The following is a 56,349-nucleotide window of genomic DNA, read 5'->3' as shown; positions in this document are numbered from 1 at the left end:
CCCCCTGGTGGCCATTTTCCCCCCAAGTCTTTTTCATTTGCTAGAGGACAGGGAAGTTGAGAGAAGGGGGAGATAGGGAGAGATAAGAACACACCTGCAGACCTGCTTCACTGCTTGTGAAGTGTCCCCCCTGCAGGTGGGGAGCCGGGGCTTGAACTCAGGTCCTTGTGCCTAGTGTGATGTGCATCATGTGACCGGTTGTGCCACTGCCTAGGCCTCCCCCTCCCCTCTCCATTTCTGTCTATATCCAATAAATAAAAAAGTAAAACATTTTAAAAAGGGGTTATGTTGATCTCCATATTGCCCCCCAATCAATAAATTTACCACAAATAAATGAAAATAACCTCCTCCTGGACCTCCAGACTTACTGAATATTCAGGAAGGACAAAGAAGGCCCTAGCGACTGGAGAGAAAGGTTCCGAAGGAGCCTGCGGCGTTTTCACTGGGGCACAGGCGCAGATGAATTAGCCCCCGAAGGCTGCTCTTTAAAAAATGTATTTCTGATTTTATTAACTATTGGATAGAGACAGAGAAATTGAGAGGGGGAAGAGGGGTGAAACACAGGGAGAGAGAAGATACCTGCAGCCCTGCTTCAGCACTCGTGAAGCTTTCTCCTTGCAGGGCTTGAAGCTGAGTCCTTGTGAACTGTAATGTATCCTAATGTTGCTTTTATGAAAATGGAATAAATTTGGGACTTGAGGGAACTCAACAGAACACATTTCTCACACATGTAAGGCTCTGGGTCCAATCTCTGGCATGGCATGCAAACAACAAAGAAACCACAAGAAACTTCATGGATGATGGAGTAATCAATGGTTTTGTATCTCATTACCAACAATAAAATATATAAATAAAGAAAAACTGGGCCACGGCTCTAGAGCATGCCTATAGTATGTGAGGTCCTAGATTCACCTTCTGTAACTATATAATGGAGTGTAAGGCTCCCAGTTCGAGCCCCCAGCTCCTCACCTGCAAGGGGGTCACTTCACAAGCTGTGAAGCAGGTCTGCAGGTATCTCTTTCTCTCTCCCTATCTCCCCCTCCCCTCTCAATTTCTCTGTCCTATCAAAAAAAATTTTTTAAGTGGCCACAGAAGCAGTGGATTTGTAGTGCAGGCAATAACCCTAGCGGCAAAAAATAAGTAAATAAATAAAAGAAAATGGGGAGTCGGGCGGTAGCAAGCGGATTAAGTGCACGTAGTGCAAAGCGCAAAGACTGGCATAAGGATCCCAGTTAGAGCCCCTGGCTCCCCACCTGCAGGGAAGTCATTTCACAGGCGGTGAAGTAGGTCTGCAGGTGTCTGTCTTTTTATCCCCCTCTGTCTTCCCTTCCTCTTTCCATTTCTCTCTGTCCTATCCAACAATGACATCAATAACAATAACTACAACAATAAAAAAATAAATAAGGACAACAAAAGGAGTATTATAAAAAAAGAAAAATAAAATGGAAAAAAATTCAAAGCAATATATATGATTTAAGTGTAACAATAAAATGAAGACGCCATGTACCCAGCTTAATACACTCACTCAGATTATCTCCAGTAATGGGGCTTTTGTTGCAGTGGCTAAAGGTCATGAGATAATCCTGAGCGTTATTTCCTCCGGAGGCATTCTTACTTGGGAGTCCCAGAAGGTCATGAGAGCTCACAAGGAAGAGGAAAACCAGCTTGGCATGTTCATTACCTGCTTTCTTTGTTTTAGCTGCCTTATCCTTGCCCCAGGAGAGTGACACTGACAAAAGCCACCATTGTTACAAATCCTGAGAGGCAGGTTTGGAAATTCAAGAGATCAAGTTCAGGTCCTTTACAGGCCACTGGGAGATCAGTTTAACCCACTGAAGTTGGAGGACACACTGGTTAAGTGGAATTTAATTTTCTTTTTTCTAGAGACTTCACCGTTCTGGACTGGTAACTTTTCAGATAGGGACATGGGGGTGAGAGAGAGAGAAAGACATAACAGCACTGCAGGGTCTTTCATTGCAGCAGGGGCCGGACTTGAACCTGGGTTTCACACATGGCCAAGCAAGTGCTCTATCCAGGTGAGCTATCTTGCCGACTTTGGCACTTAATTCCTAAAGCAGGAGGTCCTGAGGAAAGATAACGGTTCTCTACAAATGGAGACTAGGTTTGGGTTTTTTTTTTTGCTTTTTTTTTTTTTTCGGGAGGCAGAGAGGGAGGCTCTTTATTGGGGCCCCGGCTCTGCTGACGCTCCATCTGTCCGTCCGTCTCCGCAGGTCGGGACCCACATCCGCACCAAGAGGAAGCGCGAGGAGCTGAGCAAGGTGCTGGCCGACATGCGCAAGGCTGCGGCCAAGAAGGACTGAGCCCCCGGCCCCCCACCAATAAACGCTGAGTGTGTCTCGGTCGCTCTGTCTCCGTCTTGTGTCTGTTCCGTCGCTCTGTCTCCGTCTTGTGTCTGTTCCGTCTCAGCGCTGCAGCACCAGCGTGCACACCTCCAGCCTGTCCGTCGTGCAGGAAGCCCGGCAGCTCCAGGAAGTCGCTGCGGTTCTCGGCCGGCAGCACCACACACGTGTTGCCTGCGCGCTTGGCCGCGATGGATTGTCTTCTTCTTGATGCCGCCCACCGGCAGCACCTTGCTGATCAGCGACACCTCGCGTCATGGCCAGGTCCTGGCGCACCGGCTGGTCCAGGGCGAGCGACAGCAACGCCGTCACGATGGTGCCTTTTTTGCTTTTTTTAAGATCATCTTTGACAAGTGTTTCAAGTTGTAAGTCCTTAAACAAGAATTGCAAATGCTGGTATTTCAGGCTGGCTTGGAAGCACAGAGATGGGCCAGGGCGCACATGAGGACCCGTGCCAACCTTGATTATGCCCTTAGAAGTGAAGACTGCATCTCCAGTTATTCCCAGAAACTGTGAGTTTGCCCTGACTCAACCCTCTGCATACTGGCTCAAACATCCTTCCCAAGAGACAAAGGGACGAGACACAGCAGGTCACAAAAACCTTTCCTCTGGGAGAGAAGTGGACAAGTCTTTAAGGGTGCTTCCCCTGCTAAGCAGGAAGCTCCACTTAACTGGCATGGGCCACACCTGCTGGCTCAGATCCCACACTCCCCAGCATGGACCTCCAGTGCAGTCACTGGCCCTTGTCTACCTGACACAGGCTGCAGTCACAAGTGGCTGGCTCCTCTACAAGGTCACACTCACCCTGTGTTGGCCAATACCCACTTCACAGATTTCCACTTTCTTCTACCTTCTTTGACATCTGAGGACTCTCTTGGTCACAGAACCGCTTGTTAGGAGAACTAACTTTTGTGTAGACAACCCCTAATCAGCGTCTCTCAGGTAAACATCGCGGGGACCTTTCATATGATCCCCGAAGAACTGAGGCACTTCTGACTCTTAACAGTGACTTCTATGACACACCTCTCGGTGGCTTCTCCTCCCTACCTATGTCACTGTCTCCACTGCCTTCCCCTGGTTTCCAGACATCATCTCCCCAGTAAATTAACCAGACATGAGCTTTTGTCTCAGGCTTTTCTTTGGGGGATGCCCCAAACAAGACATCAACGGGGGCTCACATTCCAGTGAGAACGAAGTCCTGTATAGTTAAGTCAAGTAGGCCGCCAGGTAGATCTGCAAGCCCAGTATTGCTAGGAATCCAGGCTTTAACACTGACTCCTCTCTAAACATCATCATGAATTAAAGCCTAAAAAAACCCCGCATAGTTCTCAGTAAACATCCCAACAGATCAGGCTTGTGAATAGCCCATTTGCCATGTACAGTGTAAACACCAACTCTGTAGACAGTGGAAAAGGGAGGCCAGTTAAGGGCTAGAACCCTTCTTAAAGTTTTACAGTGAGAATGGCTAATTTTGTAGCTTTCTTCACATTTTTAAATTTTAAAAGCCACAGAGGCTTCACGTGTGTTTTAGAAGGCTGACTGGTACAGATCCCAGCTCCATTTCATGGGAAATTGGCTGTGTTCAGTTGCTCCTTACAGCAGCCAGCTGGAAGATTATTCCATTTCCTTTGCAGTGTTGGTTGGGCTGGCATCTGCAATGGTAGCCAGATAAATGAGATTTCTGTGTAACACCTGCTGGTACCTGTGGGTAAGAAGTTAGAGGTAAAAGTTAAGAGGATTGTTTTTACTGAACATGAAGAATAGTAGCAACCTAGAAAGTTCACCCATTCTTTTTTTTTTTTTAAATTACCTTGTTGCCCTTGTTGTATTGTTATAGTTATTGTTGTTGTTACTGATGTCACCGTTGTTAGATAGGACAGAGAGAAATGGAGAGAGGAGGGGAAGACAGAGAGGAGGAGAGAAAGACAGACACCTGCAGACCTGCTTCATTGCCTGTGAAGCGACTCCCCTGCAGGTGGGAAGCCAGGGGCTCAAACGGGGATCTTTATGCTGGTCCTTGTGCTTTGCGCTTAACTCTCTGTGCTACCACCTGACTCCCCATTCTTTTTTTTTTTTAATTTTTCCTTTTGTTGCCCTTGTTTTCTTATTGTTGCTGTTGTTATTGATGGTGTCATTGTTGGATAGGAATGAAAGAAATGGAGAGAGGCTGGAAAGACAGAGAGGGGGAGAGAAAGACAGACACCTGCAGACCTGCTTGACTCCCCTGCAGGTGGGGAGCTGTGGGCTCAAACCAGGATCCTTACACCAATCCTTGCACTTTACATCTCGTGCCCTTAACCGCTGCGCTACCTACCGCCCGACTCCCGTTCACCCATTCTAACAGAATGGTTCATCCACTGAATGATTCAGTATTATCAGCCTTCTTAACACATTCAAGCTAAATATATATCTAGAATCACATCCCTTAATATCATACCTACTTCTGGAGGGCAAGTCACAGTCAAACTTGCCTCCTATTCATATTTTCTGTCTCTCCTCTCTTTCTCTGGGCTTCTCTACTCCACTGTTCCAGATAGAAAGTGAGAAGTGGCTGAAGAAATGGCTCGACTGTAATATTAGGCTCTTATGCCTAAGGTTCCCAATTTAAATGTGTATACCAGTGTGTGTTCTGGCTTCTTTCTCTTCTGTTTCATGTGAAACTCATATGTAATCAATAAAATATACCTTAAAGGGAGAGAGAGAAGGAAAAGGGAAGAGAGGCCAACTCACACACTCACACACACACACACACACACTCACACACACTCACACACACTCACACACACACACACACACACTCACACACACACACACTCACACACACACTCACACACACACACTCACACACACACACACTCACACACACACACTCACACACACACACACACACTCACACACACACACACACACTCACACACACACACACTCACACACACACACTCACACACACACACACACACTCACACACACACACACACACACTCACACTCACACACACACTCACACACACACACACACACACTCACACACACACACACTCACACACACACACACTCACACACACACACACTCACACACACACACTCACACACACACACACTCACACACACACACACACTCACACACACACACTCACACACACACACACTCACACACACACACTCACACACACACTCACACACACACTCACACACACACACACACTCACACACACACTCACACACACACACTCACACACACACACTCATACACACACACTCATACACACACACACACACTCATACACACACACCCCAGGAGGTGGTGTAGTGGATAAAACATTTGACTTTCAAGCAGGAGGTCCTGAGTTTAGTCCCCAGCATCACAAGTGCCAGAATAAAACTCTGGTTCTCTTTCTCTTGTTAATAACTAAGTATTTATTTTTTTTAATTAATATTTTTTATTCCCTTTTGTTGCCCTTGTTGTTTTTATTATCGTAGTTATTATTGTGGTTGTTACTGATGTCATTGTTGTTGGACAGGACAGAGAGAAATGGAGAGAGGAGGGGAAGACAGAGGGGGAGAGAAAGATAAGACACCTGCAGACCTGCTTCACCGCTTGTGAAGCGACTCCCCTGCAGGTGGGGATCCGGGGACTCAAACCAGGATCCTTCTGCCGGTCCTTGTGCTTTGCACCACGTGCACTTAACTAGCTACGCTACAGCCCGACTCCCAATAACTAATTACTTTTAGTAAAAATACTTTATTCACTTAAAAGGGTTGGGGAGATAGCAAGATGGTTGTGCAAAAAGACTTTCATGCCTGAGGCACCAATGGTCCCAGGTATAATCCCCAAACACCATCATAAATCAGAGCTGGAAAGGGATCTAGTAAAAAAAAATATCTATATCTATCTTATCTGTTGGTATGCTTTAAAAAACCTCTTCTGTTTCATTTGGTTTAAATCCCCCCTGCTTAACACTATTCTATTTACATAACCACTTCATTCTATTTACATAACCTCTGTTAACAAGCACCACCTTCCCTCCAGGGCATTGGTGGTTTAGTGGTAGAATTCTCACCTGCTCCGCCCTCTCTCCTTGTCATACCCTGATTTTCACCAGTCACTTTTCTCTCCACCCTCTCTGCATCGCATCCTGTTTCCACCCTACTGGGCTAGTATATTTATAAGGACAAGATTGTTTGTAGTTTTTAGTTTAGCTTAGCTCGGCTTAGATTGCGCTGTGTCCTGCATGAATAAAGAGATACTGCATACAACCCAGCCATGAGTCCCGGGTCGTCTGTTATCCGCCCGTGAAGCCAGCCCGGCGAAAACAACATCTATCTCTATCATCTATCATCTATATCTATATATGTATGGAACAAGCCAAACAAACAAACAAAAGTTGTTATGGACTGAGGAGAGAACATAATGAATGGTTATCCAAAAAAAGCTTTCACACTTGAAAGCACCAACAATTCCAGCTTCAATCTATAGCACTAACATAAGGCAGAGCTGAGCTGGGTTCCAGTAAATTAAAAGAAATAAAAACTTTATTCACTTAAAAAGAGAGTGTTGGGGGAGAGAGAGACAGGAAGAGAGAAAAAGGAGAAATGGGGGCCGGGCGGTGGCACACCAGGTTAAGTGCACACAATACATAGCACATGGACCTAGGCAAGGACCTAGGTTCAAGCCCCTGATGTTTTTTTTTCTCTCTCCTTTATCCACCCCCCTCCTCTCTCAAACAAATGTAAATAATGGCCTCTAGGAGCAGTGGATTTGCAGTATTGGCACCACCAAGCTCCAGCAATAACCCTAGAGGCAAAAGAAAAAAAAAAAAGGGAAGGAAAGGAAAGAAATTACAACGTTGGGGATCAGGCAGTGATACATATGGTCAAATGCACATGTTACAGTGCACAAGGACCCAGGTTCAAGCCCCTGGTCCCCACCTGCAGGGGGAAACTTTCACAAGTGATGAAGCAGGGCTGCTGGTGTCTTTCTTATCTCTTTCCTTCTCTATCTTCCCCACCTCTCTCCATTTCTCTCTGTATCTATCCAATAATAAATAAACATATTCAAAAGGAAGGAATGAACCACAGCACTGAAGCTTCTTCCAATGTAATGGAGATTCGGCTAGAAGCTGGGTGGAACACCTTCTGTTAACTGGTCCCCCTGCTCTATCTTTACACCTCTATTCTATTCTATTCTATTCTATTCTATTCTATTCTATTCTATTCTATTCTATTCTATTCTATTCTATTCTATTCTCCACTTAGCAACCAAAGTGATAATTCTACAATTTAAGTCAAGACCACTTTATACCTCCATTTAGAATCCTTCAAAGGCTCCCATCTCATTCTGAATAAAGCTGAGCTTCCCCTGTGAGTTACGTAACCCTGCATGCTTCAGGGCTTTTAGTCACCTCTCTTGAGTCCCCGCCGCTCACCAGATTTTGACCACAGGAGCCTCCTTGCTGTGACTTAAAGATATCTAGCAGGCTCTTGCCTACATGGGTGCTTTTCCACCTAATGCACAGCTGGTTCTCTCACACATGAGATGCCACATCATATACAGACAACATACAACAGCGTGCCTCTGCCCACTCACCCCACTTTATCCCTACTCAGAGCCCTATTATATGATCTCATCTCAAGATTCTAGTGTCAAGAATGGAAGTCCTGTGAGAACAGACAAAGAATCTATTTTGGCACTAATTCTCCAGTACCTGCAGCTGTCTGATACTCAGTAGTACTTATAAAATATGTGACCAACAAATTTTAGAAAGGGCTGAGCTTTTTTTTACTTTTTAGGTATTTTTAAAAATTTTATTTATTTATTCCCTTTTGTTGCCCTTGTTATTTTATTGTTGTTGGATAGGACAGAGAGAAATGGAGAAAGAAGAAGACAGACAGACAGGGGGAAAGAAATACAGACACCTGCAGATCTGCTTCACCGCTTGTGAAGCGACTCCCATGCAGGTGGGGAGCCGGGAGCTCCAACAGAGATCCTTACTCCGGTCCTTGCGTTTGGCGCCAAGGACCCGCTTGACCCGCTGCGCTCCCGCAGACTCCCAGGGCTGAGCTTTTCATGATCAATGTGAGCTTACTATAGTAGTGATTCTCAGCTGCAATGTAGAATTTTCTACCCAGGAAGACAAATCAGACTAGTGGTGAGGAAACATGGCCTGGGCAATGCCAAAAAGTCCAAAAATTTTGGATGACCTTTCCAGAAAATTTATTCATGAAGGAAAAGAGGAGGAGAAAGACGAGAATCAGAACATCGCGAGGCTGGGGATTGAACTCTGCAACCCATGCAGTGCACTACCTCCTGGGCTGCCTACTTTCTTCTTATAGGTTGACAGCACCAAACCTAGTATTTTATAGCTATTTTCCATGTAGAAAAACGACGACATGTCTACTTTAAACCAGAAAAGCAAGTCACTAAATGTCAGAGTTCAATGTAAAGCACAGTCCCTAAAGGAGGACACCTTTACATGGCTGCATAGTACATTCGTTTACTCTGCAGAATTCAGCTTTTCTTTAACTTGGCAATCTCTTCTTCATCTCTGTGCGCTACAGGCTAATTGCAATTGGAAGTGGATGGGAACTTAGCAGTCAAATGATCTGACCCCCTCGCTCAAGTGGAAAAGCATGAGCCGACCATCTTTGGGTTAATGGCCAATGCTCTCCAGTCTCCCCCTGGGCTGCTCACCCCACCCAGCTGCCACCACCTCCCGTTGCTTACAGTGCATGGGCAGGTAAGCAACAAGCAGCCTGTCTGGACAGTCTGGGGACAGCCTGCTGTATCCCACCACCACCCGGGTGTGTGTGTTGTTGTTGGGGTGGGGGGACTTACTGGACGCACTCATGCGCTCGGCCCTTATTCTGATACTCCACGATGCAGCGGATCAACTGGTCATTCTCCTCCAGGAGCTGTCAGGACCAAAGGGTCAGGGCAGAGCTCAGCTCGGCGGAAACACACACACACACACACACACACACACACACGCGGCGGCTGGCTCCTTCTCGGCTCTCCAGGCCGCACCTGGCGCACACCTGGCGCACCTGCACACACCTGGCGCACCTGCGCCCCAGGCTCCGCTGGGCTGCCACCCTCCAGGGACCTTCCCGCACCGCCGCCCTCCAGGATACCCCTCCTTTGCCCGCGCCGGCGCTCACCCGCTGGATAGTCTCCTGATTTACTTCCGCCTTGCCTCGCATCCAGTCCGGCACGAAGGCCACTGACATCCTAGGAACCCGGCCCGGAGAAGCCCTCCGCGTAGAACCACAGCCAACCAGCTACCGCGGAAGCGATGCGGATGCGGCCCGCTGGGTTCGCGAGAGGTGTGGCCTGCGGGGCGCATGCGCATCGCGTCATCTGCCTAGAGGGCGAGGGGACGGGAGGAACGTCCCTTGCGATTGGACACCAAGAGTGATGCCTCGCCAGGCCCCGCCCCCAGGGGAACTGCCGTTAGCGTACCCTTTGCGCCTGCGCAGTCTTGCAAGCTGGCCCGGGCTGGGGCCGTGTCAGCTCTTCCCCAACAAGCTCTTTTAGGCATCGCTCTGGCCATATCTGGGCTGCATCTGGAGTGCCAACTGCAGGTGTTGCTTGCAGCCTAAGCAAACACTGCAGGGCTCGGGGAAACACTAATGCCAGTTTTATTCTGTTTGAGGAAGCAACTGCCTTCTGTTCCTGTTTTTTCCTTTAGGGAATCATAATCCCTGTGCAATTTAGAGCCCAAGAAAGTACTATTCCCCCCCCCCCCCATTTTACAGATGATAAAACTGTGAGAGATGGTTAGATTTTTCTCTTCAAGTGACTCCTGCAGGTGGGGAGCTGGGGCTCAAACCGGGATCCTCACACCGGTCCTTGTGCTTTGTGCACGTGCGCTTAACCCGCTGCGCTACCGCCTGACTCCCCGACATTTTTTTAAAGTGTGTGCACTTGTAAAGCACTGGGAAAGGGGGCCAGGTGGTGGCGCACCTGGCTGAGTGCACGTTACACATGAGGACCCAGGTTGATGCCTCTGGTTCTCACCTGCAGGGGCAGCTTCACAAGTGGTGGGACAGTGCTGCAGTGTCTTTTCTTACTTCTGTCTCTCTTAATCTTTCTCTCTGTGTGTTTCACCTCTATCAGAAAGAGAGAGAAGGGTAGGACGGGAGGCAGGAAGGGAAGAAGGAAGGAAGGAAGGCGAGCATGTAAAAGTGGCTGTCGAGAATGCTGGAGCCGTGCATACACTAAGCTTCAGCAGTAACCCCCTGGTGACCAAAAAAAAAAAAAAAAAGACAATTGGGAAAAATCTTGACAGGTCTTAGTGATTTAATGGGGAGTGGAGGGAGAAAGAGGAATTAGGAAAGACTGGCTTTGGCAACTGAGAGAATGGTAGTGCCATCTATCGGTGGAGGTTGGTAAGTGTGGGGGAGCAACTGAACTGGAGGTGAGAGTGAAAAATTCAACTGTGGACAAGTACCGTTTGAGGTGATGTCAGATGAAGATGCTGAAGTCCATGGGTAGGTGTTTGGGCCTGGAACACAGGATCAAAGGTTGGGCTGGAAATATAAGCCCTGAGATGAATCACTTGTAAGAAATAGTCTGGAGTCATGCAATGGATGGAATTGCTCAAGGAAAGTGTGTTGGTTTCCCTCATGGAAAAGGAGAAGAAACTATAAAAGTGAAGGTGGAAGAGAATGAGAGAAGAAAGACTAGAGAAGTAAGAGGAAGTTTAAGTCCAGGAGAATGTTTAGTCAAAGTACTTAAGAAAAAGAATGAGCCTCTTTTGGCTAGCTAGATAGCACATGGTAGAGATGCAATAGTCTTTTAATTGGGTGGATAGAATTAAATCCCAAGGAACTGAAAGAATCCCTTCTGAAGACACTGGGCTGCTAACTACATCCTCAATGGTCAAAAAGCAGAGCAGAATACCCTACCTGTGGTGATTTTTTTATTCCCTTTTGTTGTCCTTGTTGTTTTATTGTTGTAGTTATTATTGTTGTTGTAATTGATGTCATCGTCATTGTTAGATAGGACAGAGAGAAATGGAGAGAGGAGGGGAAGACAGAGAGGGGGAGAGAAAGACAGACACCTGCAGACCTGCTTCACCGCCTGTGAAGTGAGTCCCCTGCAGGTGGGGAGCAGGGGGCTTGAACGGGGAATCCTTACTCCGGTCCTTGCACTTTGCGCCATGTGTGCTTAACCCGCTGCACTACCGCCCGACACCTCTGTGGTGATGTTTTTACCCTACCTGTCATAATATCCCATAGAAACCATCCTAATAACTACCTACCCAAGCCTCCAGATACTGTAAGGATATATGATACCGTATTTCAGCCACCCCCCCTCAGAGAAAAATTCCAAGATGATGAACCATGCAGTGGTGCACCTAGTTAAGCACCATATTTCCATGCACCAGGACCCAGGTTCAAGCCCCAGGTGCCCACTTTCAGTGGGGAAGCTTCACAAACAGTGAAACAGTGCAGTCTCTCTCCCTCTCTCTCTCTCTCTCTCTCCCCTTTTATTTTTTCTCCCTTCTCAGTTTCCCTCTGTCCTATAAAAAAAAAAAGAAAGAAAGAAAAAGAAAAGAAAAAGAATTCAAAAGGTGGTCTGGGAGGTGGTGCAGTGAATGGGGCTTTGGACTCTCAAGCATGAGGTCCTGAGTTCGGTCCCTGGGCAGCACATGTACCAGAGTGATGTCTGGTTTTTTTCTCTCTGTCCTATCATTTCTAGTGAATAAATAAATAAAATCTTAAAAAAGAAAGCATGAGAACAGGAGGTAGGACAGCAGTGACAAATGCCAGTGAAAGTCAAGTAGACCTTTGTTGTTCTTGGTGCGAGAGCTTTCAGTGAAGTGGAGAGGCAGAAGGCAGAAAGACAAGGTTTATCCATGGAATCCTCAAACACCAAAAAAAAAAAAAAATTTTTTTTTTTTTTTTAAGAGTGGAAGCTCTGGGATGGATGCAGGAAACTTTGAAGCTGATGAGTTTCTCTGTGAGGTTTAGGATGTGGCCTGAGAAGAGAGGAACAAGGAGGCCTGGAAGAGAAAGCTTCAGGGGCCTGGAAACAAAATGATCACTGCTATTCCTGAGCCATAACACCCACACCAACCAGAAGTATAAGACCCTCTTCTTATTATTCTGTTTTAGATTTTTTAAAAATTGTATTTCTTTTATTTTCCCTTTTGTTGCCCTTGTTTTATTATTATTACTTTTATTTTTAAAAATACTTATTTATTTATTCCCTTTTGTCACCCTTGTTATTTTATTGTAGTTGTTGTTATTGATGTCGTTGTTGGATAGGACAGAGAGAAATGGAGAGAGGAGGGGAAGACAGAGAGGGGGAGAAAAAGACAGACACCTGCAGACCTGCTTCACCACCTGTGAAGCGATTCCCCTGCAGGTGGGGAGCCGGGGGCTCAAACCGGGATTCATGTCAGTCCTTGTGCTGTGCAGCACGTGCGCTTAACCTGCTGCGCTACCGCCCGACTCCCCTGCCTTTTCTTTTTCATCTCGCATTAAAAAAAAATTCTCTTTATTCATTTGTTGGACAGAAACAGCTAGAAAGCAAGAGGGAAGGGGGTGATAGGAAGGGAGACCGAGGCTGCAGCCCTGCTTCTCCACTCGCAAAGCTTTCCCCCTGCAGGTGAGGACTGGGGGCTCAAACCCGGGTCCTTGTGCAGTGTATCATGTCTGCTCAACCAGGTGCGCCACCACCTGGCCCCTCATCTTGTATCTTTTCTGACCTAACCTCAGGATCATTTGTCTTAAAGAACAGTCCTCAATGGGGGAGGGCACTGACTGCACAGAGGTACGATATCAGGAGAGAGAGAGAGATCCCTGAAGGACGTCTTAGACTTCCTTTTCTTTCCTTTATTTTCTTGACTACTGGGGCTTCACCATTTCAGGTTAACTTTTTCAGATAGAAAGACAAAGACAGGGAGTCAGGCGTTAGCAGCGGGTTAAGCGCACGTGGCACAAGTGCAAGGACCGGTGTAAGGATCCCGACTGGAGCCCCCAGGTTCCCCACCTGCAGTAGAATCACTAATCCCTAGCACTGCAAAAATGGTATCATCTGTTTTCCATCTACACCATGCCTCGGCCTCGTGTGAGCTTAATGTGCAGCTTGACCATACGAGAATCCGGCATGAAGCCCAGCCAGTCTATCTTGGCGTTACTCTCGATCGCACCCTGTCATTTCACGATCATCTCATAAAAACTGCAGCAAAGGTGGGTGCGAGGAATCACATCATTGCAAGACTGGCCAGCTCCTCATGGGGCGCGGGCGCTTCCACACTACGATCATCATCTCTGGCATTATGCTATTCCACTGCAGAATACTGTGCCCCAGTTTGGTTCCGTAGCCCCCATGTCCACTTGGTCGATTCCAAATTATATTCCTCCATGAGGATCATTTCTGGAACCATCCGTTCCACCCCGGTTCCATGGCTGCCAGTTCTTAGCAACATCGCCCCGCCAGATATTCGTCGGGATGCGGCATCATCTAAGTTCATTTCCCACGTCTACGCTCGACCAGACCTGCCAATATACGCGGATATCTTCGCCCACCCTGTCCAACGCTTGACGTCTCATCGTCCAATCTGGTCCCCTACGCCTACACTGAACTTCTCTGTTCCAGACTCTTGGAAACAGAGTTGGCAGTCAGCTGAGGTAAAGAACACACACCTCATCACAGACCCCTGCAAGCGTCAACCCGGCTTTGACCTAGCACTTTATGATTGGGCCCTCCTCAATCGCTATCGAACAGGCCATGGCCGGTGCGCCGCTATGTTCCATCGCTGGGGAGCCAGAGACGACCCGAACTGCCCCTGTGGCTCCAGACAGACTATGACCCACATAGTCAACGACTGCCACCTCTCCAGATTCAAAGGAGGTCTCGAAACTTGACATCAGGCTCAACCTGACGCTGTTGACTGGCTACGGAAGAAGGGCAAACGCTAGAAGAAGAACAGGCGGTGAAGCAGATCTGCTGGCAGGTGTCTGTCTTTCTCTCCCCCTCTGTCTTCCCCTCCTCTCTCCATTTCTCTCTGTCCTAACAACGACATCATCAATAACAACAAAAATAACTACAACAATAATAAAAAAACAACAAGGGTAACAAAAGGGAAAATAAATTTAAAAAAGAAAGAAAGAAAGAAAGAAAGAAAGAAAGAAAGAAAGAAAGAAAGAAAGACAAGGACATAGTGACAGAGGGAAAGAGATGCCAACACCCATGCTTCCTCTCAGTGCTATAGAGACTAGGCTCAATCTGGGTCATGTACGTGACCAAACAAGTGCACCGTCCAAGTGAACCATCTTACCTTAGATTCTATCATAAATTTATTCGGTCCTTTTATATTTTTCTCTGATTATGTCAGCCATTCTTTAATTCCCACCTGTGTGGTGGTAGCATACTCCTCCCTCACCTCTCTTGATAGACAGGAAGACAGAGACTGAGGGAAGAAAGGAAAGAGGCAGGCAGGCAGGCAGGGAGAGACTACAGAACCTCAGCTTTCTTCAGTGTGGTGGTGGGGGGTGGGCTCAAACCTGGGTCCAGCACGTTATCCAAGTGAGCTATTTCACCTGCCCAAAGTGATATTTTTCAAGGCCTGTGTCGAGCCCAGACATTTACACTGAATTACAACCTACATATCCAACTGCCTGTATTCTTACCAGAACTCTCTCAAAGGTGCCCTCAACTTCAGCTTATCTGAGATGGAAGTAGAGATCAATGTTCTCTAAAAATCAGATCATAGGCCTCTGGGAATATACCTAAAATAGACTTCCTAGTTTCTTCCCACATGAAGGTCCCAAATCTCATTTGCCATTTATTTATTTATTCCCTTTTACCCTTGTTTTTATTGTTGTAGTTATTGTTTTTGTTGTTATTAATGTCATTGTTGTTGGATAGGACAGAGAGAAATGGAGAGAGGAAGACAGGGGTTGAGAAAGACAGACACTTGCAGACCTGCTTCACCACCTGTGAAGGGACTCCCCTGCAGGTGGGGAGCCAGAGGCTTGAACCAGGATCCTTCCGCCGGTCTTTGTACTTTGCGCCATGTGTGCTTAACCCACTGTGCTACCGCCCGACTCCCTCATCTGTTCTATTCTTACCTTTAGGTTCCTGATTATTAAACATTTTGCCCTTCTTTCTATCTTCAGGCTTTACAGCCACCAAGTTACAGATGCTACCATGATGCCAACCTGACTTCCCTGGGCAGATGACCCCACCAGTGTGCCCTGGAACTCCACCTCCCCAGAGCCCTGCCCCACTAGGGAAAGATAGAAACAGGCTGGAGTTATGGATCCATCTGCCAACGCCCATGTCCAGCAGGGAAGCAACTACAAAGCCAGACCTCCCACCTTCTATACCTCATAATGACCCTGGGCCCATACTCCCAGAGAGAAAAAGAATCAGGAAACTTCCCATGGAGGGAATGGGGTACAGAACTCTGATTGTGGGAATTGTGTGGAATTGTACCCTTCTTATCCCAGTCTTGTTGATCATTATTAAATCACTAATAAAAAGAAAGTTTAAAAAAATCAGATCCTCTCCTAGTCTAGATTTAAAAAAAATATTTATTTATTTATTCATTCCCTTTTGTTGCCCTTGTTGTTTTATTGTTGTAGTTATTGATGTCCTTGTTGTTGGATAGGACAGAAAGAAATGGAGAGAGGAGGGGAAGACAGAGAGGGGGAGAGAAAGACACCTGCAGACCTGCTTCACCGCTTGTGAAGCGACTCCCCTGCAGGTGGGGAGCCGGGGGCTCGAACTGGAATCCTTATTCTGGTCCTTGCACCTTGTGCCACCTGCACTTAACCCGCTGCACTACCGCCGACTCCCTCCTAGTCTAGATTTAAGTGAACCTCTCCATTAACTGTTCTCTCTCTCAAGGCTAAATCATGGCTTGAAGCTACTAAATCACCATGCCACATCCAATTCACTACCAAGTCCTGTTGATTTTGTTCCTAAATTTCTCTGTATGCTACCAAGCTCCAGGTTAACCTTCTCCTGCCCAGTTGAATGCACTGGCAGGTCTGCAGGCGTCTATCTTTCTCTCCCCCTCTGTCTTACCCTCCTCTCTCCATTTCTCTCTGTCCTATCCAACAATGACGACATCAATAACAGCAACAATAAAAAAACAACAAAGGTAACAAAAAATAAAATAAATAAAATCATTTATTTATTATTGGATAGAAACAGAGAGAAAAAGGGATGGATGTAGAAAGGGAATGAGAAAGAGAGAGAGAGAGACCTGCAGCCCTGCTTCATCACTTGTGAAGCTTTCCCCCTACAGATGGTGAGCAGGGGCTTGAACACCAGTCCTTGTGCACTGTGATGTAAGCACTTAACTAGGTGTGCCACCACCTGGCTCCCTGCATCTGCTTCTTAGCTGGTCTCACTACAGTTTCTTTCCTTTTTTTTTTTTTTTTTTTTTCCATTTTTGACCTTAACTTCATAGCAGTCAGAGTGATACACTTTTCTATTTATTTACTTGTTTTGATAGAGACAGAGGGCTTCAGTGAGAAGGAAGAGAGTGACACTGGCAGCACTGCTTGTGAAACTTCCTCCCTGGAGGTGGGGTGGGGGACTTGAGCCCCAGGCCTGCCCCCCACCTGGTAACATGTGTGTTCATACTGTACCAGGCGTGCTACTGCCAACCCTCAAAGTGGCATTACCAAATGCGAATCTGAGCAGTTTTTCACTGGTCCAAACTATTTACTGTATCATGGTCTGGATTCTGTTTTCTCTGTAGTGGTTCTCAATCCACTTCTTTACTCTGGGTTTTTTAATTTTTTTCCTTTTGTTGTTATAATATAGCTAACAAAATTTACCCTTTTAACCACTTTTTTTTTTTTTTTGCCTCCAGGGTTATTGCTGGGGCTCAATGCCTGCACCATGAATCCACTGCTCCTGGAGGTTACTTTTCCCTTCTTTTGTTGCCCTTGTTATTGTAGCCTTGTTGTGGTTATTATTGTCGTTGCTGATGTCATTCCTTGTTGGATAGGACAGAGAGAAATGGAGAGAGGAGGGGAAGACAGAGAAGGGGAGAGAAAGATAGACACCTGCAGACCTGCTTCACCGCCTGTGAAGTGACTTCTCTGCAGGTGGGGAGCCTGGGGCTCGAACCAGGATCCTTAAGCTGGTCCTTGTGCTTTGCGCCACGTGTACTTAACCCACTGCACTACTGCCCAACCCCCCCATTTTAACCACTTTGAATGTGGTATTTAGTTACACTGTTGTGTAACCATGATTGCCAAACTCCTCCAGAACTTTAAATTTTTTTTTCTAACTGAAATATTGCACCTTTGAAACATCAACATCTTATTCACCTTCCCTGTGTTTCTTTTTATCTGTCAAAGAACCTTTACTAATATATATATATGTGTGTGTTTTTTTTCTTGATACTATGACTTCAAGCAAAATGACCTTTGGTAAAAGCATACCATCAACATTTTTCTGTTCAATTGTCAGCTAGGTTTTTTTTTCCCCCCTCTTTGTCAGTTACTATTGAGCTATGTTGAACAAAGTAACCTATTTGCCACTCTTTCAGGAACTGCTATCCACATTCTTCCTTCTCTGAAACGCTCTTTCTTTCTTTTTTGCTTAGTACTCAGATTCCTGTGAAGTTCTTACTGAATTTTTCACTGCCACCTACTCAGTCTCAGACTCCCAAGACCAGTAGTTTTTGAAATTATCTCATAAACCTTGCTATTCTCTGAAAAAATACCTGTCTCAGTATTTAGGCTACTCTCATTTTGTTGTTTCCACCAAAAGCACTAGTCAGCTCTGCCTTATAGCCATTATGCCATCTCCCCAGCCCTCTTTCATCCATCCTAAGAGAAACAAAGCTCACTGTATTTCCAGTCTCTGGCACAGTGCCTGGCACAGTGCTTAAAATGCAATGGATGAGTGCACCGAGGAACTCTGCTTCTGAGTCTCCCTTGTGCTAGCCGAACTGTGTTTTTCTGTTCTTGCAGGGGCTCACCTTCAGATAGAGACGGAGAGGGTGAGGATAGATGGCATAATGGTTATGCAAAGAGACTCTCATGCCTGAGGCTCCAAAGTCCCAGATTCAATCCCCCCTGCACTCCCATAAGCCAGAGCAGAATAGTGCTCTGGGGAGGAAAACAAAAACAAACAAACAAAAAAGAAAAATGAAAAAGGGGGCCGGGTGGTGGCACACCTGCTTGAGCGCACATGTTACAGTGCTCAAGGACACAGGTTCGAGTCCCCGGTGTCTACCTGCAGGAGGAAAGCTTTGCGAGTGGTGAAGCAGAGCTGCAGGTGTTTCTCTCCCTATATCCCCCTCCCATCTCAATCTCTGGCTGTCTTTATCCAATAAATAAATAAAGGTAGTAAAAAACTTTTTTTTTTTTAAAGAAACAGAGAAAGGCAAAGCGGGGTGGGGATGGGGGCCGGCGGTGGCGCACCTGGTTGAGTGCACACATTACAGTGCACAAGGACCCGGGTTCAAGCCCCCGGTCCCCACCTGCAGGCGGAAAGCTTCACGAGTAGTGAAGCAAGGCTGCAGGTGTCTCTCGTTCCCTCTCTACCTCCCCCTGTTTCTGTCTCTATCCAATAATAAATAAAAAGATCTAAATCCCTTCTATCTTCCCCATCTATCTCAATGTCTGTCTCTATCCAATAATAAATAAATAAAAAGCTTTAAAAAAGAGAGAAGGAGGCGGGAATGGCACAACGCGGAGGCTCCGAGCAGGACGAAGCTACCCCCACCCCCAGCTGGAGTTTGCCTCCGGCGCGGACTTTGTCACCTCCTCTAGGCTGGCAGCAGGCTGTGCTCTTTGCTCTGCTTATCTGGAGCCTCCCGCCCCGACGCGGGGTCCGCGGATCACACGCCCCGGGTGTGTCCTGCAGCCAGCGATTCTCCTGCCTGCTCACGTCGACGGCGCCGCCCGGCTCGCTCCGCACAGCCGGGCGCCCAGGACCGCAGCGCAGGCTGTGAGAGCCCGCGGCGGGAGCTCGGGCTGCGGGCGCCACGCCCCCTCCTTCGGGGTTCGGCGCTTCATTCACGACTCCGCCGGGTCGGCACACCGGGATTGGTCAGCTCTAGTGCGGGTCACTTAGCGGCAGCCAATGAGAACGTGAAGGCCGCGCACGCGCAGTGTCGCCTACCTGCGCCGAAGCCCGTGACTCGTGCCCGGCCAGCCCGGGGGGCAGAGGTGGCGGTGCGGGCGGCGAGGTGGCGGTGCGGCGGTCGGTGCCGACTCCCGGGAGTCGCCGGGAGCGAGGTGAGGGCCCGGGGCGGCAGCGGGCGGCGCGGCCCGTTAGCCGAAGTGGCGGGGCGGGCGGGGGCGGAGGCCGCCGCGTCCCCGCGTCCGGGCCCGGCTGCGCGCCGCCCCGACCAGCCTCCGTCCGTCTGTCCGCCTGCCCGGGAAGCGCGGCCTGCCGGCAGCCTGCGAGCCGCGGGCGCGGGAAGCGTCGGTGGGGCGGTGGCGCGGCCGGACACACAGACAGCCCCGCGTGTGCGTGGTGCCGAGGCCGCCCGTCCTTGCACCGAGGTGACTGCGGCCTCCGAGCACGTCGGCTTCGAGGAGCAGCGAGTGGGGCTGGCGGGGCCGCCCCGGGTGGAGCGCACCGCACAGTGCGAAGGACCCGGGTTCGAGCCCCGGCCCCCTCCTGCAGGGGGAACTTTGCGAGCGGTGGAGCAGGGCTGCAGGGCTGTCTCTGGCTCTCTCTCTCCCCTCTCAGTTTCTCTGTGTATCCAAGAATAAAAATAAAAATAAAGGGAGTCGGGCGGTAGCGCAGCGGGTCAAACACAAGGACCGGCGAAAGGATCCCTGTTCGAGCCCCTGGCTCCCAAAGTGCGGGGGAGTCGCTTCCCAGGCCGTGAAGTAGGTCTGCAGGTGTCTGTCTTTCTCTCCCTCTCTGTGTCTTTCCCCTCCTCTCTCCATTTCTCTCTTTCCTATCGATGACATCAACAACAACAACAACAATAATAACTACAACAAGGGCAACAAAAGTGAAAATAAAAAATGAATAAAATTAAAGTGATGCAGTGAGTAAGGAGTGACTATGACAGGTGTAGCCCTAGATCAGGGCGCTTTCTGTCGCCAGGCCTCTGGTTCGTTTAGCGTATTACCACTCTAGGAGAAAGAACTGCCCTTATTTTAGTTAAAACGACAAGGGCAGGGGAGACAGCACAGTGGTTCACAGAATGTGCAGTGCCTGCGGCCATGCAGCCCCAGGCTCCGTCCCCAGCGCCACTGCAAGCCAGAGCTCTGGTCTTTCTCTCTGTACCTCCCTCTCTCACTAAAATAAATAAATATTAGCAACAACAACAAAGATGTATTGGGGCTGAGTTGTGGCTTCCCTGTTAGAGGGCACAAGCCATCAGGCCCCCTTGTAGGGGAAAGTCTTAGGAATGCTGGAGCAGTGCTGCCCCTCCCATTGCTGACTGCTAGTAGCTCTCACCTGTATGAAAAAGAAGAAAAAATGACTGCTGAGGAGGGGGGCATGGGGGAAAACGCTGCCATCACACTGGCATGTGTCGTGGCAGGGCCCTGGCCTCATGATCTCACAGTTTACAGTTCTCTCCTCTTGTCGCTGTTGAGCTGTGCTGCCTCCCAGATGCAGAAGATGTTTTATAGGATAGATTATGTCTAATCCAAAAGATTGGTCAGGAAGGTGGTGCATTGGCTAGGGCAATACACTTGCGTGAGGTCCAGAGCTCCATCCCTGACACTGCATGTGCCAGTGATACTCTGGCTCTCTCTGTCTCTCTCTCATCAGTAAATAAATTAATACCAGTGAGATATTTTAAAAATTAAGCAAAACCCACAAAAGATCGGAGTCAGAGAAGCAGTAGAGTCGTAATATCTCGGCTTTTGAGTATTTTGAGTAGGAGCTGTTTCTCCCACTTGCTAGTGTAGGTTATGACAACTTCATAGATAGTAGTGGCCATTCAATAGCATGATCCAGGAGTCTGGTGGTAGCGCAGCGGGTTAAGCACATCGGGCACAAAGTGCAAGGACCGCCATAAGGATCTCAGTTCAAGCCCCCGCCTCCCCACCTGCAGGGGAGTCCTTTCATAGGCGGTGAAGCAGGTCTGCAGGTGTCTGTCTTTCTCTCCCCCCTCTGTCTTCCCTTCCTGTCTCCATTTCTCTCTGTCCTGTCCAACAATGACGATATCTCCAACAACAATGAAAAACAAGGGCAACAAAAGGGAAAATAAAAATAAATAAATAAATAGCATGATCCATGTGCTTGTTTCAGGAACAGTGCCTGTTGCATCGTATTAGTTGTTAGCAAAGTCCAGTCCCTCTGCCGATTCCAGTCCCCTTGCCCCTGTTGATTCCTAGCACGTGACAGAATTGACTTCTACCCTCTCTACCACTCCCCCAGGCATTATGAAGCAAAGGAGCTTGCTTGATATTCCTAAGTATAACCCGTTCTCAATCCTGTGACTGAAAGTGAATTCTGTAAGGGTGGCATGACTTGGTTTTTCCTTTTGTATTTGAGTTGGCAATGTGTCTTACAGTGACATCTGTGAACATCTGTGGGTCAGATAAAATTTGTTTTTCTAGTGTAAATTATTTTGCTAGGCCCAAGTATTTAATGCTGTTCCCCCTTCCCCTTTTTCTGGAGAAGCAAATGTGTATGTAGTAGGGATTTTAAGGCTTAGGGTAAACGGGAGAGAGAAAAAACCAATGAAAGCAGCTTGACACAAAGTCTTGGCTGGTAGAACAGGGATAATCTCTTACAGGATAGTTTATAAATAGATGCGTGGTCTGTGTATCTGACAAAAAGCATTTAGGAAATGGAGAAAGCAGATTGACTTTGTTCTAGATCGCAGGATTTGTGGCAATGTTGCTCGGGGGGGCCAGCTGGTGGCACAGCTGGTTGAGCGCACATGCTACAATGCTCAAGGACCTGGGTTCGAGCTCCCCGTCCCCACCTGCAAGGGGAAAGCTTTGCAAGTGGTGAAGCAGGAGTGCAGGTGTCTCTCTGTCTCTCTCCCTCTCTGTCTCCCTCATCTACATCTCTATCTGTCTCTAATAAATAAATAAAGATGATAAAAACCAGAAATGTTGCTGTACAAGACTGTTGTCAGAGGTGTACAGTCTCCTGGCTTCTCACGTGAGCTGGCCACGCTCTTTACTGGCTTGCTGTCTCGCCTGTTCACTAGCTACTGCCGATTCATACAAGCTCTGTATTTCGTTGCTACTTCCACTTATACTGTAAAGAATTCTATCGGGAGAGTCGGGTGGTAGCGCAGCGGGTTAAGTGCACATGGCGCAAAGCGCAAATGGCGCAAAGCCCCGGGCTCCCCACCTGCAGGGGAGTCGCTTCACAGGCAGTGAAGCAGGTCTGCAGGTGTCTGTCTTTCTCTTTCCCTCTCTGTCTTCCCCTCCTCTCTCCATTTCTCTCTGTCCTATCTAACAACGACGACATCAACAAAAATATAGTAACTACAACAACAATAAAAAAAAACAAGGGCAACAAAATGGAAAAAATATATATGAAAGAATTCTATCTGCATAAACCTTTTTCTCTTGTTCTCTTCATGTAGAGATTTGCTGTGGAAGTATCTAGAATATAGAATAAGGAAAAAGATCTGAAAACCTATATACACTGTTTCAGTGGTAAAAAATAAGGCAGAACTTAGCTCATTCACTCAGTTGTTTAGAGATTTTTTATTTTTTTATTTTATATTTACTTTCCCTTTTGTTGCCTTTTTTTTTTTTTTTTTTAACCAGAGCACTGCTCAGCTCAGGCTTATGGCGGTGCGGGGGATTGAACCTGGGACTTGAGAGCATCAGGCATGAAAGTCTCTTTGCATAACCATTATACTATACCCCCACCCTTTGTTGCCCTTTTAAAAAAAATGTTGTAGTAGTTATTATTGCTGTTGTTGTTGATGTCAACATTGTTGGATTAGACAGAGACAAATGGAGAGAGGGGGAGAGGAAGACAGACACCTACAGACATGCTTCATCAACTGTAAAGCAACTCCCCTGCAGGTGGGGAGCCAGGGGCTCGAACTGGGATCTTTATGCCAGTCCTTGCACTTTGCGCCACGTGTGCTTAACCCATTGTGCTACTGCCCGACTCCCTGTGGCATGATTTTTTTTTTTTTTAGAATTTATTTATTTATTCATGAGAAAGATAGGAGGAGAGAAAGAACCAGACATCACTCTGTTACATGTGCTGCTGGGGATCGAACTCAGGACCTCATGGTTGACAGTCCAATGCTTTATCCACTGCGCCACCTCCCGGACCTCTGTGGCATGATTTTTAACCTTAACCCTTACTGTTTTAAACTCAATACTTATTAATTGCAAACAACTTCTATTTTAATGAATCCTGATCCTCATTCAATTCATTCCAATTTTATTCCAAAGCTTCCAATGTGGAAATGTGCTGTGCATCATAAACATGCCCTTCGACATTCATGCATGAACCATCATATCTACAGCTAACTAGAAGATTGTACTACTGGTGCAGATAATTTAAAATGACATTTAAACATCCAAAGAAGGTATGTGCATGATTTAAATGACGTAAGGACCTTGAGTTACTATTTCTTTCAACCTTTATTTTAAATTAATATGAAAAAAGTGGCCTGGAGCGGAGATTTCCATGACATTGCATATGCATGAGGCCTTGGTTCCACCAAATAAATGAATAAGTAGGATTTTTCTTTCTTTTTTTTTTTTAAGTTTTATTTTATCTTATTTGATAGAACAGAGACATTGAGAGGGAGGCGAGGTAGAAAGGGAAAGACAGACAGATATCTGCTGCACTGCCTCACCACTTGTGAAGCTTCCCCCTTGCAGGGGGGCTGGGTTCTTGAACCTGGGCTCTTAAGCATGGTAATACATGTAATTAACCAGGTGTGCCACTATCTAGTCCCAGAATTTTAATTTCTATTTGTTCCTTGATAGTGTGTAGAAATGCATTTGATTTTTGTATGTAGGTCTCAGATCCTGCAACCGTATCTTAACTCTTTAACTGTAAGAGATTTTTGTGTTGCTCTAACCCTGGGCTTCTCCTGTACACAGTTAAGTCATCTGCAAACAGGAGTTGGTTTTATTCTGTTTTCTGTTGCTGCCTGTAGTTAGTTCCCTATTTGGTCTTTGCTGATGTCATGGGTAGGGGTGGGGGAACACCTTACAAATGGTTAATTAGGCAATGGTTAATTAGTCTTCTTCCTCCTCTTCCCTTTTCCCTTCTCCTCCTCCTCTTTTTTTTTGCCTCCAGGGTTATTGCTGGGGCTCAGTGCCTGCACTACGAATCCACGGCTCCTGGAGGCCATCTTTTTCCCATTGTTGTTACCCTTGTTGTTGTCGTTATTATTGCTATTGTTGCCATTGATATTGTTGTTAGATAGGACAGAGAGAAATGGAGAGAGGAGGGGAAGATAGAGGGGGAGAGAAAGATAGACACCTGCAGACCTGCTTCACCACTTGGGAACGGACTCCCCTGCAGGTGGAGAGCCAGGGGCTTGAACCGGGATCCTTATGCTGGTCCTTGCACTTGGCGTCACGTGTGTTTAACTCACTGCGCTACCCCCCCCCCCATTCTCATAGGCTCCTGTACTGCGAATCCACTGCTCCTGGAGGCCATTTTTCCCATTTTTGTTGCCTTTGTTGTTGTTGTCATTGTTAATACTGTTTGTTGTTGTTGGACAGGACAGAGAAATGGAGAGAGGAGGGGAAGACAGACAACTGCAGACCTGCTTCAATTGTGAAGTGACCCCCCTGCAGGTGGGGAGCCGGGGTTTGAACTGGGATCCTTGTACTTTGAGCCATGTGCACTTAACCTGCTGCGCTACTGCCCGGCCCCTTAGAAACATCTTTATTGTAATTTTTTTTTTTTTAACCAGAGCATTGCTCTGCTCTGGCTTATAGTGGTTCAGGGGGTGGGGTTAGGGGTGGGGGGGATTTAACCTGGGACTTGACAGACTCTCAGGCATGAAGGTCTGTTTGCATAACTGTTGTGCTATCTACCCCCCCATTGTAAATTAAAAAAAATTATTATTTTATTTTTAAAAAATATTTATTTATATTTATTTTTCTCTTTTTTGTTGCCCTTGTTTTCCATTGTAGTTATTGTTGTTGATGTTGTTGTGGTTAGATAGGACAGAGAGAAATGGAGAGGGGAGGGGAAGACAGGGGGAGAGAGAGACACCTGCAGACCTGTTTCACCGCCTGTGAAGTGACTCCCCTGCAGGTGGGGAGCCATAGGCTCGGACCAGGATCTTTCCACAGGTCCTTGCGCTTTGTGCCACCTGCACTTAACCCGCTGCGCTACCGCCAACTCCCTGTTTATTATTGAATAGAGACAGAGAAATTGAGAGAAGATAGGAATATAGAGAGGAACATACCTACAGCCCTGCTTCACCACTCATGAAGCTTTCCCCCTACAGGTGGGGTCTGGGTCCTTGCACACCTGGTTAATGTAGGTGCTTAACCAGGTGTGCTACCGCCTGGCCCCTGTAAATGTTTTTAGTCACTTCTCTGTGTTGCATTGTGGAAGGACTATAACATCTTTTCACTGATAGAATGGTAGCAAGCAAGTTGAAGCTTTTATTTAGCATCTCAGTTTGATCTTGTAGTCCTCCCTTATATCTGTCAGGCATTGCACCCCACAACTCTTAAAATTTTTATTTCTGAATTAAATATTTTGATCACTCTTAGGAGTACAGGAGCTAGTGATATGACTTCCACACACCCATCCCCTGATTCCAGAGAGCTCAGCTTTGACTGGGCCATTGGCCTGGCCCTGCCATGATGCTGGGACTTAGCAGTTGTTTGTTGTGGTGTTTTTCCTGGGGTTTTCACATGTTCACTCCTCTGTGGAAAGTGTAGGGAGCTGTGGAGGGCTTACTGACTAGTGGACCCATTTCTCTTTTTGCCTTTTCTGTGTTACTTTACCCCTGCGGCTTCTACACAGGTAAAGTGGGGATAAAATTCATTCATACATCCATTCTCAGTAGGGTCCTTTTTTTTTTTTTTTATAAAGGCATTCAATTAAAAAATTTTTCTTTCTTTATTTATTGGATAGAGACATCCAGAAATTGAGAGGGAAGGGGGTGGTAGACAGGGAGAGAGACACCTGCAACACTGCTTCACCACTCACAAAGCTTTCCCATTCTAAGTGGGGACCGGGGGCTCGAACCCACCAATATGATTTTTATTCTTAGAACTTACACTTGAGTAGTGGATATCATACAGCAGAGAACAAAGATGTAGTTCTGTGAAGATCTAGAGGAGGGAGAAGGACTTCCAGTGTGGCAGGTATAGGAAGGTTTCATCAGGGTGGACCTAAGATAGTCTTTTTTTTTAAAATTTATTTATTCCCTTTTGTTGCCCTTGTTTTATTGTTATAGTTATTGTTGTTATTCATGTTGTTGTTGTTGGATAGGACAGAGAGAAATGGAGAGAGGAGGGGAAGACAGAGAGGGGGAGAGAAAGACAGACACCTGCAGACCTGCTTCACTGCCTGTGAAGCGACTCCCCTGCAGGTGGGGAGCCAGGGCTCGAACCGGGATCCTTAGGCCGGTCCTTGCGCTTTGCGCCACCTGCGCCTAACCCGCTGCACTACTGCCCGGCTCCCTAAGATAGTCTTTCTTTTGGGTCTGGGGAGGTGAGAGTAGTGGTTACAGGGGGAGCAAGCAGGCACGGGGTGACGAGGGTGGTGTGCACTGCGGGGTTCCTCTGCTGCTCGCAGCAGTGGAGATGCCCAAACAAGACCAGTACCCATGTCTGTTGACGTCTTACGGAGCCACGGACCTGGCAAACATGGTCGCGAAATAGGTTGTATGGGTGCAGGGGCAGCAGACACAACCCCCCCCCCCCCCTGACAGCTGCAGTGAGCACCTGACCAGTCTCTGGGCGCGGGGCCGTCACAGGCAGAGCTGATGTTTGGGGGTGGAGAGCCAGCCAGTCTCTGCCAACGGAACTGGTTCAGTTATTTTTGCCTGGAGAAACACTTCTTCTCTTCTCTTTTCTAGTTTGCCAAAGGCATCACGAGGACTCAGATCTGTTTTCTCTATACTGTATCTTAGATGGTGCTTACACATCATGGTCAGATGCTTCATATTTTACTCTGATTTGTTGAGTGACTTCCTTTAGCCATCTGTATTAACTGTCACCGATCTGAGGACTGGCTTCCTGTCAAACATTTGCAGAGACTCAGGAGGCCGTGTCACACTCTTGCCTTTCGCCTTCGGCTCTCTATGCCACCTGCTTCAGGTCAGATCTTTAGACTCCTCCACCTTCGCCATCTCCGCTGGGGTGATGTGGCAGCCCGGCTGCTCGGCACCACCTCCCTTCTGTGACTGCGTCTTTGTCAGACGCTTGCTGTCTCTCTGCGGTCGACTCGCTACCCACTTTTCTTGATGTTGCTCTTGAGTCCTTCTCAATTCCTCCTGCCTCATGTGATTGGTTTAATTCTGGGAAGGGAGAGAGTCAGTAACAAGGAGGAAAATTACAAGTAAATACTAGTAGAGGGAAGACAGTTGGAGTGATATACCAGCAAGGGGCAGGCAACATTTGAACTTACTGTGGGGGTGAGGGGGAAACAATTGCGTGCGGCCTTCCACAGTTGGGGGCTGTCCCTGCCACCATCATCTGGCCTCGGTAACAGGATGACCTTGTTTTCCTCAGGTGTCCTCATGACTTCTCTCGCGGACCATGTCCATGATCCTTTTTGCCTGTGTGGTCAGAGTAAGGGATGGACTGCCTCTCTCAGCTTCCACTGACTTTTACCACACCCAGGATTTTCTGGAATGCAGGAGACGGCTCAAGACGTTAGCCTCGCGACTGGCCCAGTATCCAGGTCGAGGTACTGCAGAAGGACTTAACTTCATTATACAGTAAGCAAACATTTGGACCGTTGCAGAACATTAGCAAAAGCTGAGGTACTTAGACCACATGTGACCCAACGTTATGCTGGTGACACTGTGTGTTTAAAAGCAGATGGAGTATTAGAAACTCCTGCCTGTGTGTGTGCAGAAGTGTGAGGAGAACCCCAGACCCTGCCGGCCCACCCCTGCCTTTGCCTTACCAGAACCAGGAGCATCAGGAGCCTCAGGCCCTGCCTTTTTTCAGACTGTTAGTTTAGCATTTTTCTTTCTTTTTTTAGAATTTAATTATACTTTATTCATATTTTAATATGGAACTTGATTTTATTTTTAAAGATTTTATTAAATATTTATTATTGGCTAGAGACAGAAAGGGGAGGAAATAGAGAGGGACGCCTGCAGCCCTGCTTCACACTTGTGAAGCTTTCCCCCTGCAGGTGGGGCCCAGGGGCTTGAACCCGGGTCCTTGTGCGATGTAATGTGTGCGCTTAACCAGGTGCACCACCTTATTTCATTTATTTTAGTTTTGAGAGAGATGCGGGGGGCGGGGGGAGACACCAGTGTGCTCTGGCTTATGGTGGTGTGGGGGATTGAACCTGGGACTTCAGAGCCTCAGGCATGAGAGTCTCTTTTCTTTAAATATTTTATTTATTTTTGAGAAAGATAGGAGGAACGAGAAAGAACCAGACATCACTCTGGCACGTGTGCTGTCGGGGATCAAACTCGGGACCTCATGCTTGAGAATCCAAAGCTTTATCACTGCGCCACCTCCTGGACCACCAGAGTCTCTTTTCTTTTTCTTTCTTTCTTTCTTTTTTTTTTTTTTTTTGCCTCCAGGGTTATTACTGGGACTCAGTGCCTGCACTACTAATTCACCGCTCCTGGAGGCCATTTCCTCCCATTTTGTTGCCCTTGTTGTTGTTGTTGTTATTATTGTTATTGTTGCCATTGCTGCTGCTGTTGTTGGATAGGACAGAGAGAAATCCAGAGGGGAGGGGAGACAGGGGGAGACACCTGCAGACCTGCTTCACTACTTGTGAAGCGACCCCCCTGCAGGTGGGGAGCTGGGGGCTTGAACCAGGAATCCTTACGCTGGTTACTTTGCACCACGTGTGCTTAACACCCTGTGCTACCGCCTGACCCCTACATGAGAGTCTCTTTGCATGACCATTATGCTATCTACTCCCACCCGCCCCCTCCCTTTTATTTCATTATTGGGGGATTAATGTTTTACATTCGACAGTAAATACAGTAGTTCGTAGTTGCATAACATTTCCCAGTTTTCTATATAACAGTACAACCCCAACTAGGTCCTCTGCCATCAGCCTTCCTTCCTTCCTTCCTTCCTTCCTTCCTTCCTTCCTTCCTTCCTTCCTTCCTTAATTTCTTTACTGGGGAATTAATGTTTTCCATCCGACAGTAAACACAATAGTTTGTACATGCCTAACATTCCCCAGTTTCCCATATAACAGCACACCCCCACCAGGTCCTCTGCCATCAGTCTGTCTTCCTTCCTTTCTTTTTCTACATTAGATGCAGGGATGAGAAAAGGGTGAGGAGCAGGCAGTGCCAGATCAAAATGTAGAGAAAGGGAAAGAGACAAGAGTGAGAAAGCCAAGGAAGTATGGAAAAAAGGTGACTTACAGTCACAGATAGTTACAGAAATAACAAACATATATGACTATAGGTAGATAGAGAAATAATGGTCAGCCCACATCTGCAGCCTTGGGAGAACCACTATGGCTTCCAGTGGAGGGAAAGGGGACAGAAAACTGGTGGCGGGAACTGTGTTGAGCTACCTCTCTGTGAGCTCATGATTTTGTAATCAATATTAAATCACTAATAAAAAATAATCAGCACACAGAATTCAGAGAAATGGAAAAATGTATTGCCTTCCATTTTTGTTTAAGCATTTGTTTTTGCTATTTAAAAAAAATCTTAAGTCTTTTAAAATTCCATCTTTGGGGGCTGGGTGGTAGTGCACATATTACTGTGTGCAAGGACCCAGGTTTGAGACCCCCACTCCCCACCTACAGGGGGGATTCTACATGAGTGGTGAAGCAGGTCTGCAGGTGTCTATCTTTCTCAATGGAAACTAAGTCCGATTTTTTTTTTTTTTAATTGTCACAGGGTTATCGCTGGGGCTCGGTGCCAGCATTATGAATCCACTGCTCCAGGTGGCCATTATTTTCCTTTCTTTTTCTTTCTATTTTATTTGATATGACCGAGAGAAATTGAAGGGGAGGGGATAGAGATAGAGAGGGAGAAAGATAGATAGCTGCAGACCTACTTCATTGGATGAAGGTCCACTTTAATCCATTGTGACATCATTTTATCTTGATTACATCTGCAAAGACTATTTCTGAATAAGGTCATATTCATAGGTGCTGAGAATTCTAGAGGGAGACAATGAGGCTTACAAGTAGGCTTCTTGCTCTTTTATTTATAAAGGTACATTTCCACATTTCTCCTTTTTTAAAATTTTCTTAATTATCTTTATTTATTTATTGGATACAGACACCCAGCAATTGAGAGGAAAGGGGATATAGAGGGAGAGAGAAAGAGAGACACCTGCAATCCTGCCTCACTACTTGCAAAGCTTTCCCCCTGCAGATAGGGACCGGGGGCTTGAGCTTGTTACATGTGCGCTCAACCAGGTGTGTAAACACCTGGCCCTTACTGAAATTTTTAAAAAGGGGACTGGATGGTAGTGCAGCGGGTTAAGCTCACATGGTGCAAAGTTCAAGGACCAGCATAAGGTTCCCGGTTCGAACCCCGGCTCCCCACCTGCAGGGGAGTCGCTTCACAGGCGGTGAAGCAGGTCTGCAGGTGTCTGTCTTTCTCTCCCCCTCTCTGTCTTCCCCTCCTCTCTCCATTTCTCTCTGTCCTATCCAACAACAATAGCAGCAATGACAACAACAAGAAGAAGAATGATAAACAGCAAGGGCAACAGGAGCAGTGGATTTGTAGTGCAGGCACCGAGCCCAGTGATAACCCTGGAGACAAAAAAATAAAAATAAATATTATCTTTAGAAAAGAAGAAAAAGGGAGGTGGCGCAGCAGGTTAAGCGCACGTGGCGTGAAGTGCAGGGACCGGCGGAAGGATCCTGGTTCGAGCCCCGGCTCCCCACCTGCAGGGGTGTCGCTTCACAGGTGGTGAAGCAGGTCTGCAGGTGTCTGTCTTTCTCTCCCCTTCTCTGTCTCACCTCCTCTCTCCATTTCTCTCTGTCCTATCCAACAACAATATCAATAACAAGGGCAACAAAATGGAAAAAAAAGTGGCCCCCAGGAGCAGTGGATTCGTAGCACAGGCACCGAGCCCCAGCAATAACCCTGGAGGCAAAAAAAAAAAAGTATATATTTATTTACCAGGGCACTACTCAGCTCTGGCTTATGGTGGTCTGGGGATTGAACTTAGAGCTATGGAACGTCAGGTATGAGCGTCTCTTTGCATAATCGTGCTGTTTTTTCCACCATTTTATTTTATTTTTTTTTGCTTCTAGCATTATTGCTGGGGCTCAGTGCCAGCACTGCAAATGCACTGCTCCTGGCGGTCATTTTTCCAATTTTATTAGGACAGAGAGGAATTAAGAGAGGAGGGGGAGATGAAGAGGGAGAGAGACAGAGAAACACCTGCAGACCTGCTTCACTACTTGTGAAGTGTCCTCCCTGCAGATGGGGAGCGGGGGCTCAAACCTGGATCTTTGCTTGGGTCCTGTGCTTCATTCTATGTGCGCTTAACTGGGTATTCCACTGCCCGCCCTGCCCCCCCCCCCCGGTTTTATTTATTTATTTATTTATTTGCCTTCAGGGTTATTGCTGGGGCTTGGTGCCTGCACTACGAATCCACTGCTCCTGAAGGCCATTTTTCTCCTTTTATTTATTTATTTTTTATCGTCATCGTTGTTGTTGGATAGGACAGAGAGAAATGGAGAGAGGAGGGAAGACGGAGAGGGGGAGAGAAAGATAGACACCTGCAGACCTGCTTCACCGCTTGTGGGAAGTGGGGAGCCAGGTGCTTGAACTGGGATCCTTACGCCAGTCTGCCTTTCTTTATTTTTATGGTTTATCTATTTAACGAGAGAAGAAGAAACAGAGAAAAGAGCACAACAGTATTGCTCTGCGGTGCTCGGGATCAGCCTGAGACTGCAGTTCAGAGAGTTTTTGTATAGAGACTTCCAGCCACTAAGACACGCTCTTCAGTATGGCCTAACAGCTCTCCTGTCAGAAACACCCACATGTGTATAGGTAGTATTTTAAATGTGTAGCAGGACTTGAAAGAAAGAAATCCCACAGCACTAGCATTGAAGGGGCATCAGGATATCAAGGAGGGGTTTGAGTTTGCTGCTGAGACTCCTGGATAATCAAGTTGAGGCTTAGGTTTCAGCACTCTTGAAAGGAGAGGCCTCCAGGCTCATGGAGAGTGAGTGAAAACTGGAACAATCGCCATGCATAAAGAAAGTATTTTCGTGAGGCTTACAGCCAGTGAGGTGGTGACAGGCTAGATACTGTCTGCTCACCAGGATGGGAGCAACTCATCGTTTGGCTTTGTGTGGGGAGGAAGAATCAGATCTTACCTTGAATTAAAACCCTCACCCTTTGCCTCATGTAAAGTTGGAGTTTGTTTTTTGTATTCCCAAAAGTCTGAGACTTAACAAAGCCAAGGTTCAACTATTAGTATTGGTTCTAGACTGAAGACTGTTTCTGGCATAGCTGGCCGAAGGAAGTGTAGAACCCCTCTGGAGGTGTGTTCCACCACAGCTCAGACAACAAGGGACCTGACAGAGAACAGGAGAGAAGAGTTACAGTGAGTGACGGGCTCTCAGCAGAAGAGTGACAAAACATTAGAAAAGGTGTTTCATATTGAGTGGGAATCAGTAGACACAACTAAAAGCACAGCCTCCAGAATTTAAAATGATGGTGTGGCAGTCTAAAAGGATAAAAGGTAAAAGAAGAAAAACCCAGCATTCATTTTATACCAGAATAATATTAATATCATAGCCAGATGAAATCAGCACAAGACAGAAAAATTATAGACTAGACTTACTTTGCATAGACATAAAAAATTCCGAAACAAAACAGTAGGAAACTAAATCTAGTAGTTCTGTGCATATGAATATGTATAAAGTCACATTCAAGATGGGTGTATTTCAGTATGCCAGGATGATTTAATATTAGAAAAATCTTTTGGTACAGATTTAAAAAAGAAAAAGATGCCTCTCAGTCGATGCAGAGAAGTCTAAGGCTACATTCTCCTAATGGGACATGCATCATCTGCTGTTCATGGATAAGTCAGAGCTCAAAGGAGGAAAAGTAGATAAAGTATAGGAATTTGTGGAGAAGGAAGGAAGGGGGAAAAAAGAAAGCACCTCAGGCTTTCTCTCAGGCTTTGTGAAGATTCTTGTGGTTGGAGGGCAGGGGTCAAGATGCCTTAGAACCTTGGTGGTATAAATTTTGCAAACCATTATTAAGTCACTAAGAAAACAAAGTCACGGGGTTAGCTTACCTGGTAGAATGCACACATTTCTCTTGTGCAAGGGCTTGAGTTCAAGGCACTGGTCCCGGCATGCAGGGGCATGTGGGAGGGTCAAACGTCACAAGCAGTGGAGCAGTGCTGCAAGTCTCTCTCTCTTACTTTCACTCTCTCTGGATCTCACACTCTTTTTAAAGCAATGACCACCTTGAATGGCACCAAACCCCAGCAATAACTCTGCAGGACAAAAAGAAAAAAAGTGATCATATACTATTAGTGACAGGTATATGAAAGGCACAGTCCCAGATAGGTCTGTCTGAAGAGACGCCATCTGTGTCAGCGGCTCAGTGACTGCTCCAGACCAAGCAAGTCCGCAGTGCAGGCAGAGCTGCACGTGGTGCGAGTTGGGGAGGGTTGGCAGCACATGTGAGGGCCTGCTCCCTGGTCATGGAGATGTTGCTTTCCTGTTGCAGTTTCTCTTCCTCCGGGGATGTGGCCTGCCTGGCCATCTGCTCCCGCCAGTGCCCAGCAGCCATGGCTTTCTGTTTCCTGGAGACCCTGTGGTGGGAATTCACAGCATCCTACGACAACACCTGCGTTGGCCTCGCCCTCAGGCCGTATGCCTTCCTCGAGTTCGGTTTGTAGCCCGCTTTGACATCTATTCTCCTCCCATGTGACCTTATGTGTGTAGATACACAGTTTAGGCTTGGCTTTGACCATCAAGAAGAGCCACCGAGAGTCTCACAATGTGACTGAAGAGCAGCCTCACACAGTGAGATTCTGCAGCCGTGGAGGGGACCCAGAACGCTTCCAGATTGAACGTCTCTCCAGAGCCTCTCCAGGGGGAGGGGGAAGCAGCAGTGTAGGTTATTCAGCTCACTACTTGGGAGCAGTGGTCAGTCAATGGGGAAGGGAGAGGCCTGTGACTCAACGTCCTGTTTTTGTAAAGAAAGTGACAAACAGCCATGCTTATTTTATTTTTATTGATTTATTGATTGATTGCCTCCAGGCTTATCGTTGGGGCTCCGCACTAGGAATCAATCCTCTGCTCCTGGTGGCCATCTTTTTTCCATTGTTGTTGCTGTTGTTGCTGGATAGGACAGAGAAATGGAGAGAGGAGGGGAAGACAGAGGGACAGGGGGAGAGAAAGACAGACACCTGCAGACCTGCTTGTGAAGCGACCCTCCTGCAGGTGGGTAGTCGGGCGCTGGAACTGGGATCCTTGTGCGGGTCTTTGGGCTTTGCGCCATGTGCGCTTAACCCGCTGTGCTACCGCCCGGCTCCCCATGCTTATTTTTTTAAATGTGTCATTTGTGGCTACTTTTGTCTCACACCCGGCCCTGATAGTTTAACCCTTGGCACCATGATACTCGATACATCTCTCCTCCTCTTTCTGTGAAAGAAAAGCCACCCGGAGTGTTGAATTGCACATGTATGAGGCCCTGGCTAAGCAACAAATAAATAAATATAAAAATAGGGGGTCGGGCAGTAGGGCAGCGGGTTAAGCGCAGGTGACACAAAGCGCAAGGACCTGGGTAAGGATCTCGATTCCATCCCCCAGCTCCCCACCTGCAGGGGGGTCGCTTCATGAGCGGTGAAGCTGGTCTGCAGGTGTTTGTCTTTCTCTCTCCCTCTCTGTTCTCCCCTACTCTCTCCATTTCTCTGTCCTATCCAACAACAATGACATCAATAACAACAATAACCACAACAATGATAATAAAAAAAATAAGGGCAACAAAAGGGGGAAATATAGCCTCCAGGAGCAGTGGATTCATGGTGCAGGCACCAAGCTCCGACAATAACCTGGAGACAGTATATATAGAGAGATTGGACCGGGGAGATTACACAGTAGTATCACTTGTCTGAGAGGCCTGTGTTCACTCCCCAGTGCTGCAGTATAAAGACAGAGGAAAAAAGCAAAGCACAGCAAAGCAGAAATGCATGGCCAAGAGATACTAGCTCCCAGATATAAGATAATTGTTAGAGATAGAATGCAGAATAGTTAACACTGCAGTGTGGCATATTTGAAAATTGCTGGGAGAATGGATCCTAACGTTTGTATTACAAAAAAGGACATTTTCCCACCTGCAGGGGCCAAAGGGCACTGAAGCAGGGCTGCAGGTCTCTCTCCCTCTGTCCCTCTGTCCCCCCTTTCCTTCTCAGTTTCTCTCCATCTCTATCCAAAAAAAAAAAAAGAACAAATAAAATAAAAGAGAAAACTTATTTAACAAGGAATTTTTTTTTCCTTTTTACTGTGCTTCTTTCTAAGATTTATTTATGAGAAAAAGAGAGCAAAGGGGTGTTGTATGCTTTACATTGGGTTCTAGTTCTCCCCCGCCAAGAGAATTAGATCAGGCCTGCTAATTTCGCGGGCGCCATTTGTTGTTAAAATTTTCGGACGGCTCTAGCCGGCCGGGCTAGCTTCACGGGCGGGTAACAGAGACGCGGAGACAACGGCTGGGCAGGGAAGCTGTATTTCTTTATTCAGGAACAATGATTCATAAACTAAACCAAACTAATCACCAAACAGAACTCGGCTGTCTCTTTGCGGCGGCGCAAGCACTCTCTCTTACTCTGGAACTCAGGAACCCAGGAACTCTGGCACTCTGGAACTCTGACGGGTTTCCTTGGGGCGGGGCCAAGCGGGTCCGCGAAATTAGCAGGCCTGATCTAATTCTCTTGGCGGGGGAGAACTAGAACCCACTGTAAAGCATACAACAAAGGGGAGAGAAGCAGAGCACCCATATGGCACATGCGATGCTACAGATTGAGCTTGGGACCTTCGTCTTGAAAGCCGATGCTTTATCCCGCTGCACAACCTCCTGGCCCGCTCTTTCTGCTTTGTTTGTATCTACACTAAGTGACGGGCATCAGCTAAGCTTATTGTGGTAGTGGTTGTGCAAGTCACGCTCTGCACCTTCAGCTTCGACAGTATAAGGCCCGGCAGTTCTAGCTCAGCAAAATGGAAAGGCAGAAACAAGTAGTGCATGAGTGACCTGGGGCTTTCCTGTCAGTAGTGGCTGAGATGAGATGCGAGCTCCTGCGTCCAGACTCTGAGGTTCTAGGAGTCATTACTGCCCTTTCTGTAGACAAGCATACACTGTTTTGCTTTTAAGAGATTTCCAAGTCCAGCAATAAAACATAGCAGTGACTTGGCCTCTGTGCATAGCTTGACACCCTTCAGAGTCTGACCGGCATTGGCTTGCTTAGAAGTGTGAGCTGCGGGAGTCGGGTGGTAGCGCAGCGGGTTAAGCGCACGTGGCGCGAAGCGCAAGGACCCGGTGTAAGAATCCGGGTTCAAGTCTCCCGGCTCCCCACCTGCAGGGGAGTCACTTCACAGGCGGTGAAGCAAGTCTGCTGGTGTCTTTCTCTCCCCCTCTCTGTCTTCCCCTCCTCTCTCCATTTCTCTCTGTCCTATCCAACAACAACGACAACAGTAACAACTACAGCAACAATAAAAACAACAAGGGCAATGAAAGGGAAAATAAATAAATAAAAATTAAAAAAGTGTAAGCTGCATTTTATACATATCATATCCATTTTGATGAAGATGTTCAACTTTGGTTGCCTTTTTCTTTTTTCCCCAGATGGCATCATTCAGAAAGTGAAGTGGCATTTTAACTATGTAAATTTTGCTCAGATGGGGAGCAGCTTAGAAAAAATTCAGGAAGAACTCGAGTTCCAGCCACCAGTGCTTCTGAAACTGGAGGACACAGATGTGGCCAACGGAGTAATGAATGGCCACACACCGATGCCCTTGGGGCCTGGTAAGTGGCCTGCTGTTCTCCAGAGTAGATGTCCTGTGTTCCAAGTGGCGTTGCTGTTGTTGGTTTTTTTTTTTTTTTTTTTTTCCACGAGGAAGATTTGCTGGAGGGGAGAGGAGAGAGAGGGCTATGTGAGTTAAAGGCGTACACATTTAAATTTTGTAAAGCAGAGGGGTTCTCTTTAGTTAGAAGTCACAGATACAAATACTTAGTATCCATCTATCTTGTCTGTTTATGCTCTTTTGGCTTTTTGCCTTTTATTATCAGTTTTGCTTATTGTTCTTTACCCTGTATATGTTCCTTTGATAATCCTTTGATAGTCATATCACTTGGTGAAACCCTGCGAGTCTCCGCAGAGAAACCTCTGCCTGCAGGGATGGGAAGGAAGGCTAGGGATTCGAGGGGGTGGGGGTCAGAACAGGAGCTTTTGTTGCTCTCACTTTCTGTCGTACATCCTTCTATTCCTTTGGGCTTCCAAGTCCTGATCTGAAGAGTGAGGTGTTATGAATGTGATCACAGTGCTCTGGCATTCTGTCAGTTCTTCTGGCATTAATACCACTAGCTGCTCAAAGTACATAATGAAGCATGATTTTTGTACTGCTAGATTATAACACTGCGCAGTGTAACCAATTGAAGTGGATATGTACATTCTAAGAATTCTGTAATGGCATAGGACCTGATTGTCCTGAAAGAGCTGTCAACACTGTAACAATTTAATTATTTTAACTACTTTATACTAAATTCATTACTTAAAATTTAAAAATGGTGTATTAAAAATGTTCACAGTTTGGGCATTGTGTTTTGGTTTTATCTGTTAAATTGTGCTTTGGTTTAATCAGTTCCAACCAATAAATTCCTAGATTGGTTCTTGTGCCAACTAAGAAATTATTAGAATGTCTATTGGGAATAAGCTTAACTTTTGTAGAGTGGATATTTGGTAACTGAACCCCAAGCTTCTCAGTTTGCTATATCTGAAGTTGGGCAGCTGTTATCTATGTTCTGGTTTTTTTCTTTAAATTTTTTTGTATTTATTTATTCCCTTTTGTTGCCCTTGTTGTTTTATTGTTGTAGTTATTGTTGATGTTGTTGGATAGGACAGAGAGAAATGGAGGAAGGGAAGACAGAAGAGAGAAAGACAGACACCTGCAGACCTGCTTCATCACCTGTGAAGTGATCCCCAGTAGGTGGGGATTGAACCGGGATCCTTCCGCCGGTCCTTGCGCTTTGCACCATCTGCGCTTAACCCACTGCGCTACCGCCTGACTCCCTATGTTCTGTTTTTTAAACACTTAGACAAGAGGAGCACTTGTCTATCTTTGTAGGACATTTTACTATGGTTTTACTCAGCCTATTCTCCTGAGGCTAGAATCTTTATAGGCAGCATGTTCTGTTGTAACAGGAACTTTGAACTTTGAACTCAATGGAAACTCTGATACACTGGCCATTGTCATACGTTGGACAGTAGCTGCTTATTTTTTGATGTATGTGTGTGTCATTGTATGTGTATGTAGTAAACGTAAGGACAAAAAGGATGATTGATTTATTTTGATCTAAAGCACCGCTCACTTCTGACTGATGGTGGTACTGGAGATTAAGTCTGGGACCTCTCGTGTTTCAGACATGAAAGTCTTTTGCGTAAGCTGTTGTGCTATGTCCAGAAAGGATGCTTTAAAAAGAATGTAGCAGAAGGGTGGGACACCATTTAATTTTGTGCACCAGAATCAACTTCAACAATTAATTAGTTTTTTCCTGCTAGAGCACTACCTACCAGTGCTTTTTACTTATGCTTGTGCCCGGGATTGAACCTGGAATTTCAGGAGCTCTGGCATGAAGATATTTTGCATCGCCACTATGTTATCTCCTCAGACCTTCAGCAGTTATTATTATTTTATTATTATTTTTGAGAGAGATACAGAGAGGGGAGAGATGGGGAGGGGGACGGAGAGGCAGAGGCAGAGGGGGAGAGAGAGAGAGAGAGAGAGAGAGAGAGAGAGAGAGAGAGAAGAACATCAGAGCATTGCTCAGCTCTGGCTTATAGTGGTGTGGGGGATTGAACTTGGAACTTCAGAGCCTCAGGCATGACTTCAGTTATTTTAAAGAGAGAATGATCACTTGTTCTAACTAGAGTTTCAGAAACAACTTAAACAATCAGTATTTCCCTCCCCTTCATAGTTATTTAAAAGAAAAATAAAGTTGCATCTGCTGTGAATTGCTCTAGGCGGACACATGGTATTGAATATTGTCCTTGTCAGAAAAAGAGTGGAAGAAATAAATTAAAAAAAAAAAGAAAAAGAAAAAGAGTAGAACATTTTACAAGCTGGGGATTCAGGCATATAATAGAAGTGTTTTCAACATTTGACCACCAGTTTACAGATTAAATCAGATTTCTTAGCCTAAGTCCTATTGACTTTTTTAAACTGGATAATCCTTTGTTGTAAGGCTGGCTTGTGCGTTTCTGGTTGCTTAGAAACAGTTATGGCCTTTGCTCGCTAGTTGACAGTAGCATCTTGACCCCAGATGTGACTGCCCAGAATGTCTTCAGACCTTGCCAGATTTCTGGAAGCAGCTGTTTTTGGGCTCTCAGATCCCTTCTGTCTTTCATTTCTTGCTTTTTCATCTAACTACAGCTGCTTTTTAAAACTAGTATGGGGAGCCGGGTGGTAGCACAGCGGGTTAAGCACAGGTGGCGCAAAGCACAAGGACTGGCATAAGGATCCTGGTTCGAGCCTCCGGCTCCCCACCTGCAGGGGAGTCGCTTCACAAGTGGTGAAGCAGGTCTGCAGGTGTCTGTCTTTCTCTCTCCCCCACCCCCGTCTTCCCCTCCTCTCTCCATTTCTCTCTGTTCTATCCAACAACGATGACATCAGTAACAACAACAATAATAACTACAACAATAAAACAACAAGGGCAACAAAAGGGAGTAAATAAATAAATATAAAAAATAATGTTTGTGGTTGTGTGTTTAATAAACCTATCACTAATGGAGGTCTAGTTAATGTCTTTGTTTATTTTTCTTTCATATAGAAATGATTTTCACTAGACACTTATGTTTTTTTAATTGTGAAGCTCCTAATTTCCGAATGGAACCTGTGTCGGCCGTGGGTATCCTCTCCCTTATCCTCAACATCATGTGTGCCGCTCTGAACCTCATTCGTGGAATTCACCTCACAGAACATTCTTTACAGGTAACTTCTCTTCACAGTTTAAGTCCAAGGTCATGATGCGTTAAGATTTCAAAGTCTTTTTTTTCTAATTGAGGAAATCTTTTTATTTCCGAATCTATTCTTGCAGCCAAATGCTCTACCACTGAGCTATACCCCCTTGAATCTATTCTTGATAGTAAGTTGAACAGACATGAGGCTTGCTTTTGTTGTTGTTTTGTTTGTTTCTATTGCCCTAAGGAGCCAAAGGGACCTGCTGTGGTATTGGTGGGCAATGAACAGTTGGTATAATACAAGGACATCAGGTCAACCTGGGACTGGGTTATTCACCCAGGGCAAAACTGGATTCTCAAACTTCTAGGATTACTCTATTTTTCTTCCCCTTCAGGAAAGGACGTCTCAACATCACTTTTTTTTTTTTTTTTTTTAATATTTATTTATTCCCTTTTGTTGCCCTTGTTTTATTGTTGATGTCGTTGTTGGATAGGACAGAGAGAAATGGAGACAGGAGGGGAAAACGGGGAGAGAAAGACAGACACCTGCAGACCTGCTTCACTGTTTGTGAAGCGACTCCCCTGCAGGTGGGGCTCTGGGGGCTCGGAACCGGGATCCTTGCGCCAGTCCGTGTGCCTTGCGTCACCTGCGCTTAACCCGATGCACTACCGCCCATCCCCCCCCACCCCCCAGCTGCTCCTCTTGAAACAACTTTCTGTTTCAGTGCTTGTCAGTTACTACCCTTTAATTTTGAAGTTTCTCACACACTTTACAAGGGATGGGAGGTTGACAGGCTCGCCTGTGCGTGCTCTGCAGTGTGTGTCGATTGTGGCCTGGCCCCGCTGCCTTGGAGGCCACATATAGATGTCTGAAAGTCAGCCCAGCACAGAGAAACCTTGGTGATAACTGTCCCCGCCACCTCCCCAAAAGAAAGAAAGGAATCAAACTGTTGGAAACAGGAAAGCTTTAAAGATGGGGCAATAATGCCCACCCCCAGGTGGGGTGGCTGATTCTCAGGAGACTAACTTAAACGGGCCTGCTCAGAGAATGGCGACAGGCCTGTGCTCTGAGAGTGTCACCTGTTGCCACATCCTGGCCAATGTGTGATGTGGTTTTCACTTCCTATTTCCGAGTGCTCACATGCAGACACTTAGCGAGTTACTGCCCACACTAGGACAAGTGCCTGGGCAATGAGATGGTTCATGCCATCGTGGCTAAGTGCCTTGGAGATGGAAATGGCAGTAAGAGGCAGTGGGATGCAGCAGGGAAAGTTTGGTGCTGACCAGTGAGTAGGTTTTGGGAGGTGGTAGGGGTTTTTGTTTGTTTGTTTGTTGGGGGCGGCATTCCAGGCTGTGGGACTAGCACAGATCCTTGGAGACAGAAAAGCAAATGGTGTGTCCAAGCCATTGAACCTCTGCCCTGGTCTGTAAGTAGGTCCTTGTTTCCTAACCAGAGAGTTTTGGGCTCTCTATCTACCACACTGAGTGAGGGGTTAAGTACTTTCTAGAATTAGCTTTCACCCAAGTGTTTCTTCTCATCTTTGCTTTAGGTTGCCCATGAAGAACTCGGAAACATCCTGGCATTTTTCATTCCTTTTGTAGCCTGTGTTTTCCAGGTGGGTGAATGTTGACCCCCCCCCCCTTTGTCATTTTATTGCAGGAAGGGTCAGTGGTTTGCAACACAGTTGTTGGCACAGGAGTAAAGAAATTGTAGACAATACAGTGTCCATGGTGGAAGGACCCATCCTGCCCTGTCCTTTCATTTGGCAGAAAATGAACTTCGGGCGCAGAAAGGGGAGCCACTAGTCTAGGGCCACAGGATCTCTGACAGTGTCAGGACAGAAACCAGGAATGTAAACTTTACTTCTAAGAAGGGAAGGATGAGATTATGGAAGGGACAGGCTGAAACAGTGCTGAGGGTCCTTCTCTCTCTCTGTGTGTCTGTCTCTCTTCCTTCTCCCTCAGTTTATCTATCGATCCCAAACGAATAAAATATTAAAAAATATAAAGCCTGATTTCAGCTCTCTTTCCTGGTCTAGTACACAGTCTAGTACAAAGCACTTTGTATACTTAGGATTTTTTTTTTAATTAAAAATTCTCATCTTAGTACTTCCTCTTTCTATCATGTATGCTCTAGAATGACTTTTTTTTTTTTTTTTTTTTTTTGACAGAGCACTGCTGAGCTCTGTTTTATGACGGTGTAGAGGATTAATCCTGGGACTTCGGAGCCTCAGACATTCAGACATGACCATTACGCTTTCTCCCTACCCCAGAATGACTTGTTTTTAAGGAATTACACAGTTGACGTACAATCATTTTTTTAAAAAAAATTTTTAATTATATTTATTTATTCCCTTTGTTGACTTGTTTTTTTATTGTTGTAGTTATTATTCTTGTCATTGTTGGATAGGACAGAGAGAAATGGAGAGAAGAGGGGAAGACAGAAGGGGGAGAGAAAGGCAGACACCTGCAGACCTGCTTCACAGCCTATGAAGCAACTCCCCTGCAGGTGGGGAGCTGGAGGCTCGAACTGGGATCCTTAAGCCAGTCCTTGCGCTTTGCACCACATGCGCTTAACCTGCTGTGCTACCGCCCGACTCCCTACACTCAGTTTTTAGAAAACAAGTGTCTCAAACCTTGGTTGTTGCTTTCGGAAATTTGGCAGAGCTGGCATTCCAAGGCAGGAAGGCTCTTACAGTCCTACCTCACCTATGTCCCTGCTTGTATAGCTTCTTTGATGGAGAGCTGTCTCCCTACCAGCGTAACTTAAATCTTCTTGGTATGTGCTGTCCTTAGAAAATGTGGTGATGCTATTTAAACACTGAGCCAAGAAACAGTTTCCCCCTTAATTCTGTACAAAAATGTAACAGTCACACTCCCCAACTCGGAGGTGCCCTAGAAGATGTGCTAGGTGAGTGTGGGGCTGGGAGACAGGCCATCTCTAGGAGCACGTGGCTCACTGTGATGAGCCCCAGCAGCCCACAAGACACTGTGAGCAGCACTGGAGTAGTCACATGGCTGGGATTTCCTTCTCTCTTTCTGATTTTATCAGTCATTCCCCCCTCTCCCCCCCCCCCCAAAGACTAGAAATTGAACCTGGAAGTGGAAGGCACATTGCACAAGCATGGGGCCCTGAATTCATTCCTGGGAAGCAGGAAGTTGGGCGGGCGGTAGCGCCGCAGGTTAAATGCAGGTGGCATGAAGCACAAGGATCGGCTTAAAGATCCTGGTTCGAGCCCCTGGCTCCCCACCTGCAGGGGAGTCGCTTCACAGGCAGTGAAGCAGGTCTGCAGGTGTCTGTCTTTCTCTTTCCCTCTCTGTCTTCCCCTCCTCTCTCCATTTCTCTCTGTCCTATCCAACAACAACATCGATAACAATAAAACAACAAGGGCAACAAGAGGGAATAAATAAATAAACAAACATTTAAAAAAACCTAAAAAACTATGGAGCAACAATGCCCTCTGCAGTTGTGACTCAAGAAATAACCAGAATAGTAGAAGTGTGACTTCTCTCAAAACATTCTTGTCTGTCATGGCTTCCTTAAGGAAAAATTCATTCGAAGACTAGTGAATCTGTCCCCTCTTCCCTTTTGTCTCTTTCTCTCTCCCCCCATGTGTGTGTGTGTGTGTGTGTGTGTGTGAGAGAGAGAGAGAGAGAGAGAGATTGTGTGTGTGTGTGTGTGTGAGAGAGAGAGAGAGAGAGAGAGAGATAGAGAGAGACAGATTTATTTATTTGCAAGAGAGACTAGGAAAAGGAGAGAGGACCATAGCATCACTCTGGCACATCATGCTTGAGTCCAAGGCCTTTTCTAACACATTGCATCCCAGGTTTCATGTAATAAATGAATCCTTTGGCTGTCTTTGAGGGTCATCTTCTCAACTTCACCTCAGATTTCCATCCTGGAAGTTCCTTTCAACCAAACTGAACGGATAAACTGAAAACTAGGGATTTCTAATGAGTGCTGGAGAAGGCCTGAGGTTGACTTGTTTGGGCATCTCAGCCTGGCCATCTGCCATTAACTAACTAACTAACTAACTAACTAACTAACTCTCTTTCTCTCTCTCTTCCTTCCCCCCCCCCACAATTTGGGCATTTATGTCTATATTTCCCTTTCAAAAGCATTTCTATTATTTATCAGAGAGAGACAGAGACAGGCAGACCTACAGAGGCTTGAACCTTGGCCTTAAGCATACAGCTCCTGCCCTTTGCCCTAGCTCTTAAGTTTCAGATTTCAGGAGTGTCATGCTCCAATTCTTCCTGTGACATCTGTTTGCCTTTTTTCTCTTTCTCAACCTCCACTCTGTTATTTATTATTATTTATTTAAAAAAAGTTTTATTTATAAAAAGGAAACATTAACTAAACCATAGGATAAGAGGGGTATAGCTTTGCATAATTCCCACCACCAGAACTCTGCATCCCATCCCCTCCCCTGATAGCTTTCCTATTCTTTATCCCTCTGGAAGTATGGACCCAAGGTCATTGTGGGATGCAGAAGGTGGAAGGTCTGGCTTCTGTAATTGCTTCCCCGCTGAACTTGGGCGTTGACAGGTCGATCCATACTCCCAGTCTGCCTCTCTCTTTCTCTAGTAGGGAAGGGCTCTGGGGAATCGGAGCTCCAGGACACAGTGGTGGGGTTGTCTGTCCAGGGAAGTCTGGTCGGCATCCTGCTAGCATCTGGAACACTATCCAGCGAATCCTAGGTCACAGGCTGCTGCTTGTTGGAGCTCACACCAGCAGCTGCCTCCAAGTCGTCATCTTGGCTCCGCCTGTATTATCTATTACTATACTCTCCAATGAATATTTGTGAGTTCAAGCGATGTATTCAGAGAAGCCAAGCTTCACTGTAGTTAATTCGGTCTACTAAGCTAATGTATATGAACGACTGTGCTCACTGGTGAAGAGTGACTCTCGCATCTCACCTTGCAGCTGTTTTACTGACTCTAAGTGAACTTCCTCTCCTGGTGTCATTTCAGTGTTATCTGTACCTGTTCTACAGTCCAGCCCGGACTATGAAGGTGGTGCTGCTTCTGCTCTTTATTTGCCTGGGCAACATATACTTGCATGGGCTGAGGAACCTCTGGCAGATCCTTTTCCACATAGGAGTGGCGTTTCTGTCTTCCTACCAGATCCTTGCACGGCAGCTTCAGGAGAAGCAGTCTGGCTGTGGCGTGTAAGGATGCCTTCGTGGGGAAAACGGGTCCTTTGTCTTTGAGGGTCATCTGTGGTTTCCCTCTTTGCTTCTCAACTGCACTTCAGATTTCCAGCTCTGTTCAACCAAACTGAACTGCTAAGCCGAGAATTAGGGATTCTAATGTGTGCTGGAGAAGGCCTGAGGTTGACCGATGCCCAGTCCCAGGTTTGCGCTGTGTGATAACTGCAGAACCGCCAGCTGAACCATTTACTTCGGACGGCAGATTCTGGCAGCTCAGCCAGCAGGAACATTATCAGGAGACCAGAACGGAATTCTTTGGGTCTTTCAAATGGAATAATGCAGTAAACCACTAGATTCAGTGACTCTAGTTTTAATAATTGGCAATTAATCAATTGTCTCTGCGAAACCACTTTAAAAATCAGCGTCAGCTTTTCAGTCTACATGAGACGTGGCTAGTACTTCTTTTAGAGGGTCAGACAGGGCGAGTTTAAGGCTTCAATGCATGGCTCATAAACAGGAGCTTCATCAATTTTGTTTACATTTTTGATAATTTAGGTTCCATATGATACCTTTAGAATATTTAAATATATTTTGGGCATAAATTGAATTTATCTTGAGGGGAAGGATTAAGTCAAGAGAAGAAACTGGTTAAGAAAGCTAAGTGTTTCTGATTTGTATATAACCTCTGGTGGTGGAACTACATGGGTCCAGATGGGTTTTATATTTATTTGCAACGCATAGTTTGCATATTAAAAAATGGGGTAGCCAGTGTTCGTGGCTCATAACCTTTTAAGCCTGTGCAGAAAGAATGTCAGTGGCCACACTGGAGTAGCTGAATCATAGGGAGTCACTTGCTGCAACTTGGTAGCTGCAGGTGGGCGAGAGGCTGCTGTGCTGAGTGCGGTCCATGCGGTCCATGGCGGCCACATGCCTGTTAATATAATGATGGTGAGCACTTGACTCTGTGTACTGTACTGTGCCCAGATGAACTTCCAAGTCAACTATTTCTCTACAGCTTTCCCAATCATCTTAATTAAATTAAGGGCCTGCCTCTTTTTTTTTTTAAATGAGCACAAGTTAACTAGGTGCTGTTTTCAGACATTCTCAAGTTATAATTCACCATGCACCTTGATAGGCTACTTTTCTTCCTTTCCTTTTCAAAATCTTGAGGGAGCACAGGTTTTCGACGTGTGGATCTAAGATCTCCAGAAACCGCACCCTGATTACCCAGACCCGTTAGAAGGCCCTGGAAGGAGTTTGCCCTGTGACTGTGACTGGCTCTTGGGGAGAAATCTGGAATCTAGATAGCTCAACCACAGGTGTATGCCCTACTTCAGGATGAATTCTGTGGTCTTAATAGATGGGAAAAAAATCTATTTTGATCATTTTTTAAAAGTTGAAAATTATCGCAGGGATTATTGGGTAGATAGGGAAAGCAGTAATGTTTTAGGGAATTCAGCTGCACTTTCTTTTTAATGGTGGTGTCTTGTTGAGTATTCTTGGTATCACTTCAGGAGAAACTGATTTTATATGATTGGGAACTGTGTTGGAAAAATGTTGCCATAGTAATTTTATTTTCGTATAATAGAATCTTCTATTTTTAATCAAACACAGTATCTGGATATGGACATGCTATTGGCAGCATACTCCACACCTGAGGCACAGTGGTCTGTCCACTGGCTTCTGCAGCTGCAGTTAGCACACCTGGCAGGCGACTCTTAAGACTGACTGGGAGATAGTTTTGGAGAAATGGTGAAATAGACTGGGAAGTCAAGGAGTAGAGACAAATGTTTTTAAGTTAGAAGCACAAACAAGCTGAAAAAATAAAAGCTTTAAAAATTGCTAAGAACAGGGAGTCGGGCGGTAGCGGGTTAAGCGCATGTGGCACAAAGCGCAAGGACTGGCATAAGGATCCCGGTTCAAGCCCCCAGCTCCCCACCTGCAGGGGAGTTGCTTCACAGGTGGTGAAGCAGGTCTGCTGGTGTCTGTCTTTCTCTCTCCCTCTCTGTCTTCCCCTTCTCCATTTCTCTCTGGCCTATCCAACAACAACAACATCAATAATAGCTACAACAATAAAACAACAAAAGGGAATAAATAAATATAAAAAATAATTAAGAACAGCTTACAGATAATGTTTTCTTTTCTAGCCCATGTGGTACTATTCTTTCCCTGTACCCCAGAAATTGTGGGGGAGCTGAGGCTGAGATGCACATTCAGCAAAGAGCAAACAACAGCCCTTGTAGAGGAGTCCCTCCTGGCAGTGTCTCACACAAAGCAAGGCTCTACATACTGACTTTTCACTTGCTTAACCATGATTCACTCAGCACCTCCTGGGATTTGAGATTTACCTCTGCAAAAGGAAAAACGACGCAATAGTACATCACTGCCCACATAAACATCGCTTAAACCAAAATCCAGCTAAGGAAGCTTCAGTTCCCCTGAAGGAAGCTCCACCCACCCTTTGGCGTGTGGGGCTGCGTGCTGCACCTCTATCGGGGCGGCCGTTCCTTGCTGGAGCTGCGGCTCATCTCAGGGCAGGACAGGTGGTCCTCAGAGGAGGTGCTGCTAGCTCGCACAGGACAGCACAAATGAGGACTGGCAGTGATGGGAGTGTCTGGAAACTGAGCGTGGGACTTCTGGGCGCTCAGGTGCCGTGAAGCACGTGGTTCAAGGTGTGAGTGCTAGTGCTGGAGGAAGAGAGAAGCTGCACCTTTGAGAGCTGAGGCAGTAGAGGTAGGCAGTGTGTGCTGGGCAGCTGAGCAGCAGGCCTGGAGTTGGTTTGACGCCTACTCAGTCCTGCTCTTTAGTGGGCAAGTCATTACCCCTTCTGACTGAGTTTGTTCACCTGGGAAATAGTGGCAACACCAGCCAGCTCACTTGGCATGCTGCCATAAGAATCAAAGCAATAGAGGAGGAGACTGCAGAGAGAATCCACTGGGCACAGAAGAAAGGCTCAGAACTCGTCTGGTTCCCGGAGGCCCTGCCTGCGGCAGCTGCAGCACAGCCAAACCATTCACCCAGACAACACATCTGATGCCACTGCAACACCTCTCCCTTTCACTCCAGAAAGTGGAGACCTCTCTCCCTCCCCGTGGCCTTACTTTCTGGACACAGGGCCTTTGGTACCATTGGTGTTGGCCCCAGAGGTGCTGCTTCTGCAGGTTGAACCAAATCTTGAGGTCTGTCTCTGACCCAAATGATCAGCTCCTCCATTCTGGCAACAGTGATGTCCTGCCTTTGCCACTGTGGAAGAGGGCTTGTCAGTGAGTTCTGGGAACGTTTGAGATACAGAGACGTCTGCCCAGGCTTGTCCAGCTGTGGTGGAGCTGTTGCCCACAAGCACCTTTTATTAGGGGAAAATGATCAAATCCATTTTGTTCCTCCAACCTGGGCTCGACACATAGGACCTTCTTTAACTCTTAGATGGTCCTGGGACGGGGAGTCAGGCGGTAGCGCGGCAGGTTAAGCACACGTGGCGCAAAGCGCAAGGACTGGCGTAATGATTCCAGTTCGCGTCCCCGGCTCCCCACCTGCACGGGAGTCGCTTCACAGGTGGTGAAGCAGGTCTGCAGGTGTCTGTCTTTCTCTCCCCCTCTCTGTCTTCCCATCCTCTCTCAGTTTCTCTCTGTCCTATACAACAGCGACGACATCAATAACAACAACAATAGTAACTGCAACAACAATGAAAAACAAGGGCAACAAAAGGGAAAATAAGTATAAAAAAATAAAATAAAGAAATGGTTCTGGGACCGTGCAGAAGTATTATTTAGTGAATACATGTTATTTGAACCCCCTTTTCCCTGGGATTCTATTTTGCTTACTGGACTTTTCTACTAAGAGCATATGAGATTGAGGCTGATTTTTGCCAGGGAAAAACCATTTATTTTACACATTCAATCTGACTGCTTGCTGTCATGTTACACAAGCTTCTTAATGTTTTCCTGTACTAACAAAGGTCTATTTTGAGTAAATAATGAGTATGTTTTAACAAACTTTCACACAGTAGTAAAACCTAAACTCGTTAATGGTATGTAAAGACTTGTATAGAAATTTATATACTGTGTATATATAAGTTAAACAAGGATGGCTTCTGATGGGAGGAGAATAAATCCAAGGTGCTTATTAACGCGTGTTTGTCTCTGTGTGACAATTTCTGAGTCCCATCTTCCTAGATGTGAGCCTGGAATAGCAAAGGGGTGTGTGTTGAGAGAAGTCAAATTCAGGTCCTCTTGCCCAGTGAAGATTATGCAAGTCCAAGTTCCCAGATAGTCTCAAATAGCACTAATCCCCAGGCTCTGGAATACAATCCTGCTCCCAGAAAGACCCTGGAAAAGCTGGAATAGTATTCTCAGGACCCCTCAGAGTTGGGAGGCCTCCCCCACCCCTCTGTGTGTTGTGGGCAGATAATGTTCTTGCTTCGGGTCTAGCTCTAGCCAGAGCAGTTACGGCTTTCGGCTCTGAGAACCAGCTCTAACATGCAGCGGCCACCAGGAGGCCCGGTTGCCCAGTGTATGAGTTTGTATGGTGAGTTTCTGACCTGTGGCTGGTTCCCTTTTGCAGAAGTTGTTCCTCTAACAGCTGATGCAATTCCCAGAGCGGAAACAAGGCTCAGCCTCTCCTGACCATGCTCTAAGCACACCAGAGAAAGCACGCTTCAGACTTTTCTCCATCGTCTGTCTCCAAGAAAAATCTTTTGGAGAAGAAGAAATAGTTCCAAAAGAGGCATCTGTTACTTGACTTCTGAGATTTGGGAGTCGACAGGGCCTTTAGATACCACCTGGTTCAGCCTCCTTGCCGCTCAGGTGTGGAAGTCGAGGCAGTCCAGGGCACCGAGTGGCAGTGAAGCCTAGAGTTCCATCCCCCGGGCTGGGAACAAGGTGCTTCTCTGCCACTTGGCAGCACCCACAAAGAATGAAAGGGGATGTTGGCGCATGAAGGGTCCTGCTTGTGCCAGCGTGGCTGGGTGCCAGTTCAGGCTGATGAATTACCTTTTTTCCCCCCCTTTGGGCTCTATTCCCTGAAGAGGTTCAGTTAGCAGAAGTCTTACTTGTGCCCGTAGAGGAGGAGAGCTCCAGAGGGAGGGAGTGTCTCACCTGAGTGTACATGTCAGGAACAAACTGTTGGGCTCTGTAGAGTTGGCTCTTAGTTGCTGCTGAATCGGATGTGTGGGGCAAAAACTAGATAAAGTTTATTGGGGGAGGTGTGCTCAGTTGAGTGCACACATTACCATGTGCAAGCCCCGGTCCCCACCTGCAGGGGGGAAGCTTCATGAGTGGTGAAGCAGGGCTGCAGGTGTCTCTATCTCCCTATGTCTCTTTTCTTCTCATTTTATTTATTTATTTTTGTCTTATCAGAATAAAAGAAAATAAAAATGGCTACTAGGAGCCATAGGTTCATGATGTAGGGACTGAGTTCCAGCAATAACTGGTGGTAATAAAAATAAATAAATAAATAATGAAGTTTATTGGAGGTCAGGAAAGAGTATCTTTGTGACCTGCCATGGAAAACAAATGTCACAGCTATAACCCTGAAGGCAAAAAGGACTGCCGGATTTTATTGCATACAAATAATGACTTCATGGGCAGAAAGGAATGTGAAAGGCTATCTACAGCGTCAGAAATCAGTAAAGAATGAGTGTACTGGTTGGAGTGTAAGCGAGCAAGTGGTGAGAGACAGCTCACCAGGTAGGGCTCCTGCCCTGCTGCTGCACCTCCAGGTTGAAGTCCCAGGCCCATATGGGAGGTGTTGTGGCATCAGAAGGAGATACAGTGCTTATAGCGCCTGTCCCTCTCTCCTGCTGCTTATCTGAATGAAAACGCAGCCTTAGAGCAGTGAAGTCACATGTGTGAGACCCTGGCTCCACACATATACTCAGAGGAAGGGAGGATGGAAGGGAGGGAGGGAGGGAAGAAAAGCCATCAAACTCAATAGAAAAGTGAACATTTCACAGAAGAGAATTTCCCTAAAGATAAGTATGAGTTATTTAAAATTATTAGAAATACAGAGCTAGGGAGATAGCATAGTGGTTATATTAAAAAAAGCCTGGATTTTGTATAGAGAGACAGACACAGGGAGAAGATGAGCCAAGGAAAGAAGTCTTCAGAAAAACAACAACAAAACCTGGGGACCGGGCGGTAGCGCGGTGGGTTAAACGCACACAGCATGAAGCGCAAAGACCGGCGTAAGGATACCGGTTTGCTTCACAGGCGGTGAAGCAGGTCTGCAGGTGTCTAGCTTTCTCTCCCCCTCTCTATCTTCCCCTCCTCTCTTGATTTCTTTCTGTCCTATCCAACGACCACAGCAGCAATAACAAGGGCAACAAAAGGGAAAAATGGCTTTCAGGAGCAGTGGATTCATGGTGTAGGAACCAAAGGTTTCCATTTCTTGAACCACAAGCTGCAGGACCTTGTGATGGTGATTCTGGTACTCAGGAGAGCTGGCTACCCCAACTTAGTGCCAAGAAATTCTGAGGCTCTTAGGCTTTGCAGGTTGACCAACATTTCTCCTTGGACGTGGACTTGGGCTCTGGGCTCCTGGCTCTATCCCTGGAAAATTTTCACACGGATCTGTAAAGGGACAGGCATGACAGTTTGTGTTTACTGAAGCGTTCTTTCTGTTGGAGAGCAGGCTATGCCTCCCTCCTGGAGGTCACCTTGGAGCACCACTCGGCAGGCAGGAGCACCAGACACAGCAGCAGGGACAGGCTTTTTTTTTTTTTTAATTTTTTTTATTTATAAAAAGGAAACATTGACTAAACTGTAGGATAAGAGGGGTACAACTCCATACAGTTCCCACCACCAGAACTTTGTATCCCATCCCCTCTCCTGATAGCTTTCCTGTTCTTTAACCCTCTGGGAGTATGGACCCAAGGTCATTGTGGGATGCAGAAGGTGGAAGGTCTGGCTTCTGTAATTGCTTCCCCGCTGAACATGGGCATTGACAGTTTGATCCATACTCCCAGCCTGCCTGTCTCTTTCCCTAGTGGGGAAGGGCTCTGGGGGAGCGAAGCACCAGGACACATTGGTGGGGTTGTCTGTCCAGGGAAGTCTGGTTGGCATCCTGCTAGCATCTGGAACCTGGTGGCTGAAAAGAGAGTTAACATACAAAGCCAAATAAATTGTTGATCAACCATGGACCTAAAGGCTGGAATAGTGCAGAGGGAGAATTGGGGGGGGGGTCCTCTATTTTGTAGATAGCTAGTAGGCATATTTTAATTATATTCCAAAGGGAATATAATTAAAATATATTCCAAAGGGAATACTGTGGGTATACTAGTTTTTTTTTTTTCTTTTTCTTTTTTCCCCTGAGCCTGAAATCTGATATGCAGGTGGATCCAAGTTATTGTCTGGGGAGATGATGTTATGGCTGGCAAAAGGACCAGAAAGCTGGACCAGGGAAGAGAGTAGCTCCCTAATATGGGATAGGGGTATAAATATTGTTGACTGTAAACCCCATCAAAAACATCAAGCAAGCTGAGGGAGAACTACGTTTAAATGACTTGTAGTATGTATCCACAAGTAATGTAAATATGATTTTTAAAAGGGTAACAGATCAAATGTATTTGAATCGTCTGTATGAGACCAGGAGCACAGGGGAATGGAGATGAATTTAAAACAAACTGAGGGCTGTCCTTTTGTTTCCCAAGTTAAAAAAAAAAGTGGGTGGTGGTGGTAGATTCAGCTGTTGGCTTTGAGAGTCCTGGGGAAATGAGGGGACCCTCACTGCCCCTGGAGCTTTGGCCCTGGCAGTCCAGTTCTGACTGGATTGACTGAGGTTGAGACCAATGGTTGGGTTCTGGGGAGCTTCTCCAGTGGTGGAGGGGACTGGAGCTGTGGCCAGGGGCTGTATTGGTCTGGGAGGGATCTTGCTGGGAGTGGGGAAAGAAGTGAGTGGGGAGAGATCGGGACTCCAGAGAGGAAAGTGGATGGATAGGGGCCGGCTCTGGCCACTGGGGACTCTCTCTTTTCCAGATTCAGGCTGTCTGACCAGTAGTTTTCTGGTGGAGACTCTTTTCCAGATGAGGCATGCGGCTTATGGGCTCTCAGGAGAACAAGGAACACAGCTGTGGGGGGGGGGGGGGAGGCAGAAGTGCCCCCAAGGAGAGGCCTTCCCTCCACCCCAGAAATAGCCTGCTCTGGTTACAGAGCTAAGGTGTGAGCCTGGAGCCCTGAAGCTGGAGGAACAGCGGGGGTGGGTAGGGGTGAAGATGACCAGGATTGCTGCCCTAAAGGCTTGTTCCAGGCACATTTGCTGAGGCCCCAGGGATATGGGCTGGGCCAGGGGCAGGGAACATGGGGCCAATGCTTGGGTGAACTTTCTCACAGCTCCGGCCAACAGTGCCCTCGGGAAGGTGCTGAGCACTCCCCCGTGAAGGTGGACAAGCTGGCTGGTCCTTGGAACAAACTGTCCCCATCTCGAAGACATTGTCTTGCTCTGGATGTTGGTGTCCTCAGGGACATCTGCCTATCTCCCCCAGTGCCTCCTGCTGCGGCCATCCCATGGGGCGAGCCAGACGCCAGCTCCCGTTTGAAGAGTAAATATTAGTCTTTTCTGGAGCTGCCTGTTCTCTCAGCACTGGGGACACAAAGCTGGGGGGGGGGGGGCGTCTCTTGGTCCCAGACACCCAGGTGGAGTCTGTGGGCTCAGATCACTGCAGTAGAGGGGTGACCCCAAGACTTCGCACACCCTGAACCCCTGCCTAGGAAGAGTCCTCCGCCTTAGGAGGCAGCCTTGCAGCACATGCAGAGGACTGGACATTTTGACCTGGAGCTCAGCGTTGCTGGACCCCAGCTCTGACGTCACTGATTTAAATGCCTCTTATCACTGTGAAGGGGAGATGACCTTCTGTCCATTTATCACCCCATTGCAGAGGCCCCCAAGAACAGCGCCAGCTAACAGGGCACCCCTGTTCCCCTAGGCCCTTGTCCTGCTTTCTTGCAGCTGTCATTTTCACTCATTAAAAATATCTATTTATTACTCAGAATTTCATGTGAGGCAGTCTATCTGTCTCTGTCTCTCTCTCCCTCTCGCTTTCCCCTCTCCCTCTCAATTTCTCCCTATCTATCTCTATCCAAAAATAAATATAAATAAAATATAAAAAATTAAAAATATTTGTCTTACAGGTTCAGCATTAATGTGCATGTTTTGCAAAGTTGAAGCCCCAGGTTCAGTCCTTGGCACTGCATATGGCCAGAGCCAGACAGACTTGTGCAACCCTGCTTCACCACTCATGAAGTTCCCTCCTGCAGGTGGAGACTGGGGGCTGGAACTCAAGCCCTGTGCACTGTAACATGGGCATTCTATTTGGGGGTGCCAGTGCCTGACCGCAGGATAGGTAATATTCTAGTGTTTGAAAAAAAACAAAAATGGGGAGTCGGGCGGGAGCGCAGCGGGTTAAGCGCACGTGGCACAAAGCGCAAGGACCAGTGCAAGGATCCCGGGTTTGAGCCCCCGGCTCCCCACCTGCAGGGGAGTCGCTTCACAGGCGGTGAAGCAGGTCTGCAGGTATCTGTCTTTCTCTCCCCCTCTCTGTCTTCCCCTCCTCTCACCAGTTCTCTCTGTTCTAACAACGATGACATCAGTAACGACAACAATAACTACAACAACAAGAAAAAGCAACAAGGGCAACAAAGGGGAAAAAGTTAAAAAAAAACAAGAAAAAAACCAAAAATGAGTGCAAAGGATACACAATGACTATAATATTAAGATTTTAAAATAAAGAGTGGGTGTTGCCAGCAAGGTTTACCTCTTTTGTTCCCACACAGGACACTTCCAGGGACCGTTACTTGTGGCCAGCCTCACTGTATGGTAAGGCTCTGGGCTGAGAACTGGGTTCAAGGTGAAGACTTGGTGGAGATTACAAGAACGTCCCTTTCTTTCGATGGACTCTGGCTACCCCAGTTGTCCTGTGTGGACAGGTTACCTCATCTGACTGGTTCTCCTCACCACCCATGGCATGCTGAGGTTACTGCCCCTTTTCCTAGGAGGCTGTGTCTCCAGGGCCACTGACTTCTAGCTATTAATATCTCAACCGTTCCTGGCCTGATCAGGGTGTTTAATGACTGCCAGCTGTGGCTCCGGCCCCCTCCCTGGGGAGAGATTAAAGCAGTTCCTGTTCCCACATGGGGGGATGTAGGGTCAGTGCTCATTAAAACAGACCCTGGGCTTGTGGTGGGAATGGAGGGCTGACACTGACCCCTCATCCCATCATCCTAGGCCTGCATGCCAGATGGAGGTGACTGGGGTACAGGATCCCTGACCACCCCGACTTGGGGTGCCCTAGTCTCTCCATCCCCTGTGTGGGTGCTTTCTTTTTTTAATTTATGTAAAAACGGAGACATTTGGGGTTGGGCAGTGGCGCAGTGGGTTGAACGCATGTGGCGCAAAGCGCAGGGACCGGCGTGGGGATCCTGGTTGGAGCCCCCGGCTCCCCACCTGCAGGGGAGTCGCTTCACAGGCGGTGAGACAGGTCTGCAGGTGTCTGTCTTTCTCTCCCCCTCTCTGTCTTCCCCTCTTCTCTCCATTTTTCTCTGTCCTATCCAGCAACAAACAACATCAACAATGGCAATAATGATAACCACAGCGAGGCTACAACAACAAGGGCAACAAAGGGGGGGGAAAATGGCCTCCGGGAGTGGTGGATTC

The 56,349-nt window shown here is 46.8% G+C and overlaps 2 protein-coding genes across 6 annotated transcripts; one reads left to right on the top strand and one right to left on the bottom strand.

Moving 5' to 3' along the window:
* Nucleotides 1-3,779: 3,779 nt before the first annotated feature.
* Nucleotides 3,780-9,692, bottom strand: SS18L2 (SS18 like 2). Its single transcript, XM_007517384.3, has 3 exons — nucleotides 9,518-9,692; nucleotides 9,195-9,271; nucleotides 3,780-4,062 (listed from the first exon to the last, which is right to left on the bottom strand). The coding sequence occupies exons 1-3, from the start codon at nucleotides 9,584-9,586 to the stop codon at nucleotides 3,975-3,977; spliced, it is 234 nt and encodes a 77-aa protein (XP_007517446.1). The 5' UTR covers nucleotides 9,587-9,692; the 3' UTR covers nucleotides 3,780-3,974.
* A 9,784-nt stretch (nucleotides 9,693-19,476) lies between these two features.
* On the top strand, nucleotides 19,477-55,988 carry SEC22C (SEC22 homolog C, vesicle trafficking protein). 5 transcript variants are annotated; one of them, XM_060180372.1, is made up of 8 exons: nucleotides 19,477-19,582; nucleotides 23,696-23,832; nucleotides 27,965-28,173; nucleotides 34,108-34,271; nucleotides 37,222-37,401; nucleotides 40,423-40,583; nucleotides 42,103-42,168; nucleotides 55,470-55,988. In XM_060180372.1, exons 3-8 carry the CDS (start codon nucleotides 27,992-27,994, stop codon nucleotides 55,527-55,529), a joined length of 813 nt encoding a protein of 270 aa, XP_060036355.1. In that variant the 5' UTR covers nucleotides 19,477-19,582; nucleotides 23,696-23,832; nucleotides 27,965-27,991; the 3' UTR covers nucleotides 55,530-55,988. The 5 variants fall into 5 exon arrangements, with proteins under 5 accessions (XP_060036355.1, XP_007517457.1, XP_060036353.1 ...); XM_007517395.3 differs by lacking the exon at nucleotides 55,470-55,988 and adding an exon at nucleotides 45,527-48,005 and having other exon boundaries at nucleotides 40,465-40,583; XM_060180370.1 differs by lacking the exon at nucleotides 55,470-55,988 and adding an exon at nucleotides 45,527-48,005.
* Nucleotides 55,989-56,349: the final 361 nt, after the last annotated feature.

The sequence above is a fragment of the Erinaceus europaeus genome, chromosome 21 (assembly GCF_950295315.1).
Source record: "Erinaceus europaeus chromosome 21, mEriEur2.1, whole genome shotgun sequence".
Taxonomy (NCBI): domain Eukaryota; kingdom Metazoa; phylum Chordata; class Mammalia; order Eulipotyphla; family Erinaceidae; genus Erinaceus; species Erinaceus europaeus.
Note: the sequence above shows the minus strand (reverse complement) of the source record. Positions and strands in the feature narration are given on the sequence as shown.

Bases quoted from the DNA above. Each gene is read 5' to 3' on its own strand.
- SS18L2 (XM_007517384.3), bottom strand. From the start codon at position 9,586: ATGTCAGTGGCCTTCGTGCCGGACTGGATGCGAGGCAAGGCGGAAGTA. The intron at 9,272-9,517 runs GTGAGCGCCGGC...TGGTCCTGACAG, and splicing joins ATCAGGAGACTATCCAGCGG to CTCCTGGAGGAGAATGACCA. The intron at 4,063-9,194 runs GTAAGTCCCCCC...TCTTACCCACAG, and splicing joins CGAGCGCATGAGTGCGTCCA to GTACCAGCAGGTGTTACACA.
- SEC22C (XM_060180370.1), top strand. From the start codon at position 27,992: ATGTCCATGATCCTTTTTGCCTGTGTGGTCAGAGTAAGGGATGGACTG. The intron at 28,174-34,107 runs GTAAGCAAACAT...TTCCTGTTGCAG, and splicing joins GGACTTAACTTCATTATACA to TTTCTCTTCCTCCGGGGATG. The intron at 40,584-42,102 runs GTAACTTCTCTT...TCTTTGCTTTAG, and splicing joins TCACAGAACATTCTTTACAG to GTTGCCCATGAAGAACTCGG.